At 41.6% G+C, this 55,597-nt stretch overlaps 3 protein-coding genes across 6 annotated transcripts; all 3 read left to right on the top strand.

Moving 5' to 3' along the window:
* The first annotated feature begins 1,654 nt into the window (after positions 1 to 1,654).
* Positions 1,655 to 5,508, top strand: SMCO1 (single-pass membrane protein with coiled-coil domains 1). Its single transcript, XM_083616424.1, has 3 exons — positions 1,655 to 2,078; positions 3,626 to 3,775; positions 4,273 to 5,508. Exons 1-3 carry the CDS (start codon positions 2,029 to 2,031, stop codon positions 4,655 to 4,657), a joined length of 585 nt encoding a protein of 194 aa, XP_083472550.1. The 5' UTR covers positions 1,655 to 2,028; the 3' UTR covers positions 4,658 to 5,508.
* Positions 5,509 to 6,746: 1,238 nt separating this feature from the next.
* RNF168 (ring finger protein 168) lies at positions 6,747 to 14,930 on the top strand. Of its 2 annotated transcripts, none has more exons than XM_083613838.1 (7): positions 6,747 to 7,472; positions 9,412 to 9,749; positions 10,617 to 10,693; positions 10,826 to 11,002; positions 12,767 to 12,876; positions 13,349 to 13,436; positions 13,623 to 14,930. In XM_083613838.1, exons 2-7 carry the CDS (start codon positions 9,449 to 9,451, stop codon positions 14,325 to 14,327), a joined length of 1,458 nt encoding a protein of 485 aa, XP_083469964.1. In that variant the 5' UTR covers positions 6,747 to 7,472; positions 9,412 to 9,448; the 3' UTR covers positions 14,328 to 14,930. The 2 variants fall into 2 exon arrangements, with proteins under 2 accessions (XP_083469964.1, XP_083469965.1); XM_083613839.1 differs by having other exon boundaries at positions 6,877 to 7,299.
* Positions 14,931 to 19,630: 4,700 nt separating this feature from the next.
* On the top strand, positions 19,631 to 49,011 carry UBXN7 (UBX domain protein 7). Of its 3 annotated transcripts, none has more exons than XM_083615025.1 (11): positions 19,631 to 19,940; positions 25,096 to 25,243; positions 28,610 to 28,677; positions 31,433 to 31,498; positions 35,581 to 35,693; positions 40,604 to 40,750; positions 40,910 to 41,000; positions 41,582 to 41,709; positions 43,339 to 43,729; positions 44,077 to 44,156; positions 44,870 to 49,011. In XM_083615025.1, exons 1-11 carry the CDS (start codon positions 19,868 to 19,870, stop codon positions 45,029 to 45,031), a joined length of 1,467 nt encoding a protein of 488 aa, XP_083471151.1. In that variant the 5' UTR covers positions 19,631 to 19,867; the 3' UTR covers positions 45,032 to 49,011. The 3 variants fall into 3 exon arrangements, with proteins under 3 accessions (XP_083471151.1, XP_083471152.1, XP_083471153.1); XM_083615027.1 differs by having other exon boundaries at positions 19,928 to 20,008; XM_083615026.1 differs by lacking the exon at positions 31,433 to 31,498 and having other exon boundaries at positions 19,670 to 19,940.
* Positions 49,012 to 55,597: the final 6,586 nt, after the last annotated feature.

Here is a 55,597-nt window from a genome sequence, read left to right as displayed (position 1 = left end):
AGACTCCGCTAACCCAGAAATATTACCTCGGGTTAAGAACTTTGCTTCAGGATGAGAACAGAAATCGTGCAGCAGCGGCAGCAGGAGGCCCCATTAGCTAAAGTGGTGCTTCAGGTTAAGAACAGTTTCAGGTTAAGAACGGACCTCTGGAACGAATTAAGTACGTAACCAGAGGTACCGCTGTATTTGGATTTGAACTTTAATGCATAATTTATCCATGAGTATGCCTGAATTTCTCCATGGTGGATCCTAGAAGTTGTATTTTCCTCTATTGTGGTTCAAAAGCAAAAAGCTGATTCCAAGGAATCCTTAAGTCTTAAATTATGCAGCACAATCTAGGTTTCTTCTATGATCAAACATGAGTTCCTAATTAATTTTTTCAACCTATTGCTACGTACTGTTGTTATCATAAAATGTTATCAATATGCCCAGGTTTATATACTTCTGCCTAGTTTATTTACATTAATATTATTTTGCTGTTATTAAATCACAACTTCTTACAATTTACTTTTACTACAAAAACTGAAAATGTAAGTTTTAAAAGAAAAAACCAATATGCTACATTTTCTGCCAATAAAAGCAACTTTCCTTTTATTAGGGAAGTATTTTTTTCATAGCATAGTGATTCTTGGCTCATTCTCATCCTTTTGTTTGTAAGAGCAGAAGGTGTGATACTGACAACTGTATGGTACAAGGGATAGTAGCAGCATACTCTAAAATCCTGGGTTTCTTCTTGATCTTTTCATATTTATTGGAGAATAAAGCTTTAACTGATAAGGCTTTTGTGAAATCTAAGCTGTGTATACAAATGGTGACTTAAACCTTTTATAAGAGCCTAATATTGTTTCTGGTACTTTTCTGTAAAGTAGGAAGTTTTGGATGATTAGAACAATAAACAAAAGTGTTAACTTTTGCTTTTGCCACAGTACCAAACTTATGGGTATGCAATTTTACTGGTATCTTAAAATGGCAGGCAGGCATTGACCATGCTATTCAAATCAGCAAACTCTGGTTTAGAGGGTAAACCATGCATTTTAAGTATGGACTGCAAAAGCATAGTTTGTCGATCTGGATTATTTAGCAAACATGGGATGACAAATTGAAAATGAAGCGGTGTGCTTGAGGGGAAGAGGAGACACACAAGCCTGCAGTGTACCTCTAAGCAATGGTTTGAGGGATTGGATGAACTGAGGCATTGAATTATTTAGCAAACATTTCTTGTGCCCAAAATATTTACTTATTTGATATAAACTGCCATATATTCTGAGCAAATTGCTGCACAGTTTTGCAGCCACTACATATTTTTCCCTGCTCTGCTTGCTATACGAATGAATGTCTTATAGGTTAAGTAGCTGCTTCTTGGAACATATTTTGTCTTCTGGTTCTAATAACAGAATACAGAAGTCATTTGTACTCTTGTATCAGCACCAGAGGACAAATGAGATCAATGCATCTATAAATAGCTAGTTTTTTTTACTTTAAAACAGATGTGTTCCTTTCACATATTTCGTGTATGCGTAGGTATACATAGGTATATGTAAAGAGGGGTGGCAATTTCTTCTTACATGTTCTCTTTGTACCTGATGTGACACATGTATATTGCTACAGATGGGTATTGGGAGCTGAGCAGCAACTTACCATAAATGATGGGTGGCAACATTAATATTTTAAATAAAGATTGAAGCAGTAAGCTGCTGTACCTCCCACAAAGCAACCCAATATGACTCTAAACAGACATAGTTAGAAAATTAGTACTTTAACAGGTTAGTGTAGTTTGTGTGAAAATAATTCATTTATCTTCATGTAAGCAAGAGAAACTGTCACAACTGATCCACTGTGGTTCAATAAACAACGTGCTTGTGGGCATGTGTTAATAAGCTAAACTTGGATGTCCTGGCTGGCTATAAAAAGATTTAAGTGAAAATTGACCTTCAGCACAAGTTGGAACTCCTGTTATATGTTTGCTGTCTGCTGCAAAAGAGAAGCTAACCAGCATTTAAACATACGATTATTTTTCTCTCCCTGAAGATGGCCAGAGAAGCTATATCACTGTGTGCTCTGAACAAGACATTAAACAGGTCATGAAGGGGAAACCAATCTGCTTTGTTGGGGATAGATTGTGAGAAACAGCAAAAAATTCACACCTTATAAATTAGATGTTTATAATATTGATACTGTTTTTCTGCCTGATGAATCTCCAAGGCAGCTTACAAAAAGTGATATATAGTACATTATTTTGGAAGGCTACCTTTATATAGTAACTGCCTTTATATGTCTGGATGATGGTGGAAAATGTCTACTGTCCAAGCCTTAAATACTGTATTGTTGAATATGCTGTTACATATTCGTGTATTTCTAATGAAATTATAGAAATTATGAAAATATTAATGACTTGGTTTGCAGAGTTTACAGTGTTTCTTCTTTACTCTTTTAAACACCACCAGGTGTTTATTTTTGGACTGGGGCCCTGCACACGTATACTGTATTTAGGTATAAATGTCCATTGGTTGACATATTGGTAAATGTATTTAGGACTGAAGTTCTTTTATGTGTTACAATATCCATCAATTATCTTTGCAGTAATTCAAGGTTAGGGAATTGTTTCCATATTATACACTGCTTTAAAAGGGGTTAGCCTGTGATCAGGACTAAAACATGGCTTTCCACGTGGCTTTGATTCTGGCTTTTCTATAATAATAATATAATGATTTATTACTTATACCCTGCCCATCTGGCTGGGCGGCTTCCAACAAGAGATTAAAAATACATTAAAACACCAGTCTTTAAAAATCAAATTAAGTTGGAATGCACTTGCATGCTCACTATGTTATACATAAGACTTTGTAAGTTTTGGACCTGCATCTCTGGAATGTCCCTATTGCGCTACCATTTGAAGAGTACCATCTAATGTTGATTTGCTGTACCCAATGCTATTTTTCTAGAAAAATTGGTGCTCAGCATGAATACCTCCCTTGTTCTCTTATAATGGCAATGGCACCTACCTGAGAGATGGCGGAACTGACTTCCAGTGAGTTTTGGCTGGGAAAAAAAAAAGACCTGGTTATACCCCAAACAATGAATAAAATTCTAGTTCTTAAAGGGTCTGTGAATAAATGAAAAATATGTGATGCCAAAAACTAACTCCCTTTCAAAGGGACCTTCTGATGTTAAGATACCCATGAAATATTTGATCACTTGAAACTGAATAGTATGTCCATTATTCTCCCGTAGTTCTACATTAAATCTATGTATAAAAGGGAGTGAATAAAAACTCTGCTGTGTACACAATGGTGTACATATTTGCTTGAAAATAAGTGTATGTGAGCTCAGTATGATTTGCTCCCAGATAAGCACACATAGCATTGTAGATTTAATATTCCTTGGTATTATCTTGCTTTGTCATAAGTTCAGTTCTTTTCGCAGTGGCAGCAGCCATAATGCAATACAGGGTTTAACATGCTTCCTGATGCAGAAAGTGTATTGCTCCAGAACCATATGCTGATTAAATTCATCAAGTGATTACAATCAACCTGTAGATATGAGTCTTGGGATATGCTACAGAAGTGGAGGCTCCTGACTAACTTGTTCTGACTTTTAATAACTTCTGGCTTTTAAATCGTAACAGATTGGAGAACAAACTGCAGACTTTAGAGGGTCAGTTTACAGTGCTAGACTCCAGCATTCAGAAATTAACAGAGAAGTTTGAGTTTCGGACTACAGTAATGGAGCATGAGTTCGACCAGGATGAAATGTGGTCATCACTGCTAGAAGACAGGTGAGAAAGAAATCAAGGGCAAAAAATCTAATAAAAGTTTTAATAATATTAACTTGGCTGTAAAGTGCCTGATAATGGTATCATAAGATTGCAACCATCATTTGATAGGTTTAACATATGGGCAACACATGAACATGTAGTGATTATTTTAATTTATAATGATGGAATATTGGAGAGAAATAATTCCATCTAGGACTTCTGAATAAATCTTGAAAACTTTCCAACTTTATGTCCAAAATGTAAACCTAAATGCTGACTTAGCCTTAGTTGTAGGGAATTGCCTCAAATAAACATGTTGGGATTGGGCTTAATTATCACAAACATGGTTTCTTTTGGCTCGAATTAAATTTCCACTGGTTCAATAAAATACACACCTTAAGAAGTGTGGTCAGGATTGTAGCTTTATAATATCTCCTGTTACCTGAATAGCAATAAATCCTGGTCCTGTTGACTTTAATTATTTGAAAAATGGGTTATATTTCCATATCTTCTTCCAGATTCTCTTCTGTGGAGGTAAATCTTTTCTACAGCTACATTTGTGAAACTATTCGCTGCTTACATTCTGAAGTGGTAGAAATGCTACCAGATCTGGCAAAAGCCCTTCCTACTCTGTCATCTGTTCTGAGGCGAAAAGGCAGAAACCAAAGAATTAGGCTGGCCTGGGAGTCTGTACTGGAGAAACTGGGGCTGCAAGAAGGAGATGTTAAAGCCCTCTGTGCATTTTTCATTACAAATTGTCACAATGCCTGCTACTATCCTGCTGATCAAAGGCAAGATTATGCCAATGACATCACCTCTATTATAAACAACATGGTGAAGAACAAGCTGCTTCAGCGAAGTCTGCTGTCTGCTATTCGTGTAGTGGAATACAGGAAAAACTGAACATGCTTGCAAAGAACAAGAGACACACCCTAAAGGATTATAACCTAGAAACAAATTGTCTCCAAAACTGCTTATAACTGCAAAGTCCTTACTCAGTAGCTTTATACAAGACTGCCTCTCAGTCTTCACCCCATCTTTAACAGAGAAAAGTTGCACTGTACTGGCCCAATTCACAGAGAAGTTGTACGGATTATGAAGATTGCATATGTGAAGCATGACTAAAGCTATGCATTATTATTACTACTAATATTAACAACTCCCATTTTGCTCCTATCTTTTGAAATCTATCACCCAGATCCTACAGTAGAGTAATAATCTTGAAGTTCCCCTTTTTTGATTTCTCACTTGAAATACAGGCCCCGTTCTTGAGAGGCAGGCATAATTGCATATATCACAAACATATGTCTTGGTGCGAGTGTAATGTACATATTTGCTGGGTCTTGCTGCATACTTCAGGGAGTGCCTGCTCCCAATTTGTTGATCAATTTTCTCACAGTAAAAAAAGTGGGGTATAAAGAGGAAGTCCTCCTCAGGTGATTTTTTAAATGCATACTTATTTACTTGCAACCTCAAGTGCACTAAGCCATCTATGATTGGCCATGATTAGCTTGACTTTTGTTCATTATGTATACCCTCATAGTTCCTATGCTTTCGTTTGCCATTTAGAAACATAGCTGCATGTTATTATCTTCTTCTCTGTTACCAATGTGGTTAAAAGTTAGTCACCATGTCTTATTCTGCCCCATTTAAAAGCAAATTGACACCAGAGCACACTCTACATCTAATATGTACTGTCTGCACCTGATGAAATCACAAACTGCTCAATAAAGTGATTCATAGTTTAAAGAAAATATTATGCACACTCATGTCTGATGGCTGGGCTGCAACACTTCATTATTAGCCATTTTCAGTGTCCTCTTTGTCAGCAGAAACTACGGGAAAAAATGGAGAGGGGAGATGACGACAACATGGCTTCCCACTTTGGGGGGGGGGTCCCTGAAAAGCCCATTTCCTCCTGCTCATACAGCTCTAATTAGACTGCATAATAATTTAAAAGAACAGAAACATATTCAGTTGGCACCAAAACACCCACTAAGATGGCTTCAAGTTGGTCTCTCTGAGAAAAGCATTCCATAGCTAGGCACTACTACAGTGGTACCTTGGGTTAAGTACTTAATTCGTTTCGGAGGTCCGTTCTTAACCTGAAACACCACTTTAGCTAATGGGGCCTCCTGCTGCCGCCGGAGCCCTATTTCTGTACTTATCCTGAAGCAAAGTTCTTAACCTGAAGCACTATTTCTGGGTTAGCGGAGTCTGTAACCTGAAGCATATGTAACCCGAGGTACCACTGTACTGAAAAGCAAGTTTCTTCACCAGGGCTGGCCCATGCACGAAGCAAGGTGAGGCAACTGCCTCAGGTGGCAGGATCCAGAGAAGCAGCAAATCTGGTTGATTTTTCTTCTCTCTCTCGCTCCTGATGTAGATTTTCTCTCACCCTTTCTGTCCTGGTGGGTAGGGGAGTGCTATTTTGGGGTACACCTCGGGTGCCAAAATGTTTTGGGCCAGCCTGGGTGGAGGCACCCACAGTATGCCTCTGAAGAGGATCAAGCTCTATGCCCATTTCCACCACAGAAGGCACTCTTTCAGGTAAGCTGGTCCCAAGTCGCTTATTGCATTTATATACCACTCCCCCCGCCCCCGGACCTTATGGTCCTCCAACCTCCTCTTAAGCCAAAAACGGTTGTCTAAAAATAATTAACTGCAATCTTAAAAAGCAAATAACGGTTGGTTCGTTTTCTAAAGTCGTTGCCCAAACAGACTGAACCAATTGTATAAACACTATGGGGGGGGGGAACAAAACACTTGAGCATAAACACAAAAAGCTCTCAAAATGAGTACAGCAATCTTGCAATTATTAGTGTTTCATTATTTTATACATTGTGGCTCAATAAAACGCTTTCCCCCACCATAGTACTCAAAAGCCTGCGGTGCTCCGAAAAAAACAGCACACCCGCACTGGCCCTCCCGCACCAGTTGCAGCACTGCAACTCGATTATTCCACGCTCGAAGCCTGCGGCAGGACTAAGCGCAGAGGCAGAAAGGGGCGGGATTTCCCTCCGCGCGCTTGTAGGCGCGGCTGTACAGGAGTTCTCCTGGCACGCATGCGCGCGTCGTCTGCGCGCGCTGAGGCAGGTTAGACGCCTCTCCCGCTTCCTCGCCCTTTCTCGGAATATAAAAGCTAGCCGTTGGGCGGGCTCTCTCGCGCACGCGCGTGGAACGGGAGGGAGGGGAGGGGGGGGGAAGTGGCGGGTCAGAATTCCGAGACAGGCGGACACGGAGTCGCCGGGCTCGCGCGCGGTTTCCTCTTCCGGGGTCTCCATTTTGGCGCCTAGCAACGGGAAGTCAAGCGTCGGAACGGTGAATCGGTTCTGGAAGCCCCGCGGCCTCAGGCTCCGCTTAGTTCCCACTTGTCAGCCGGGGCCCCCTGAGGCGAATGTTTCCTAGGCCTCTGGCCTAGAAATGTGGGGCGGACGTCGAGAGGCTTCTTGGCCTTCGCTCCTGACAGTGGGGAAGCTGAAGAACTTTTCTCCAAGTGTGTGAGGAGAAGAAGAGGAGGACGAGGAGAACCAACAGCAGTAACAGTAGGACTCGCAACTCACACTTTCGCGTGTATATTCACTGAAATGTTCGTGGAAGGGAATTGAGCACACATATCTCTGGCCAAACTTCCTGTTGTGCGCGCACACACCTGTAGTCTTCGGGCAAAAAAAGATCTTATTAAAACAAGTTGGGAACCAGAAAACAGTGCATGTAGGTGAGTTTCAGGTTAAATGTGAATAGGATATGAAAGGTGATTCTTACTGGTTTGACCCGACATACCTTGAGTCAGCTTTTGTATATGGGAGTGGTCTCTCACGGTCAGCCCCGCCCCATTTTTCTGTTTAGAAATTATCAGTGCTTTTTGAATTGACCTATGTTCCTGCACCAGTATCCTATATCTGTGCACGTTGTTTTGTAAAGCCATTTTTGTATCTAAATTGGCAAGCAGCTTTTAAGAAAAAGCTGCCTACTTGTATCTTAAACCGTATGATACCTACTTGTAATGAAAATACTGTTTTATGCAATGTAAATGCATGTAACTACACTACTCAGAAGCTTGCACTGACTGCCCATATGCTACCAGTCCAGGTTCAAGGATTTTGTATTAATTTACAAAGCTTTTAGCAACTTGGACCTGGGATACCTCAGGGGCTGACTGATCCTTTATATTCCTAATCACTGGGGCCATCAAGGGAGTTGCTGTTAACACACATCACTGCCCCAAGGCTCGGGTGCTTGGCTTGTACCCACAAGGAGCCTTACTGTCAGTATTTTGGGCCCCCTCCCTGTTGATCTTCTTGTGTTTACTGAAGATGTTTTTTATTGCAACAAACATTTGTAATGAATTCTGATTATATAGCGTTAATTGCTGAAATTAACAATAAATACTAAGCAGGGTTCTTAATAGAATTTTGAGCTTCACAGGCACATGTGAAAAGCAGCTGCGGGTTTCTCTTTGGACTGGAAAGTGGTATTTCAATTCATTTCAACCAATTTCAGTTAGTAAAATATGAATACATGCTTGTTTTCATCCCATTTAACAAGTGAAGATAAGGACTTATGCTGTGTTCCTCCATATGCATACATAGAGAAGACCGAACCCAATAAGGCTAGTTGGTTGTTTTGACACTGACTACATTTTGTTTTAAACTAAGATCTTGATTCATATGTAAAGCTAAGCTACAATTCTTTAGCGAAACTAAACTTTGTAGAAGTCCTCCTCTTGCCCAGTTGTAAAGAGAGGGGAGCATGCAAGCCCAGGACTTCTAATACCTCAAGCTGTAAATTGGCAAAGGATATCATAAAATAAAGCAAAGCACAGGCTCGTGAATGAATACCGAATATGTTGATGCAGGCTCATAGTTGATAGGACTGCTCTATGTAGAACTTAAACAGCAGGGGTCGGCAAACTAAGGCCCCCAGGCCGGATCAGGCCCACCTGGCTCCTAGATCGGGCCAGCGCCGTGAAGCCGGAACCCGCTGTGAAGCCAAGCGATGGCGACGGAAGTGGCCGAGCGGCGGCAGCTCTGCCAATCAAACGCTGCGTTTACCTCAGCTGTGTTTGATTGGCAGAGCCGCCGCCGCTCGGCCTCTTCCTCCTGCTGCCGCCCTGGTGCTCCTGTGGGCCAGAGAGCGGAGCGGATGAGCTCGCTCTGCCTATCCACTTCACGAGAAGTGGCAGTGGTGGTGACAGCGGCGGCAGCCCCTGGGAAGGTAAACACAGCGCCTGCTTTCTCTAGGTGGGGAGAAAGCCCGTTTCGCGCTGCCACCGCCAGCCCTTCGGCGAATGAGGCAGGCGGCAAACTGAGAAGGTGGCTGGGGCTGGGAGGAGGACTACTTGCCCCTCTCGCAGTGTGCGTAGGAATTCGTTTTATAGATAGATAGATAGATAGATAGATAGATAGATAGATAGATAGTCTGGCCTTCCACAAGGTGTGAGGGACAGTGGACCGGCTCCCTGCGGAAAAAGTTTGCTGATCCCTGTTATACAGCGTGCACATCAAACATACACCATGGGAGAGGTGTGATTAAAAAGGTTAGATCAGAGAAGGATGTTGAGAACATTGTAAGGTAAAGAGCCAAATAGCTGAGCCAATACTGATAACTTTCTGCATTTTTGATGATTCTAAGTAGATGCTGTGTCATGGTTTCAGATGCTGATGATGCACTAGTCACCTTCCCTTAGACAGCATGTCGAAGAAATCGGAGGCTCCACTGTCCTTATCTGACTGTCGCTGTAATATCTGCATGGAGATTTTACTGGAACCAGTCACGCTGCCATGCAACCACACTCTCTGCAATTCCTGTTTTCAGCTTACAGTGGAAAAGAGCAGCCTGTACTGCCCTTTCTGTCGTCGGCGAGTCTCTTCTTGGGCACGATATAATGCCCGCAATAACACTCTTATTAATTTGGAATTATGGGAAAAGATTCAAAAACATTTTCCAGAAGAATGCCAACGCAGAATTAGTGGACAGGATGTAGAAGAAGATAGTGAGTAAACCTGGCATATATGGCCTTATAAATACGTTACAAATGTTTAAAAGGTTAGAATAATGCTTTTGGGAACACAGTAAAATAAGTATCTAGGCACCACCTTGTGGTCTGGAGAAAGTAAAGATATCTGCCAGGTGGCGAGACAAGGACACATTTGAAAGTGCAAAGAGGACTGCTTTGTTGGGGAATGCTTTTTAAGACATTGGCATGCCTCCAGTGTGGATAGTGGACAGGTGGATAGTAAAACATTTATGGGTACCAGCATTTCCTGGTTTATTTGCAAGGCTGAAGTAATAGAATATGGAAAAGTAACCATTGCTGAAAGTGAGCACTACAGAGTTGGAATAGTCTTGTCTACTTGAATGGGTTTGAAACCTCTGGGCCAGAATTTAGTTTTACACTAAGAGCTTGTCCTAGCCCAGTGAAATAATAATAATAAAAACTTTCCTTTGACCATTAGCCAAATTATATATTTTTTTAATCTTCCTGCTATTTCAGTAGCATTTAAAGCCCTTTTGGATTCACAGAACTTAGTTCAAGAATTCGCCCATTACTAAAGAAGTCAAATCAAAGAATGCAAGGGCTGAAACAAACAATTGCAGTTTCTTTTGAAAAACTTTGAAGCCTTCTTTTACTTATTTATATTGGAGGTTTACTTAACCCTTTAGTGCCAAGGAAGTCAGAAACTGTCAGTGACAGAACAGCACTTAAGTGATCAACTACATTTTGATGTGACTTTAGAAGTGTATTCTGTCATATAGTACTGAGATTAAATTGGAACTTGATGTTTCTTTATAGGAAAACTACAGTCCTTAATTGGTTCATTAATAACTATATTTCTCAAATATTTTCTTTTCTGGATAGTGTGCCTACATCAGCCAGTGCGCTGTTTAAGTAAACCTGGAGAATTAAGACAGGAGTATGAAGAAGAGATAAGCAAGGTAAATCTAGAAAGCTGTTTTCAGAAAAAAACACAAAAGCTGCAGTCAAAAGAAAAAGCTTTTGGCTAAGGTATTCAGTCTCTAAACTGCAAGAAAAAGTCAGAAATAAGTTATGATAAACTCTTACTTCAGGCAGAAGCAGAACGACTGGCTCATGAAGAAGAAGCAAGCAATGCAAGCAAAGAGTATATTCAAAGGCTATTGGCAGAAGAGGAAGAAGAACAGAGGCTAGCAGAAGAAAGGAAAAAACAGATGGAAGAACAATTACTACTAGATGAAATATTGGCACGGAAACTAAGTTGCGATCTGGTAAGTAGCAGCTTGATGGTAGACAACTCAGTTCAATTAAATTCTCAGGACAGAATACGCCCCATCAGTTGAAGCCCGGCATAAGGGCTTTCACTTATGCAGTGAGGCATCCCCACCTGCCCCCAGTGCCTCCTGGCTTAGAGGGGATCAAAAGAATACCCCAGAACAGTGCACAGAGCAAGGAGAGGGGAAGATTGTTCCATCTGGCAAGCTATAATGCTTGTGCAGACGGGATGTTCCAAAAAGTGTGACTTAGAATACCATCAATTTATTTTCTCAAGCCTTAAAATTTGTTACTTATCTAAAGAAGCTATATATGCCCCAAGATGGGGCTCATCAGCATGGGAAGGCAGCCCATCTAGGAGAGGGAAAACTGATCCTAAACCTCTGCTGCCTTGCAGCTATACTCATTTGTGAGAAAGGCTTTGGGAGTAAACCCAGAGCAAAATACCTCTACCTGCTACTTTGTGGGACATCTTTGGGAGAAGAAAAGGCTAAGAAGTAAACAGTACATAGATTCAAAGTCCTTAAGGCAGTTGGATGGTGTCTTGTATGCCTCTTTCTGGCAACTCCTGCAGCCAGAAAGCTGGTACAAAATGTATTGCTCTACTTCCCTTTGGGCCACATCAGCGATGCTAAGAGAGAGGGCTCTTGTCATCTGAGCAGCCCAGGGCCTCCATGCATACTGCCCAGGCTAGCACCTTGGAGAGGTCACTTCTGTGCTGCTAATGCAGTAGAAACAATGCGGGAGGCAGCAGTTAAGAATTACCGGTCTCTGCAGCCACAGCAGCCGCTATGATTCTCCAGCAGTTTGACATCACCTCTGGAGAACTAATCCATTTTCTTTTGAGGCAGATGGATGCCAACATTTATCTGCTTTCTGCATAAAAAGTAGATATTATCAATGTATTGAACATTTATTCTATGTAGTCTGCTTATTTCACTATCCCAATTTAACATTTCCCCCTTGTTTTCACAAGATCTACCTCCTTTGACTATTCTGATTAATCTGGAATTGAAAAAAGCTGTGTTAAAAATTAAAAGATGTAACTTGGAAGAATTCTAAGTTTTGAAATGACTACAGATTACACATTTATATTACAAATGCAGGAAATTCCAACCTATTACTTTTAATTTAAATTAGTGGGCTTCACTTGTGAACATTTTTCTTTAATATTCCTACTTCTAGTTAAGAATCTAATGCCTGTTATGAATGAATCTTAAGATTAAACCTAGAAGTGTTCCTAGCGAAATGAGCACATATTGAACCAGGTAAAAGCCAAAACCCATTTTCTTCCATGATGGGAGGTGGTGGCAATGAAAACCCACTGGATTCTATTGTAGATGGGACGAAAGCTCCACCTGGGTTTGGTCTCAGTAACAGTGGTTTCTTTCATTGGTGTTTTACATTAGAGCCTACTCAGAGATTCTGTCCCTGAATTCTTCAGTCAGTTGTTTCTGAGGGGGGGTGGGTTCTGCCCTCTTCTATCACAATATGCTTCTTTTACACCTCCCTCTTATTAGGGAGATTTGGTGGGTGATGGCCTCATGATAGCATTTTATTTCAACACTCTGGGAACTCTGTATGATATAAATAAGGGCTCTAAAAGTTTCCTTTGTTGGGAACAGTACAGATATATTAGAGTTTGTTTATAATGGTTTAAATCATTTGCATGTATTAGGATTGTATTAAATTGTGCCAAAAGACTAATGACTGTATAAAAACATGTTTATTTATATTGATGTGCTTTTTTGTCAATACAGAACAGCTCTGCTGAGGAGCAAATGAACAGCAGCCTGTCACATGGACCCTCCCCCTCTGATTCTGGCAAAACATCAAAAAGCAAAAGCTGCAGTTCTGTGGACATTAAAAAGTAAGTTGGATCCAGTAATTTGTCTCTTGGTTTCTTGGTACATAATTCGTTATATACACCATGGAAGGAGAAATTTAACAGTATGATAATAGGAGCTTTATGATATGACTTTATTTTGGCAGTTTTCAATTGATGGGGTTGTGGTTTTTTTAAAAAAAACAATATGAAGGTGGTGCATTTTCTCATTTTGGAAAACTTGGCCTAGTTTGGACTTCCCCAAGCTGGTTCTGACCACATGCTTTTCCACCGTCGCTCCTGGCAGCATAAGCAATATAAAAGCTTAGTTTTATAACATTTTGCCACATGCTCTGCTCTTAGACTGCAGTCTTAGTCCCACTTACCTACTGCCTTCAGTAGGACTTACTTCTGAATAGAAATAGGATTGCATTAAGTTAAGAATTATGCTGACTTTGCCTTAAGACTTTGTTCTTCAGATGCTGTAAAAGTGTACTTATGTTCCTTTTTCCTTAAGGTATTTGTCTCCAAAGCCCTTTAATTCCTTGCCTCCAAAGAGGTGCTTTAAAAATTGGCAAGAAGAACATTCTGGCTCCTTTTCTGAGGTAATGTATACATATATTGATTCCTGTGGAGTATAAAGATTTCAGCATTCTCATATAAGTACATGTGATATCTATGTGAATTTTAATATCCCATACATTTCCATACTCCGTATTGCCAATATGAATGCCAGTTCTTTTTCATATTTATAACATGACAGCTATAATTTGCACATTTCTTTCTTCCAGGAGAGCAGCAACACTAAAAACATCTGTACATCAAGAGAAAAGGGAAGAGAAAATGAAATGCCCACACTATCTCCACAGGCAATCAGGGAGGCAAAGAGAGGTGCGGATGGTTATGACTATAAAAATGAGAGTTTTACAATAGACATGCAGTTGAGAACATCTCAAGAATCCTTCCCTGAAGCAGCAGCTGATTCATACTTAAATGACAAAAGGAAAAGAACTTTCTCACAAACTGATGATGAAGAAGAGATGGATGATATAGAAAGGCAGATAAGTTTGGAGCAGCAGTTTTATGAAAGGCAAAAGCAAGAAGAAGAGGATAGACGTCTGGCTCTGAAGCTTCAGAGGGAAATGGACAAAGAACAGAACATGCTAAATCGCAAAAAAGGGTCTCCAGATGAATACCATTTGCGTCCTACAACATCTCAGTCAGTAAAAGAATCTCCAGTTGCAAGGAAACGGAGCAGGCTTTCAAAGAACTCAAAGTCTTCAAACAGCCCACTTGAAACAGATAAACGAAAACTACACAGAAGCTCCCACAATGAGAACTGGAAACCCTCTAACCAGCTCCAGGCAAAGTCACCTTCTGTAAAAGGAGGAAATGTTTTGAATTGTGTCAACAGCTCTAACTCAAAAGATGCAGAAGTGCTTTCAGGCAAGCAAAAAACAATTCTTCAGATGTTTAAGAGGCCTGCAACAAACTAGATGAACAGTAATACTTTCATGACATTGATTGGAGTTAATGAAGGGGCACTGTTGAAAAGCTGACCTAGTCAAACAATTATTTCTTCAGGGATCAAGTGCTTTCAGAATTAATGTGAAACTTGATTGGGAATCAGTTGTGCCTGCTGTATGCCCACTTGCTTTTACTTGTTGCAGTTCACTTCTTTAATGCATGCATGGTAACAGGTTGCTCAGAATGTCAAGAGAGATGTTTGTTTAAAACCATCATGCACTACAGCTCATGTAGTGTTCACTGTGTAATCAAACCAGTTTCCTATTACCCCCTCCCAGTTCCCTACCACAACAATAGTAAGAAAATTTGAAAAGATTTGTAAACTTGGCTTGAACTGAGACATCCCTCTGTTTGATGGGTCAGTATAACCTTGACACTGTTGATGATGTTGATTCAGACTTACACTTTTATTGCTGGAACACATAGCAAATGACCCAAATGTCATCCTTCACATTGCCCCTATATATATCTGCCCTGAACTTAAGAATTCCTATTTTTTTTCCTAGTGTTTTTTCTATTTCTTGGAATTATTTGATTAGAACATAATCCATTAAAATGGCTTTCAAGCTTCATGAGAGAACTATCCCACCTTGAATGAATTTCCACAGTTCAGTAGGGGATCTTAATATATATTCAAGTAATGTCTGAAGATGGAGCCTGTGCATATTTCCCCCCATTAATAATTCATATTTTTTACAGTAATAAGTACATTTCCCATAAAAAACATGGTGACATTAAATAATCTCCACAAAATATATAAATGAATACCACTTTCATATTCTAAATTTCATAATAATCATCTCATGAGCAATATTTTTATAATGTCCTACGATCTCTAAACTAGTTACAGCTCTGATAAAAATGAAACTTAAAGACCCCTCCCTGAACCTCAGAGTTAGTTTGACGAAATGAAGATTACTTCAAAAATTTCCTAGCCAATGTTATGTAGAAGACTTCTCAGTTATTTTCTCCTTTTTTGGAATATTTGCTGCAGATAGTATATTAATCAGAAGTTAAGATCATCTGGAAACTAAATCTTTAGATACAATTAGAGTAAGTAATTGGACACTCTCCTTCCTTCCACAAACACATTATTTCAGACTGTTTGAATGGTACAGCAGCTCCATCACATTTACAGGGAACTCCCCAATTGCACACAATCAGCACACACGCTCTCACTGACATGCACACCAAAAATGGTACCAAAAGGGGGTGAAATGGGGGCTGAACAGGGGAATCCCTGTTTGCATGCATCCCGGAATGGAACTGCTGCACAAGTGGGATTCCCCTGTAGTTGTTTGCTCTTAATTTGAAGCACTGCCAACTTACATCCAATATTGTATATATTCAACTGCATTGAGATACACTTTATAGAAAACTGTAAAAATAACTCTTTGTAGTTCTAATTGATTAAATTCACTTCAAAAACAAATTTTGCACATTTCAGAGAGATTATCATGGTGGTCTGCCTACCATTTTTAAATAAGCTTTTAATGCTTTTATCATACTAAATTACCGTATTTTTCGCTCTATAACACGCACCTGACCATAACACGCACATCGTTTTTAGAGGAGGAAAACAAGGGAAAAAACATTCTGAATGAAACAGTGGATGTATCATTTTTGTGCTTCATGCTGTGGCCACAGACATGTGATCTGATGGTGAATTTGGGGTGACCGAATGCAAAGATCCTGAGGATCCCTGTGGATCCATGCTTTGTAACCACGTTTTTGCACCATTGCAGCCCCAGGCAACAGTGGGTGCGTGATTTTTCTGGTGCAGGCTGTAGCCATGGACATGCTATGTGATCTGATGGTGAATTTGGGGTGACCGAATGCAAAGATCCTGAGGATCCCTGTGGATCCATGCTTTGTAACCACATTTTTGCACCATTGCAGCCCCAGGCAACAGTGGGTGCGTGGTTTTTTTGGTGCAGGCTGTAGCCATGGACATGCTATGTGATCTGATGGTGAATTTGGGGTGACCCAATGCAAAGATCCTGAGGATCCATGCTTTGTAACATTTTAAATGGAGAGCGAAGGAAAAACAAAGAAGGGACATGAGGTGGTGTGCAGAGAAGCAGCTGGCTAAGAATGCAGGAGAGGGATTTAACGGGAGGGAGAAAAGAAAGGCAAACGTTTCCCCCCACCCCAGCCATTTCTTTCTTTCTTTCTCTCTCTCTCTCTCTCTCTCTCTCCCTCCCTCCCTCCCTCCCTCCCTCCCACCCTCTCTCTCTCTCCCTCTCCCCCAGCAGCACCGGAGCACAGAGAGGAAATAGAAGGAACACAGTCTGCTTTCCTCTCTGCTTGCCTGGAGGGGAGGGGCTTTCCCTGCTCTTTGTTCCGTTTCAGCAAACACAGCAAGGAAACAGAGGAGGGTGGGCAGTAAGACCCTGAGGCAGAATGCAGGAAAGCAGCCACTTCCTCTTTTCAGATTTCCCTTCTCCGTGAAGCGCGATTTGATTTTTGCCTGATTTTTCGGCTCCAGGGACCACACATTCGCTCAATAACACGCACACACATTTCCCCTTCCTTTTTAGGAGAAAAAATCTGCGTGTTATAGAGGGAAAAATACGGTAGAATTGTGGAGTGTTCCTGCTCAGTGTTCCAGTCAGCCATACCCTCTTCAATGACATTCTAACTGTTATTTATAGGTTTTTTAAAAATTAATGATACCCCATTTGATATTCCCTCACACCCATTTTTCCATTTTTTATCAACAGTATTCTGTGACCACTGAACATGTTCAGTACTCATTAGACTATTTGGGGTGGGGGTCTTCCCTCTAAGATTTTCAAACCTCAGAGCAACATGCTGATACCGCCATTTTGTGCATGGATTTCGCAGTTTTGGCTATAAAAGCAACAGAACTCACTTCCACATCAGAAACATAGTTGACTTACAACTTGCATGCATTTAACTTGCACAATCACAGCTTTACGCGCTTGGTGGCCAGTCAGAACTCAATTGTACAGATTGCACACTGGGCTTCTTCTGTGCGGAAAGAGCTTTTAAGCTTTCTGACTGACCTCTGGGAAGGTCTCACAAGATCTTGCGGGACTGTCCAAAATCTCAAAAAGGCCTCCAGAGTCCATGAAAGACCTTCCCTTTCCCTGCTACTTCTACCTTTCACTCTGGTTGGTGCAAGCACAGCTGGATGTGCTGCTCCATCATACTTCCACTTCTTCCAGTCGTGGATTAGGAAACTAGGAATCAAATTGACCTGACCCAGCTTCAAAACTCACTTCATGAATCAACTAGATAGCCTTAGGTTAACTGCTTTAAGCACCAGTCCTTTTTGCAATGTGGGAAATACTGATTTACCTTATATGATGATGCCTATACAGCAGAGGTAACCAGAAGTTGGACTACAATTCCCATCAGCCCCAGTCATGGTGACCAGTAGTCGGGGATTCTGGGAATTTAGTCCAACAGCATCTGGAGGGCACCATGTTGGCTGTCCATGGCTTATAGGATAATTGTAAAAAATGTAGTAGTGCACTTTGAGGCATAAGTCCAGCAGGAGGAGGAGCAAATGTATATATTTATCTAAGTACTCCACTGATACTAGAACAGATACTGCATGAAAGCAATATACAAAAATGATTGCTATTATTTCCATTCCAGATTTTTTACCTAGCTCAGCTGGACATGGCTGTGCTTATGTGGCCCACCAGGAGAGGGTGCATCTGGCTGTCTTCAAGGTGGTGCCATGGGGACTCCACTCGAAGGCAGCTCATGTCAGTCCCACTACTTTCTGTGGCTGTGCATTACTTTCCATGAAGCAGTTGGTGATGACAGCCCATTCTTTATTATTACTATTATTAATTAGATTTGTATACCACCCTTCATCTGAAGATGACAGGGCAGTTCACAACATAAAAATACAAAACGATAGCAGAAAATACATAACAACCCCCCCCCTCCAACAAACCAATAAACCCCACTCCCATAGATTTTAAAAGGCCTAGTTACTGAGAAATGTTTTCGCCTGGCATCAGAAGATAAGTAATGAAAGTGCCAGGTGAGCCTCTGGTGGGAGAGCATTCCACAAGTGAGGAGCCACCAAGAAAAGGCCTGTTCTTGCATTGCTTCTGAAGAAAGACCTCCACTGATGATCACAGGGTCCAGGCCAGTGAATATGCGGGGCGGGGGGGGGGGGGAGGAGTATTTTAAGTATTTTTAGGTAAGGTAAAGGACCCCAGTTAAGTCTAGTCGAAGGCGACTATGGGGTGTGGCACTCATCTCACTTTTCAGGCCGAGGGAGCCAGCGTTTGTCCACAGCCAGCTTTCCAGGTCACGTGGCCAGCATGACTAAACTACTGGCACATGGGAGGACCGTGATGGAGCGCATGGAAACGCCGTTTACCTTCCTGCCTCAGTAGTACCTATTTATCTACAGTCATACCTCGGGTTGAATATGCTTCATGTTGAGCGCGTTTGAGTTGCGCTCCGTGGCAACCCGGAAGTAACAGCGCGTTACTTCCGGGTTTCGCCGCATGCGCAGACGCTCAAAATGACGTCACACGCAGAAGCGGAAAAGTGACGTGCACGTGCGCAGATGTGCCGTCGCTAGTTACGTTTGCTTCTGGATGCGAACGGGGCTCCAGAACGGATCCCGTTTGCATCCCGAGGTACCACTGTACTTGCACTTTAGATGCTCAAACTGTCTTGCCCCAGTGAGCAACCTGGCTGCTGAACTCTGCATCAGTTGTACTGAATTAACCCTGCATGGAAGCACCATGCAGCAGTGCTTCCAATATCTAACTCAGGGAACATGGCATGGGTATAGCGAGGATTTTGTTGAGTGGGGGAAGAACCTCAGCTAGCTATGTGTTTTTATTGATGGGGGGGGGCAGCTGCCCCTCCTGCCTCCCTTGGCTACGCCCATGCCAGGGAAACAGGACTTCGCCACTACACCTGACGGTATTTATTATAATAATAATAATTTTTATTTATACCCCGCCCTCCCCAGCCAAGACCGGGCTCAGGGCGGCTAACAACCAATTATAAAAACAAGTTGATGGAAATATATAATAATAATAATATACTGCCCTAGACCTTTGCCTTAGCTAAAAATATATGCATTACTTGTGTCAATAATAATGACACAACCCAGAAATGGCAACAGGCGTGAGCTGCCATGAAAGCACCTTCCTCCTCCCCCGAGTCCCGCAGGAGAATTGCGCTGCCACTTCCTCGGATTCCACTTTATCTCCCAGCGGCTTCCGCCTGCCGCGAGTTTAGGGGGAAATGCAATCCGCCGGCCGCTAGAGGGCGTCGATCGGCGACTGGGATGCCATCTGTTGGCGGCGGACGGCAGGAGCGCGAGCACCGGCACACAGAACCCCTCTTCCTCTTCCCTGTGTCTCACAGCGTCGCGCTCCCAATAAAGCTTGACTGTTGAAGTTGAAAGCGAGCAAGGGGAGACTGGGGTGCGGTGGTTCTGCGCCTGCGCACTGCAGCCGGCAGGTGGCGGGTGTTGTTGTTCGGCGGTAGAGGCGGCAAGATGGCGGCGCCCGGGGGCTCCGCTGCCGCCTCAGCGTTGAAGGGGTTAATCCAGCAATTCACCGCCATCACGGGTGAGGCGCGCGAAAACCCGGAATAAGCTTAAGCGAGGGCTGGAGCCGTTTCTGCTATGGGGCGGGATGTAAGGCTGGGGGAAGAGGGGCTTTGCTTGGGGTCGGGGGAGGAGAGGAGAGGAGGGCGACGTCTGTGACGGAGTTGGCGGCAGGCAGAGAGGAGAGAGAGACCCAGAGGGAGCCGGCGGGGGGAGCGGGGAGGGGGTGGCGGTTCTCCTGTGGAAAAGGGGATTGTGTGGAGGGAGTCGATATAGGGGCCCGGGGCTGTGCTTTGCCACGGGTAAGGGCAAGTACGATGTGCAGCGGGGAGTTGAGGGGGAATTCCTTTGTGGAGGAAGGTAGGGGGGGCATAAGATGGGGTCGAGTATGCGTTTCCCAGAGAGAGAAAAGGAGAGCGCTCAAGCGGGCCGCAGTGTCACATTCTCCAGAAGGAGTTGGGAGTTGAGGCTTGATCGTTGCCTTTGGGGGGTTGGAGGGAAGAACGAGATCTGACGCTTAGAAATGCCCGACCCGTTTCATTTCCTGAGATAAAAGCTCCTCTCCCGACCTCCCTTCTTTTTTGGCTTTCTGTGCTGCTGGGTTGAGTCATTATTGACATAAGTAATGCAGTAGAGCAAAAATCCATTTTTAATAGGCTGATAATGGGATAAGGAAGGGTAAACGTACTCTCTACAGTTGTGAGAGGAAGAATATCCCACAGAAGTATTCATTCTTATCAGATACTTACGAAACAGAATTTCTACAGGACCACTTTATACCTGGGTATTTGAGAAAATTTGTAACTGCATGAATTAGGCAACGCACATAATAAGGACAACAAAATACAGTTCTACTAATGTAACATGGACCCTAGCAATGGATATTTCAGGGCATGGCGGGAGGCAGCTAGTGGTAACACATTAATTGTTTCTAAGGGTAGTGACGGTCTTGTGGCAAGGCATTTCATAGATTAATCGTGAACTGTTTAAATAAGTCCGTCTTCTGTGCTGAACTTACTGCCTGTCAGTTTGTTTAATGATCTTGAATACTAATCTTGAGAGAGTAGAATGTCTGGTAATACTGTCTATATATTGTTCATAATTTTACAAATTTCTCTTGGGCCACCACTTAGCAGTCTTCTCCAACCTTCTTCCAGCCTTTCCCTGAGATGAAGTTATCCCCCTCTGTTTTCTAGGACTCACTGACAAATTAAGGCTGCAATTCTATATGCACTTATTTCTGAGTAGATATACATAAAATTGCCCTGTAAACTTTGTTAGATTACATGAACAGTTTAAACTGGTGCTGCAAGAGGCAGATCTTTGTTTTTTGTTTTCATAATCTGTTGCACCAAGTTAAATCACCTTGCTTTAATTGGTCTGTGCTGCTGAATCCTTAACGTCAAAGTAACTTTACCCTAGGGAAGCTAATGTACCTTTGAAATGTGGTGTTAGAACTCCTAAGTGACCATAATAGTATTGAGTATTCCCTTTATCCTAGCAAGATATTGTTTGTTAGGAAGGTTTTTTCCACTGGCTAGAGTCTACTGATGTAATTGGAACTTTATGTTTGCCTCCTTTGTGGGGGTGGGGAACTAATATCTCTAAAAGTGTGTTGAATAAGAAAGATACAATTGACTGTACTTTTTCTAACTTCTTTTATTGTCAGTTCAGATTTACTGTGTTTGGGACAAAAAAAATACAGTATTACTACAGTGTATAGTTGTAAATCATTCTGGTGTTATTATTTGCTGCTGTGTTAATTCTGTAGTGAATACAACAGGCCTACATCAAGTACTGTGGCTGAGAATAATTATTTTACTAAATTCCACATGTTAAAACATGTTTAGAATGTAGATTTAAGTAAAGAGAGGAAAACAGAATCATACTGCCTTTTTAGTAAAAGGAAAAGGTCAAGTTCACTATTTAACTTCCTTTCAAAGTAAGGAAGTGCATATCATCTATTAAAAGGAGACAAATGTATCTTAGTATATATCAAGAAAATATTTATCTCCTGTTATCAGTCTGTCAGGGAAAATGTCCCTTGGGAAGAGTTCTTAATTGAGATGCATAATCCTGTTCATCAACTTTCCCATGTCCATTGAGATAATAAAAGTACACAAAAATAGTTTTATTTGTTTAAGGGTTAATGATGAATTCTTAATTAGATGAATTTGGCCATATTTAAATGAGTGCTCATCATACATGATCCAAAGCACAGAGGTGTAAAATGGAAGACTGTTTAGATACAAATATAAAATGTTTTATATCTGTTTTCAACTGATGTATGAGCTGAAAATAAGTTTTGCAGCTGCAACCTCAATATGTATGTTAATGCTATGCTGAAGTTCTAGATAGTACAAACTAGAGAGTGTGGCAGGAATCTTAAGCTCTTTTACTTTGAAGCATATCCTCTTAAATCAAGAGAACTTATTTGTTGGAAAGGCTTGGTTTAACTGTTTATAGCTCATGGAATGAGGAGAGAACTGACCACCCCAGTTACTTCTGATTGTTCCGCCTTGTTTAATGATGATACACCCCACTGGATCATCACTTTGTCGTGGCTTGCACATTCCTATGACCCTTGTGAGCGAAGCTGTCGGGAGTCTTGTACTCCCAGCAGGGTCACCCAAGGCGGTAAGGTCAAAAGGGAGGAACTAGACAAAGAATGATCCTAGAAGTCCTCAACGACAGAACAGGCAGAAGATAACAAGCAGTATGTTACAACGGCTGTGAAGGCAGATGAAGGCTGCAGCAGATAAAAATCTACCGGTCATCGTGACACTCATGCCATCAGAATAGAGTATTACTGCGAAGACACTGCGTTGGTCAGCGTGCACTGATCTACACACATAAAACAAATTGTGCACAGGCATCATCCAAAAACCGATCCCAAACCCAAAAAAGTCCCATGGCGATTGGCAAATGGTAATGGGGGCAGGGCCATGAAATCTGGAAACCCCTAGTCATGAACCGGTAGATGGGCAGTAGATACAGATTCATTCGTTCTGACTCAAGGAATGAGGCAGTTGAGTAGCTCAGTAGCTGTATCCACAACATAGCAGTCCTATTTAGGATCCACTCTGCTCACCCCAAAAAGGGGGAGGGCTAGAAAAGGTGCCATAAACATTGTCTGCCTCCCCAGTGGTCATAAAATACAATTGAATTTTGGAACATGGAGTGTACAGACTACGTTAGACAACACAGGTAATGAGCATCGCAAACGCAGGACTGCCACCATTGCAAGAGAATACTTCAATATTGCAGCGCTTCAAAAAACTTGAAGATCGGATGCCGATGAAGACATTAAAGAAAAATTTCATTCTCAGCTGGATGCCATCCTATCAGAGACATCTAAGGAGGATAAAATTATCCTCCTGGGTGATCTAATGCAAGAGTTGGGTGAGATTTCGATCTGTGGCCTGGGACTATTGGGAAGAAGGAATTGGCAACAGCAACCAGAATGGAAGCTTACTTTTGACTATATGTGCAGCGCACAACCTTGTTATTACCAACACAATCTTGCAACAAAATAAATAAATTTAAAACGTCATGGAGGCATCCTCGGTTGAACCACTGGCACCTCTTAGACTATGTAATCGTCTAAAGATCGCCACGATGTGCTCCTTACCAGAGCGATGACGGGTGCCGACGACTGCTGGACAGATCACCGATTAATACATTCCATGATGGCTATCAAGATTATACCTCAATGCTGGCTTCAAGGAAGGAAACCAAGGCACAAAATGCACACTCAAGACCTTCAAGCTCCAATTAAAGTGGGATTGCTTCCAAATGACTCTTAAGGACCAGCTTCTTTAAGAGTTCCCTGATAACATCTAGGAACACTGGACTAAAAACATCCATTATTGCAGCCTGTGAACAAACTATTGGATACGAAACCAAGAAACACCAGGACTGGTTTGATGAGAATGAAAGTGAGATTGAACACATTACTGACAAAAAGAAAGGCCTTTCAGATCTGGCAAAGAGATAGAAACTGCGCCACTAAGAAAAAACCCTATGCCAACGCTAAGCCTGAGATTCAAAGAAGAGCCAGAGAACTAAAGAACATCTGGTGGATAAAAAAAGTTCAAGAGATCCAGCACTTAGCCGACATTCATGATGCACAGAGCTTCTTTAAAGCCCCAAAGATAATCTGTGAGCCAATAAATCATGGCACATGCCCCCTATGCTCAACAGACGGTACCACACTTCTAAAAGATAAAGAAGCTATTGCATTGCACTGGAAAGAACATTACCAGCATCTCCTTAACAGCAACTTTCCCGTAGCTGCTGAGGCCCTCTCACAAATTCTGCAAAAACAAATTAGAGATGAGCTTGCAGTATCTCCAAATCTGGGAGAGTTGTGTACAGCTATTAACCAAATGAAAAACAACAAAGCCAGCAGACCTGATGGGATACCTGCTGAAGACTTCAAAGTGGGCGGAATTGAACTTACACAACAATTTCACAAGCTCATCGAAAAAATCTGGGGGAGAGAGGAGATCCCAGTAGACTTTAGGGATGCCAAAATTATCAACCTTTTTTTAAAAAGGTGATAAAACGGATTGCAGAAACTATCAAGGCATGTCTTTATTAGCTGCGGCCGGCAAAACTGTTGCAAGAATCTTAGCAAACCAACTCCTAATTATATCCGAGGATACCCTTCCAGAATCCCAAAATGGTTTTCAACCTTCAGTGGACATGATTTTCACTGCTCAAAAGCTTCAAGAAAAATGCAGAGAGCAAAACCAACCCCTGTATATGATGTTTATTGACCTGACTAAGGTCTTTGACACTGTAAATCGTAATGCCCTGTGAACTGTTTTACTGAAAATTGGCTGCTCATATAAATTTGTGAACAGCGTATGCTGTTTTTTGTTGTAAGCTACCCTGTGATCTTCGGATGAAGGGTGGTATATAAGTTTAATAAGTATTAATAATAATATGACTAACCATGATACAAAAGAGGGAAAGGTAATCTATTTCTGTCTCATTCATTTGTGTAGGCTGCTGTTTCACTTGGGTATTTCAAAGAGCATAACATGCAAAGCAAATGTATTATGAAATGTCATTTTATTTAAGAAACAAGAAAGCTTACCTTTCTGATCTCATGTATTGTCTAATTTCTTTTTAAGATCTGAGCACTAATGTTGTTTTTCCTTGTATCACAGGTGCCACTGAAAGTGCAGGCAAGCATATGCTTGAAGCATGCAACAATAATCTGGAAATGGCTGTCACTATGTTCCTTGATGGTGGAGGGATAGCAGAGGAGCCCAGCACTAGTTCTGCAAGTGTATCAAACCTTCGACCACATGCAGAGTATGTAACTTTGTGAATATCCGTAGGATGTATAATTTGCTTTAAAATACGGAAATGGCAGATATCAACATGTTTTTCTGTAGATGTTCTTAGTTTCAGTTACTAAACTCCTTGCATCTTACTGTTGTTCTAGAAACCTAACAGTTTAGTTCAGGTTGCAATTTGCACATGTCAGAAGTGCGAAGGCAGATGTGCAGGCAGGATACAGTTCATACAGTGCTATATTTAGCACTAACTTTAATCAGTTCTCTCCCCGCTCCAGACAGGCTACATCTGTTTACAGTATTATTCTTATATTTTAAAGTTGTTTCAGTTGAACATACTGTTTGTTGCCTAAATAATCTGTTTTATAGGGGGGCTCGTAATACATTTATTTATACGTAACACTTGAAGTTTATGTTTTTAGGACCCAGCTTATGTTTATGATTGCAATTTGTTTTACATTGTTTTAAATATTGTGTTTTAATTCTGTAACCTGCCCTAGGACCTTAGGAGGAAGGGCAGGAAATGAATGAATGAATGAATGAATGTTGTATCCAACTAAGAGGAGACTCATTGGAATTAATGGACCTTACTTAGTCACATCTATTATTTTCATAAGTCTACTCTAATCTTAGGGACACAGGTGGCGCTGTGGTCTAAACCACAGAGCCTAGGGCTTGCTGATCAGAAGGTTGGCGGTTCGAATCCCCCCAACAGGGTGAGCTCCCATTGTTTCGTCCCTGCTCCTGCCAACCTAGCAGTTCGAAAGCACATCAAAGTGCAAGTAGATAAATAGGTACCGCTCCGGCGGGAAGGTAAACGGCATTTCCGTGCGCTGCTCTGGTTTGTCAGAAGCGGCTTAGTCATGCTGGCCACATGACCTGGAAGCTGTCTGCGGACAAACACCGGCTCCCTCGGCCAGTAAAGCAAGATGAACGCCGCAACCCCACAGTCATTCGCGACTGGACTTAACGGTCACGGGTCCCTTTACCTTTACCTTTTACTCTAATGTTAGATGCAGTCCTAAATAAATAAATTGAAGTACAATTTTGGCATTATATGGCAAGAAGGGAAAAGTTGATTTTAATTTTAAAATAAATCTTGCATGTGGACAGAGGCAACCAACACAAATTAAAAAAATATTTCATGTATTATTCATACTCCCAAACAAAAATGTGGGTTTAGAAATAGGGACTGGGTCCCGCAAGACCTTTGCAATTACAGGTGTCCCCCAACCTGTGCATGATTGACTAACACGTGAACGCATGTGTTCGTGGCGCTGGGACATAAATAGATTCAAACCAGGAAATGGTGGGAGATTGCTGTAGAGTCCTCATGGCTTGCGAGGAGATCCTCCCCAGAACCCAAAGAGGACTTCAGTGAGGGTGGAGGAAGTCCCAAACAGACTGGAGGCGTAGTGGGGCTTTGCTTAGGTTGCTCATCCCCCCCCCCACTTAACAGCTGACACGTGGTAACACAGCAGCTTCTGTCCTACACATTCTCCAGCCAGCCACAGAGCTTCACCTCCAGTTGAAGAGAGAGTTGTGTGGGAAGAAAGCAGGAGAACAGGGGGAAATGGTGTTTAGAGGCTTTTTAGAGGGTGTTCCCCACTTAGGCGTATTTTGCTTATGCCCGTGGGGCTCCAGACCCTCCGCCTATGTCGGGAACACCTGTGCATGCACCTACTCTTTCCCTATATACCGTATTTTTCGCTCGATAACACGCACCTGACCATAACACGCACATAGTTTTTAGAGGAGGAAAACAAGAAAAAAAAATTCTGAATGAAACAGTGGATGTATCATTTTTGTGCTTCATGCTGCGGCCACAGACATGTGATTTGACGGTGAGTTTGGGGTAGCCCAATGCAAAGATCCTGAGGATCCATGTGGATCCATGCTTTGTAACCACGTTTTTGCACCATTGCAGCCCCAGGCAACAGTGGGTGCATGATTTTTTTGGTGCAGGCTGTAGCCATGGACATGCTGTGTGATCTGATGGTGAATTTGGGGTGACCCAATGCAAAGATCCTGAGGATCCATGTGGATCCGTGCTTTGTAACCACGTTTTTGCACCATTGCAGCCCCAGGCAACAGTGGGTGCGTGATTTTTTTGGTGCAGGCTGTAGCCATGGACATGCTATGTGATCTGATGGTGAATTTGGGGTGACCCAATGCAAAGATCCTGAGGATCCATGTGGATCCATGCTTTGTAACCACGTTTTTGCACCATTGCAGCCCCAGGCAACAGTGGGTGCGTGATTTTTTTGGTGCAGGCTGTAGCCATGGACATGCTATGTGATCTGATGGTGAATTTGGGGTGACCCAATGCAAAGATCCTGAGGATCCATGTGGATCCGTGCTTTGTAACCATGTTTTTGCACCATTGCAGCCCTGTTTTTGCATCAGATCATTGCTATGTGATCTGATGGTGAATTTGGGGTGACTCAATGCAAAGATCCTGAGGATCCATGTGGATCCGTGATTGGAACCACGTTTTAAGTAGGGAGGGAAGGAAAAACATAGAAGCGACAAGGAGAGGGGTGTGCAGAGAAGCAGCTGGCTAAGAATGCAGGAGAGGGGTTTTACCGGAGGGAGGAAAGGAAGGCAAAAGTCCCCCCCCCAAGCCAGCCAGCTCTCTCTCTCTCTCCCCCCCCCCCAACCTGCATGTTGCCTTCGAGTCCCAGACGCACGGAGAGGAGCTTTCCACTCTGCTTGCCTGGAGGGGAGGGGTTTTCTCTGCTCTTTGTTCTGTTTGAGCAAACACAGTAAGGAAACAGAAGCGGGTGGGCAGTAAGACCCTGAGGCAGAATGCAGGAAAGCAGCAACTTCCTCCTTTCCTCCACTCGCGCTTGTCAGCTCCAGGGACCACACATTCGCTCGATAACACGCACAGACATTTCCCCTTACTTTTTAGGAGAAAAAATCTGCGTGTAATAGAGGGAAAAATACGGTATGTGATTATATGTGCAACTTCCTTATATTCCTCATATTATTACCCTCCTCCCCCACTACCGTTTTGTACAACTCTGAGCATATCGAGCTGTCATCCCCATTTAACAAGACATGTTAGCAGCTCCTTAGATATGGGAGCTAAAGATTCCCATATCTATAGGTTAAACAGAAGAGGTGGCTCTCACAAAAATGTGTTAACTGTCAGTCCCTTTTTATATATACTAAAGAGCATCTTTACTTTGATACCTACCAGGAATATCTCCATTCCAATAATACACTTTCAAACCTTGTACAACATAGTTAGCACCTATGCTGTTCTGCCTCCACTGCGTTGTAGACCCCAAGTATTGGTTTAACTATAGTCCTGTTTGGGGCATGTAGTATAGCTCTTGCTGTCATATTCAAAAACCTATGTTTCTAATCCTTCTAGAGATGAAGTAAGAGCACCGATTCCTCAAAAACAGGAAATTCTGGTAGAACCTGAGCCTTTATTTGGTGGTAAGTGAGCTTCATTTTAATGTTTACCCTTCCAAATGTTGTAGTAAGGAAGGAAGAACTCTGCCAAACTGCCTTTTGTCTAGGTTGCTCGTATCCATTGCTCTCTCTATAGTTATAGCATGTGCTCTTGCATTACTGAAGTATTTATACAAAAGTCATATTCCCACAACTGTCAACTAAGCATACATAATTGGTACTCCTGGGAATGATATTTCAAATACTCATTGCTGCTGCCATTCTCGTTTTCTAGATAGGGAACGGTGCCAAAATGTCAATGCTAGCTGCTAAGTAAATTTCTAGTAAAAATTTTGCAATAAAATATTATAGTAAAATATCCATAATAAAATGCTCTGTCTGAAGGGCTGCAAATAAATAGTAATTTATGGTGTTAACATGTGTTCATAAGAAATTGCAGCTATGGAATGTGTACTGTTGAGTATTTTGCAGCTGAGAGTTTTTAGAAACCGAAATCCAAGATTTCCGTGATAGCTTCCACTAAATATAGTTTCCAAAATTATGTACTGATAGATTTCCATTATATTAACAAGTTAATGGGGAACCAATTAGCTGTATTCTTAAAATCTAGTGGAATAGTTAACAGTAAATGCTGCCTGCCTCTTTAAGGAAAGGCTGCTACTTTGGGATATAATGAGAAATGCATTTTCTAGAGGTCAGTTGGGTTTGATGACTGGAAGCCATGTGATAATTATAAGTTACACACTGAAAAGTATCTTTGCAGTAATAAGTCAGCATCTGGTGAGATGCTTAATAAGTAAGATCTGGTGAGAAGCCCTTGAAGTTACATGAAGCTGCTTACTCAACTGTAAGAAATCAGCAGACTTGGGGGCGGTAGCTAACATTTGACATAAGATTCATCACATAAGATATTACATAAGATGCACCTCAGTTTTACAGGTGAAGTGCCATAAATAAATTTGCTGCAGTAATGTATTGAATACATGTTAGAACAGTAGCCATGTTAGCCTGCTGCAAATAACAGCAAATGGGTTCTACTACGCAAAAGCCTAAGTCATAATATATGTGTATTTAAGGTGCCCCAATAAGTGTATATTTAAGGTGTCTTTGCTATAAAGCATCTAAAGTAGCAGAATGAAGTACAACGGTTAGAACATAGACATTCACTGCATGCTTACAATCTGGTTAATGTATGCTGTTCACTTGACTGGGATAGCCAATATTGTTAAAAATAAATTAATTTTTTAAAAAAAATAATTTATGAAACAAGATAGGTCAAGGGTCACCCACATGGTGCACCATGGGCACACATGCCAGCAGAAACCTTCCCATGCATTTACAGCATTTCCTCACTCCACTGAAATTAGATTTTTAAAAAGCATTATACTATAGGCAGTGTTACAGGTCCATGACGTGGTGTGTGTGTGTGTGTGTGTGTGTGTGTGTGTGTGTTTGTGTGTGTTTGGTGCCATTACTCCAGTTTGGAAATGTGTCCACAGGCCCCCCAAAATTGGCCACGCTTTGCTTTGCAGATTGAATTGTTATTAGAACTAATCTCACTATCCCTAAAGCTGTCGTCTGCCATTTTTGACACAATTTTTGGGTGCAAAAAGAGTGCGGCAAATGCTTTCATTGGCTTACCAGCTATGCTATGCATTATAATCTACTACAAAAGGTGTCATGTTTCGAGCATAGCCTAATTCCTGATTCAATCCACTTTGAGAAATTGCCTTATCAAGTAGCATGTGCTTAAACAAATAGGACAAAACCATGCTTTTACCTTTTTCTGGGAATTGTTCCTCCATTAAGTATAGTGAGATCAGGTCAAGCAGCATATGCTGCATCTTGCCATTATCAGAAGTGCAGTTGGGGGTTACATGGGTAGCACCCAGTTAGTGCTAGCACCCAGATAGTGTTCCACAATCAACCCTACAGCAGGGGAAGAGGACCCTCAGGCCCAGAGGCTGAGAGCTGCTCTCTGTGGCTCTCTAGCTGACCCCTGGAATTCTCCCTAGGCTACAACCCTTCCACAAGCCATAGTCTTCACTTGACCTGCTCCATATCAACCTTGAGTGCTTTTGCTTGGCCTTAATATGTCTTTGAAGTAGATATTGTCTCTTTCTTGTTTGGATGAAGAGGAATATTTGTAGAAACCTCTGACTTTAGTCTACTGTACATATTAAAAGTCCTATCTGTTGCTCCATTCAGTTTGCCTCTGCCTCCAGTACTGGTATGCAGCCCCTGAAAGGTTGCCAACGTAAGAATGCAACTCTTGGATAGAAAAGGGTTCCCCATCCCTGTCCTAGAGCTTCGTGTTGGAGTTTTCACCAAGCTGGGGAAACTTTATTTTGCTGTACCACTTGCTTTGGATGAGGGTTTTTTTTACTGCCTGGGTCTTTGCTGCTGGTTTCTATTGCTATGTTGCATTTTGCTGATATATTTCGCTGTTCCAGGTGTTATTATTTCTATGATACTTTGTTGCATATTTTTGTATTTTAGTTGTTTTTATGTGTTACAAAGGCCTTCAGGCAAAAAAGCAGCCTATAAATTTAAAATAATTTAACATCTACAAGTACCCTGATAACCAGGAACATGGACATCATGTCCTGATGGGCACGTGTGTGTAACATATTAACATAATGCATTATTGGTATTCTCAAATCACCTGGTCACTGTGAGTTCAAATCTGTCTTGAAGCTTCAGCCTTTTCTACCACAAATCAGTTCCATTGAGAGGTTTCTTATGACTAATATGAGTTTTAAATTCTGTTCTTGATAAGCTCCAAAAAGACGCAGACCTGCTCGTTCAATATTTGATGGTTTTCGGGATTTCCAGACAGAAACAAGTAGGTATCTGTGAATCATTGTCTTCACATGCCATTATCTTTGTTTATTGGCTTTATAGAGGTTAACAATGTGGATCCCTTAGACCTTGTACTATGGGCCACATTGTGTACCCCACCCAGGAGCTGCATACTGATATACACAAAAACAACAACCTGAAATCCCACTAAGGGCTGTTCATGTAACCATATATGTATAACATAGCCACATATGCATTACAAACATGAAGTCTGTAATTTTTAGGTAAAAAGGCATCAGGGCAGGAAGGTCAAAAACAGTCTATGGAAGCCAGCCAGGTTGTTCACTTTTTGGCTGCAATTGTTAGATATGGTGTAGTTAGATTGAGATTTTTATTTCTTTATTGATTTAAAATACAGACATAAAAGATCATTTACAGCAGAAACAAAGAAGAAAAAGGAAAGGAAAAAGAGTCAAGATAAAGAGAGAAAAGAAAAAACTATACAAAAAGAAACTGCATCTTCTCAAATAACAATCAAATAAAAATTTTGGATGTAAAGTTAAATTGAGATTTGAGACCAAATTAATGGCAGCAGCATGGTTTCTTTTGCAGCATGCTTTATTAAATCCAGAGTCTACATTTCATTTTGCCAGTGGCAACAACGTCCCCACTCCCAAAATTACCTGTCCCCTAAGCTGTCCTAAGAATTGAATTGCCATGGAGGTCTCTGTATCTTTTTTGGCTGGGCTCTTGCTGCTTCATGTTGCTTATGCAAAAACCCTGTACAAAGTGAAATACGACCCAGCCCTTGTATATTTTTCTACTAGAAATAAATAAAACCATTCCTGTTTTTAAAAATATTTTGTCATATCAAATCTTGTGTTAATGGTTGTGGTGTGTTTGCATAAATAAAAGAAAGGGGAAATTGCTGGCCAAAAGTTTGGAATTAAACTTTTGGCCAGCAAATGGCCAGTTGTTCCCCAGTTCCTTATTCAACAAAATACTGAATAAATAGACAATATAATTTACATCACATCTCTGTCACTGAGAAACTCCCCTTTGCAACGCATCATCATTCTCTGAGGCAAAAAGTTGTTTTTGGGCAAAGGGCATTAATGAGCAATGACCTCGATCTATAGTTATTAGGCAACCCCAAATGGCATTAGACCACCCCAAATGACACATCCACACCACCAGGGAAATGAATGTTCCCTAGGACATGCCATAGAGTTGATTCTGGCTCACTGCTTTTTGTGCAAGGCAGTGTCAACTATAGCAACTTCACAAGAAACATCGCGATTTCACATGTTAAGTGAAATGCTTATTTACCGTATTTTTCGCCCCATAGGACACACTTTTTCCCCTCCAAAAATGAAGGGGAAATGTGTGTACATCCTATGGGGCGAATGCAGGCTTTCGCTGAAGCCTGGAGAGGCATCTGTGCGCACCGACCCCTCTCGCTCTCCAGGCTTCAGGAAGCTATCCGCAAGCCTTGCAAGCCCAGCGGGAGTTCCCACGGGCTCACAAGGCGTGCGGGCAGCAGCCTGCAGCCCGAAGCACGGGGAGCCCTCCGGAGGGCGCCCTGTGCTTCGGGTGGGTGTCCGCAAGCCTTGCGCGCCCGGCGGGAGGTCCCGCCGGGCACGCGAGGCTTGGAGCGGCAGCCTGAAGCACGGGGAGCCCTCTGGAGGGCGCCCCGTGCTTCGGGCAGGTGTGCGCAAGGCTTGGGGCGGCAGCCGCGGCTGGGGGGGGAAATAATTTTTTTTTTATTCATTCCCCCCCCCCAAAAAACCGAGGTGCATCCTATGGGCCGGTGCGCCCTATAGGACGAAAAATACGGTAGTTTGTCCTGGGCATGTATGGTCTTGCTTGTTCATTTTCAAATTAGTCATCATAATTGTCTTCCATCTCTTCCTCAGATAGATGTTCACCATCCCCTTTCTTGTTCTTGTTACCACAGTTGGGGAGTTCACACATATCAATGTACATGAGACCATTTTTCATGCACACGCATCTTGGTACTCATACAATTAAAACTCATTCACCCTTATTCAGCAGATGTACCAATTAAACATTTTTGATGGTGTCTCATGTACTAGTTCAGGTATTTAAGCTTCAATTAGTTTTGAGTATTCCTCAGAGTTCAACACTACAGCTATCAGGATTCTATCAATTCAGGTCTTTGTTGCATTAGTCTACTTAGAAGTAAACTTTTCAGTCAATTGGTGTTTTTTTTTTAAAAAAATGTCCTATATATTCATGACTCTTGGTCAGCTGTGACAGGTGCAGCCCTCATTTTAACATCAACAATGTTTTTCCTTATCCCTCAAAAATGCTTTTATCATACTTTTCAATAAGGAAAAGTTAATTAAAACAAGGTGTCAATGATCTCTAGGTGTGTGGGTTTAGTTCTTTAGAGTATGTAAATAAAATTGCCTATGACACGTGAAGTTTGGAAAGTGACACTCAGGGTTGGTTGGTTGGTTTACATCCCAACCTGCTATATTCAAGGTAGGTAACATACTTAAGCTTAATATGAGATTTAACAGGGTCTTAACGAGGCTTCATAGTCACAAATGTATTTGCATCTATGTAACTATTCGCTTTGGATTGCCAGATTCTATCAAGTCTTCTGTTGTTTTATTATTCTGACTGATTTTGCTATTTGTGTTTCTCCCAGATTATCTATTAAAATATTACATCTTAAAATGGAAATATCCTTTAGTGTTGCCAAAGTAAGCTAAATATTAGAGCTTACTGTCCCTTCTCAATATAAACAGTAAGCCCGCAACTTGTGCACACTCAGCCTTATGTGTGGGACAAAAAAAACCCAAAACAAAACAATAGAAAGGGGGCACACTTCCAGGAGAAACTACTTTGGCAGTCCCCCCATCAATGAACCCAGTGAGGTTTGACTATACACAATTTTGGCTTTAGGCACATGTCCATAGTCTAGGAGTACTTCTGGATTCCAGTCTGTCACTGGAGTTTCAAGAGGCCTCTATGGCTAGGGTTGCTTATGCCCTGTTTAGTCTTGTTCACCAGCTTTGACTGTTCGTCCTGGACTGGGATAGCATGGCCATTATACTCTATGCTCCAGTGATCTTCTGTCTGGACTACTGCCATTCATTCTGTGTTGGGCTGCAGCTAGTACAGAATTTGGCTGCAGATTGGTCAGTGGGCTGCCCAATGGTACCATGTGTTCACCAGTCCTGAAAGCACTGTGCTAGCTACCACTGAGCTACTGGGCCCAATTCAAGGTGTTAGTACTAGTATACAAAGCCCTAAATACTGTAGCTTGGGACCCAGGTACCTAAAACATCACTGTTTCCCAATATCAGCTCAAGTTTTACAATCAGCCTTACCTTTTGGTAAGTGCATAAGAGGACTTCTTGGTAGCAAATTGTGTTTATTTTGATCAGTTGAAATGGGTTGATGTGCATATAATCCCACGTCCATGTGTGTTGGCAATTATATAAACTTATTTTGGAAAGAAATCACCCTTAACACTTCTCATGTAGAATTTTCAGTTAAGCTTTTAAACTATAACCATGCTGCTCTTAACACTAAGGCGAGGAAAATTAAAAAGAGCATTTTTACCAGTAGACGAAGAGCTATATTTCAGTAATGCTTAAGCTGTGATTCTATATAGACACTTATATGGGAGTAAGTCTCATTGAGGCCAGTGAGGCATGTTTTTCAGTACAAATGTATAATATTGCACTGTGAGACTTAAGCTTAAAAATATATAGTGGGCTATCGAGAGAGAGTACCTAGCAGAAAAAAATATTTTAGGATAATAAAAAAGATGCTTCAGACTAAGAGTAATGATAGTCATGTTGGCTCCTAGGAAAAATTCAAAAGTCCATATAAGGGCCAACCCAATATGTCATAAAATGGTCTGCAAGCTTTCAAATTCCCCACAACTCTTTGTTAGTATGTTAAGATGTGACTTCAATACTTTCTTACTCTCCCCTTGTTTTTTTCTTCTCCCTTTCTGATTTCATATTTTAAAACAAGCTTTCTGCACTTTTAACAAATGTTTTGTTTATAGTTGCCAAAAGCAGTTTGGCATGTTGGAGTAAAAATGTTGTTCACCTCCTATTTTTCTTCTTCTGGGCTCTGCAGTTCGGCAGGAACAAGAGTTGCGGAATGGAGGAGCAATAGACAAGAAACTCACCACCCTTGCAGATCTCTTCAGGCCTCCAATTGATTTGATGCATAAAGGAAGTTTTGAAACGGTAGGTTGCTGAGATTTGGTATAGTTTCTCTGTGGTAGCCTGGGCCCAGCTGCATGTGAGTATGTGTACATTTGCAGCCTGATAATTTAATATGATGCTTAAAGAATTCACTTAAGCATGATGGCAACGAGTTGTATTTATATAAAAGGCAACTTTTAAGCAATTTGAATTCATTTTTGAAAAAGTACCCTTCTGCGGTTGTGTTCCTCTGCCATCTTCTATATCCTCTCCCCCCCGCCCCTTTTCTTAAGATGTGTTGTCCATAATTGAGCAATATGTATATTTGTAACTAATTAGGGGTATAAGTAGATGCCTTATACTGAGTTAGGCCCATTAGTCCATCCAGCTCACTATTGCCTACACTGACTAGCAGTAATTTTTCAGGGTTTCAGACAGGGGACAATTCCTAGGTGTATCTGAAGGTGCCAAGGATTGAACAGTGACCTTCTGCATGCAAGATAGATGCTCTGCCACTGTGCTATGGCCCTTCCCAATAGGACTGGAAATACTCTGGCTCAGTTTGTAGTTCCATTTGATGGGGAAATCCTGTTTCTATTCACTGGAAAACTGTGTTGCTCTTTCTCTTTGTCAGGCTTGTCAAATCCTTCTATCGGCCACTTGTTTTGATATATTTGGAGTTTTGTCCAAAGTAGAGGAGGCTTTAAGCATATAATGTCATAAGTTTAATCCTTGATATTTGAGGGGAAAGGTCTCTGTTTGGCTGGGTTAGCGAAGATATTTGCTTGAAATCCTGAAGAACTGCTGTGAACAAGAGCTGTTTGATAGTGGAATTTGCTGCCAAGGAGTGTGGTGGAGTCTCCTTCTTTGGAGGTCTTTAAGCAGAGGCTTGACAACCATATGTCAGGAGTGCTCTGATGGTGTTTCCTGCTTGGCAGGGGGTTGGACTCGATGGCCCTTGTGGTCTCTTCCAACTCTATGATTCTATGATTCTAACAAGTAGGCAGTAGTGTGCTTGATTGGTAAATTATCTGTCTTGTTTTTAATTAACTTCTTATATCATTGGGTTTTCAGTGGAATTTGCTTACAGGTAAGTATGTTATACCTGTAGCTAAAGAACAAATTAGGATAACATTAAATAATTGTCATAAAAAACATTTTTTATCACACACTTTACACCCATTGAAGAGGGCTCACAAAACACATTTCCTATTTTATATAGCATTAATATGAACTAAACCAAACTGAATGTTAATCAAAGAACTTTAGTTGTAGGGCCTGCAGAATAGGTCAAGGATGCATGTCTAATGTTCATGTCCTTGGTTGCAAGTAGCATTACTGTTGCAGCTTCAGAACTTAAACAACAACTATATTTTTATGTGTAAATAACATCATAATCACTCTTCTAACCCTTCCATTTCTGCATATCATTGAAACCACTTTCAAAAATCATTTTCTACCAAGATCTGCTGTGCTTTTTGCCCTGACTTTATGCTCCTGAAACAAGGGGTACTGAACAAATTGTGTATAAGCTGCTCTTAGGTTGATAGTGTAGCTGGTTTCAAAGGTTCACATTCTGTCATCCTCTTCCAGTTCCTTCTAATTTGTGGTAGTATTTCTTACTCTCAGTCATGACACCTCTTTCTGCCCTGAGTAAAAATCTGCCTCTAACTTCTGTGTCTTTAATGGAGTCGTTCCTCATAAAACTTCATATACCTGCATCTGATTAATTTTCCTTCAGTTTTTGATCATTGCCTTTTATATTAAAATGTTTTGTGTTCTTACCTGCTGTATAGTTCCTTTAGGCAGAGTCTACTCCCCCCCCACCCTGTTTACTATATAATATGATAGAGATTTACAAAGTAAGATTCTAGTGGGTTTCTACTTCAGGGAGACTCTAATTCATATCAACACATGTTTTCCAATCAGTTCTTTCCATGTTGTGTGCTAGAGCCTCATAGTATTGCATTGAAAGCACCTTTAGAATCTAAACCTTTTAATGAGTAAAATCATTTTAGGCAAAATAAGATTGAAATGTTTTACTGATTCTAAGCAGTACTGTGCTTTTAACAAATCCCCATTCGGCCATGAAGCTCACTGGGTGATCTTTGTCTGGTCACCAACTCTCTGCTTTCAGGGTTGTTTCGAGGATAATATGTGGAGGAGCCATATGTGCCACTTCAACTCTTTGGAGGAGAAGTGGGATAGGAATGTAATAATAAATAATGCATTTTGTTAATGCATTTTGTTATTTTGTTTATGATAAACATTGGAAGAAGAAACTTGGCATGAGATGCAACGGTCTCATAGTTCTCTTGCTTCATAAGAGGAGCCACATTTTCACAAGAGTTTCCTCTTTTACATAAACGGCTCACACAGCTAGACCACTGAGTTGGTTTTTCCATGTATTGGAATGGGGAAGAGAGGAAGCAGATGGAAATTCCCAGCACTTTATCACCATTGATACCCAGTATGCAGTTACATATGTCTAAACAACTGTGAATGCAGAGATAGTCTGGTGCATGAGTGGTGGTGCCTTGTTGAGCTTGGAGGCCCTTTGTCCATCACAGCTTTAGGAATGTTTATATTTTGTAACACTAATTACTTTGAGTTGCTTTCCTTCTATCTTCTTCCAGACCTAGACAGGGTTGGCAGTATATCAGTTAAAGCAAAAAGAAACCACTATCTTTTATTGTTTCTCATGTTCACACATGAGAAAATGAGCTTCAAATCCTTGCTTGGTAGTAAGCTAAAAGGGTAATTCTGAGCCAAGTCAGTACTTCAGACTAATCTTTCTCATAAGATAGTCGTAAGGCTATACAGTAGTTGAGAAGAGTTTTAAAGCACTGCAAAGTGACGTAGAAGTGATTGATAAGAGTGCATCTTTTTCTTCAACAACTTGGTATGTTCTAACTTTCCTTTGCCTTCTCTGTATATTTAAGAGTTTAATCAGCAACCTATTGACTCAAGCTGGGATGCAGTCTTTTTTTTTTTTTTTTTTTGCATTTATGCCCATCTCTCTGAGTTGAGGGGTTTCATACCCTTATAAAATGTAGCTTTATAGAGAGAGAAAAAACAGAAAACAGGAAATATGCTAAGGTTGTAGCAGTGCGGAGCAAAAAATAGAAATTCAGTTATTAAAATTCAATTATTAAATTCATTTATTAAAATCAAGCATCCATGTCCTTTTGTGAATACTTTGAAAATTTGCTACAGCCACTTTGCCTAAATTGGAGCAGATGTTTTACTTCTATTATTGTAGCATAAACCATATATCAGTCTGCTACAGGTTATAGAAGCAAGATACATTACCCTGAATTCATGAATTGGCAAATTCACTAGTTATATACAATGTGAGCACTAAGTTTGCACATTTAAAGAGATTTTTGAGTTTGCACCATGTGAATTTCTAAGATATACTAGCTTTGAAAATTGCTGTGTTATAACAATAAATTATACATACATTTTAATAGCAGTTGGCAGGAGGAGTCCACACTTCACTGTTTAGGTGTAAGCAGTAATTCTAATCCAAGAATACTATTTCAGCTTTCAGTCTTAAATGCCTACCGTCTGCCAACAAAATCTTAAAAACGTAGGGTTGTATTCAGTGGTGTTTGTGTGCAAGTGGAACAAATTCTACTCACACAAAAGGGCTTTACTCTCCTCCCTGTATCTTTCTGAAATCTGCTCCAGAGACTTGAGGACCCTTCAGACAGATTGAGGGAAGAAGAGGAAGGGTAAGCCCTGCTGTGTGAGTGGAACTTTGGATTATGCCACTTTGGATTCAGTCAAATAGTTTGTGTATCAAATGATTTAAATACTTTTCACATAATACAACTAAAATATTATTTAATATAAACTTATTTTTTGAGCATCTAGTACCAAATGTTCATTTTAAAATGTGGTAATTTTTAAAATTCCAGACCTTTTTCCTATGTAACACCCTTTTTATTTGATTGGGAGAAATGACTTGTTTGTTTGCTGGCAAAGCTATTGCAAAGCATAGCTATGAAGCATGATTTGACAGTGGGTCTGCAATCCACAGTTTATCCCACTGATCACTCTGTAGTCAATAGATCAGATACTTCACTTTTACAAAGTGAAATCTTATTTTCCAGAAAGCAAAATCATCAGAAATTGTTTCCTTTTTATGAAGAATTCAGTTGGTGCAAACCCATGAGTAAAATCTCTTTTAAGGAAGCCCAACCATTTCCCCCCTATTTATTCAGGAAATATGAGCATTCCAAATTTTGATATAGCACTCTTTTTTTCAACAGGTATGGCAATTCAGCGATCAGAATTACATTCTTGATCAAACTCCTACATTAACTTGCAACCAACCAATCAGGCAATGCCAGCTTTGTGACTCAAACCAGTAAGATCTCTTCCTGCAACTTCAAACCCTACCACCTTCCCCACTTTCAGTCTGAATTACCATCAGAAAGTGGCTCTTGGTGCTCCAATAATATATAAAAAATAGCATATACAAACAGAAAACCAGAGGGAATGAATAATGGAACAAGGAACTGCTAGTTTATCAATAATGCCAATCCACCACAATTTTGGCTCTTGAATTGACTTGTCTGTCTTGCGGTCAGATCAATATAACTCGTTTCCTGTACTTCATTACATAATGTTTTATTCAGGTTCCACTCTTGGGTTTGGATTTCCATACCTCAACCCCCCCCCCCAATGCTTTCTCCCCAAACTTTCTTATGCTTGACATGTTGACATTCAACAGTTTGGGATAATCACCGTGTGATCTTTAGTAAGACAAGTTGACCTGCAGAATTCTCTAACCCTGCACACCGCTTGTCAGGCTGGTTTGCAGATTACCTTTTTGAGTCCTGATTGAAGCCTGCCACAATAAGTAGAAGCCATCATTGCTGGCATTGTTTCTTGCTAGACCTTCATTTTTGGCTAATGTTCCTACTGTTGTTTCCTGTCTTCAGGCCAAGGAATGTGGTCAGATGCAGAACAAGTGGCTCATGATTAACATACAGAATGTGCAAGATTTCGCCTGTCAGTGTCTCAACCGTGACGTTTGGAGCAACGAGGCTGTGAAAAACCTTATCAGAGAGCACTTCATTTTCTGGCAGGTGGGAAGGCTGCTTTCCTCAGTGACGAAAAGCTTAGTAAAAGAGCCAATATCTGGGTTACATTTAATTTTTATTTTAGCTATGTTGTGGCTCCAAGTTGGGCTATATTGTGAAATTGCTTCTTCAAGCCTTTAAAAGGAAATCTTGGTTGTTCCATAGGTGTACCACGACAGTGAGGAAGGACAACGATACATACAGTTCTACAAACTAGCAGACTTCCCTTATGTGTCTATCCTGGACCCTAGGACAGGTAAGAGGTGAAACACTTGATTCTATTGCAGCTATGGGTATTTTATAAATAATACCTAAAAACTTTCCTTTAGAAATGATTGTAAACTGGGAGCTGATTGCTTTGTAATCAAGATTACTGTGTTTCAAGGTACATCTCCATTTAGCTCAAATAAGGGAGGGATTTTGCTTTCTCATCTTTTTCATGATCTTCCCAGAGGCATCTGACTGCTTTTAGAATGCATGACCAGAGTATGATCTAGCTGGGTCAGTGTTCACTGTTGCTTTGCCCATGTTACTTTTAAGTCCATTAGGTACAGTTGGCTATTTGATATCTGGGGTTAAGAGAAAGATTAGCATTTATTACTTTCCAACCACTGGAATTGATCCTGCTGTTCCCTTTGCAGAATCATTTTGCAAGTATGTTAGGAGTCCTCTTAAAATAACACACATGGGTTAAAATCACCAGCATATTGCAGTGCAAATGTAAATCCTGTAAAGCCAGTATTTCTATTTTGTTTCATTCTGTCTGCTACTGTTTCATTCTGTCTGATATTTTGAAACTCCAATTATTGAAGTATTGTTTATTACTATTTTAAATAGGACAGAAGCTAGTTGAGTGGCACCAGCTAGATGTAACTTCTTTTTTGGACCAAGTGACTGGGTTCCTAGGTGAGCATGGACAACTGGATGGACATTCCACTAGCCCTCCCCAGAAGCGTTCTCGTTCTGTGAGTATAATAATTATAATCGTCGTTGAGACCCTCCAACTCTCCCATTTTTACTGGGACATCCCAGAATTATGGAAGCAGCCCTGGCTTATCAATCAATCAGTTTATTACAGTCATAGACCAGCAGTCAGAGAACAGAATATTAAGTGGATAAAAACAACATCAACAACAACAACAAAACTGATAATTAAAACAGATAAAAGCTAAAAACAAATAAAAACATTCAGTTAAAACAACTGTAAGAGCGTAAGAACTAAAAGACTCACAGTTAAAACAACTGTAAGAGGCTGCAGAGTAGAAGCCTCTGAAATAGAGGACACTCGCAGTATTAGAAACTGATTTGCAAATATGGTTAAAACAGACAATTACAACAATGTACAGCAATAAATTTAGACACACTGTTCAACAATAAACTATCCCAGGGAGTTGACTCAGAGTCACCCATGGAACCAGGTTTGGGGATTTTCATGCCGGACTATTTTGAGCTGGGCGATGGTCTGCGTCTACAGATTTGCGCACAGAATCTGGCGACCATCCAGGTCTTCTTCTGGTCTTTGCCTAACAGCAAAAGGTCAAATTTTTGCTTTTGCGGGAGGTCGGCGAGCCTCACCAGTAGGGGATCAGTGAACTTACTGCGTGCCTCTTCGTAAAAGGGACATTTAAAGAACAAGTGTTCTGGGCTTCCTATCTCTCCCAATGGACAGGTGCAAAGTCTCTGGGTATAGGGGACTTTTCTAAAGGCTCCATCCAGGACCGGCGAGGGAAGAGCCACGCTTCTGGCAAGTGTAAAGGCCCTTCTTGCAATTCTAGATACGAGAAAGGAGAGATATGCTGCCGGTGTGGCTATGCATCTCTCGATTTCTCCAATTTTATAGTCGGGGCACCTTGCGCAGTCCTGTTGTCTCTCGGCATCTAATATTCTTTGCCTGGCCCAAGCCCAGACTTAGAAGGGCTTGAGGGGCAAAACCCAGTTTCTGGAGGGTGTTCAGAACTGCAGTCTGCAGCCCTGGCTTATGATTCCATCCCGGGATGTCCCCAAATTTCAGCCAATAGCACAGAAAAAGAGCACAGAACCAAAAGACAAACACACACATGAGGAGGACCGAAGCTTCCTGAAGTATAGTGCCACTTCTGGAAGTACATCACTGCGGTCCTCCTCATGTGTGTGTGGCAGCACACAGCCAGCAGTGGCACACAGATGAGGGGCAGTGTGTGGTGGAGTGCAGTGGCAGGCACTCATACACAAAAGTCAGTAAGATGGCATGCAAATGAACAGCGGTGGGATGGTGCGGGAGGGTAGTTAGGTGGGCAAGCGGCGGCAGCAGGTAAGGGGTGCAACCAGGCAAGTGTCTGCAGGGTGATGGGGGGTGAGTGTGCAAGCGGTGGAAGTCCCAATTTCTTCTTGGGAAAAGTTTGATATCCTAATGGGATTTGCTGATGGAGGACAGGTCATAATATTGATGATGATGATGATAATGACATGCTCCACATTAACATCCAAAAAAAGGTAATACCTTGCTTTGTAAGCAAAAGTATTCATAGAAAGGAGGAATAATTTTCTGTTGTCTCTGTCCTACTTCTCAGTGTAATATAATGTTTCCCTTTTTGCTTTATGGTCATATTAACTAGGAGAGTCTCATTGATGCGAGTGAAGATAGCCAGTTGGAAGCTGCCATCAGAGCATCTTTACAGGAGACACATTTTGACTCTGACCAAGTCAAGCAGGAAAGCAGATCAGATGAAGAGTCTGAATCGGAGCTTTTCTCTGGAAGTGAGGAATTTATTTCTGTTTGTGGTTCTGATGATGATGAGCCAGAGAATCCTGCCAAGTCTAGGAAATCTCCACATAAGGATTTGGGCTGTAGGAAAGAGGAAGGCAGAAGGCCCCAACCTGAGCCCACAGCAAGGACTGAACCAGAGGTGGTAACAAACCACCGAGGACTATCTTGCATGGATTCTGGGGTAGTAGAGGAGATTGGGGCTAAGCCAGAAGCAGCAGTGAAGGAACTTAATGTGAACGGTAAGTGTGGTGGTTAAATGTTTCCTGTCATTAAAAAAGTTTATGTTAAATATTCAGTCTGCTAAATCCATTATGGGGCTTTTATTCTGGTGGCGAAGGAATAGTTATTAAAATATGAATCTGCTTTATAGTGAGTGAGACCATTGGTCCATATTCCCCAGTACTGTCTACTCTGGCTGGCAGTGGCTCTTGAGTTTCAGCCAAAGGCCTTTCCCAACCCTGCTAAGTGTATCTTCACTGGGGATTGAACCTGGGACCTTCTCCATGCAAAGTATGTAGCTTACCAGTAAGCTATGAGCTAAAGCTTGTTCATGTATTCTGTTTTATTTGTGATTTTCTTCTATTAGGACCAAAGGCACAGCTAATGCTAAGGTATCCAGATGGGAAGAGGGAACAAATTTCACTGCCCGAACAAGCTAAGCTTCTGGTAAGTAGAAGTGATTGAAGAATCACTGCTTTTTTGGTCTTAATGTCCTTTCCAGTCTCTGTGTGCATTTCAGACACGCTTTTGTTTACCTGGTTTCCCCCCACTTATGCTTCTTATAGTACAACATATGCTTTCCCCTTTCATGTGTGACTTCTAACCACCTCTTAACAGCCTAGTCTTCTGTCAGGTCTCTATCCAAGACTGGGTCCCAAATTCTTGTCTAGAGTTTTCTACTGTCCAAATGTCCTGCTCCAGACAAATTGGGCTGTTTGTTGAGGAAGTTTAATGGTCCTTCATACTACCTTTTGCTAACTTAGGCATTCACAACACAGTATATGCCGTGATAACAGCAGTGCCATCAGACTGTAGGTTAAAGACCTACAGTAGCGATTGCTGCCCTTTTGCTGAAGTAGCTTTCTATAATAAGTTGTCATACATTGCACTGAAAACTGCAGTATCCAGCAAAGTAGTGCAATATTTCCATTTGCGTGGTGAAACTTCCTGTGCCTCTCATCTCCCTACATCCTCCCCAAATCTTCTCTGGGGGGTTGGGGGAGAGTTCTAGGGTTGGGAAACCCCAGAACAGATTTAGGAGGGAGGGTAAGTTGTGTTGCACAGCCAGAAGTCCTTGTACTAAAAGAACTGTATTGGATACCACCCTGTTGTATTTTGGTGCTGCAATATTAAGACACTGGTCTCTGCTTTCTCTCCAGGCTCTCATCAAACATGTACAGTCGAAAGGATACCCCAATGAACGTTTTGAACTCCTCACCAACTTTCCTCGAAGGAAACTTTCCCATCTGGACTATGACATCACATTACAGGAGGCTGGTCTTTGTCCTCAAGAGACTGTCTTTGTGCAGGAAAGGAATTAGTACTCCCAGCCTTGCCCACCCATGTTATCTTTGCCTACAATATTAACTCACCAGTGTGCAGTTGGCTCCATGGGATTACAGAGCTGAAATCAGGCAGCAGTTTGCTGGCTTCTCTTTTCTCTCCCTCCTTTCATGCTACTCTTAGCAAATGAACCATATGGAAACAACAGGATAGGTTTGCTTGGATTTGATGCTGGAGGAAGGCATGTTTGCTATATCAAAATCAGAAGTGCTGTCTGTATATCAAGCATGCTGGGGGCACTGAACAGCCAGAATAAGAAAAGTTTCTCATTCCCCTCAGAAAAAAAGAAATCTATTTTCTTTAATATATTTTATTTTTCAACCGGTCACATGACCAAATATTGTGGGTTTCTTTAGAGAAACATTTCAGCATGTGCTAGCTGCATTGAGAAAGCTTTTAGTCCCCACTGCCATGTGCAGGATTAGGTTTTCAGCATGCAATGGCAAACAAGTTTTTTCCCCCTGGGGTACCAACATATGCTGAAAGCTGAATATTTCATGCGGTGGCAAGTGCACACAACTGACTTGCCACAGGTTGGCATGCACACAGGCTTTCAACGCAGTTAGCACATGCCCAGATGCTTATGTCAAAAGTCTTGCCCACATGTGGAGAAAAAAATGGAAACAGCTGAAGATCCATTGATCATTGTAGCCCTTTGGGAGTCATCACAAGCACAGTTCCCAGAAAGGCGCAAAATGAACCACCTTAGAACATATGTTTGAGTTTATTTGTATGTGTTCCTTTTGTTGCAGATGGGATGAGTTGCTTTAAAAGAAGGTGATATAGTCAGTAGGTCTAGTATAATCTAACCGTTGTACTCCTAACCATCTGTGCTTGGTCTATAGCTTCAGGGCTTCTTCTTTCCTTGTCACAATTAAAACTGGGGGAATGTGGGATTGATTCTCATCTTCTGTCAGGATTTTACCATCAGTGGAATATGGCAAGGTACTGACCATGAATGTAAAACTTATTAAACCTCTTCTGTCATAACTCAAAAGCTGTTTTCATTAACTGTACCTTTCAGGAATTCTGTCAACACTGGGCTTCAGTGTATTTGTACAGGTACTCGGCTCTAAGGAAAGCCTTTCTCTTGTGCTCTTCTGTTAATTTAAAAACGCTTAGTTAAATTAAGATGCTAACAACATAAAATAAGATAGTTTGAAGCAGTAATATTGGTGTTCTTGAAGCTCAAGTTGTTCAGACAGCTACTTGCCACTATTTGTTGTAATTGTCCATTTAATTACGGTAGGTATGGTGTGGCTTTCTCGGCTTGGTAAAACTTGCTATAATTGAACCCCAGTTAAAAAGATGGTTATAATGTTGCCACTCACTTGATAAGGTCCCACAAGGATCATTCTTGCAGATTAAAATGCTTATACTACATTGTACAGTGGAAAAAAATAACCCCTTGCTTCTCTAAGGTGTTGGTGGATATTTGACCACAAAGGCCATAATTAAAGAACCACACTGTTGGCAGTGTGTAAATTCACAAATAAAGTACGTTAAGGGAGTCATACTTGAGTGCTGGTTAAGAAATCTAGCTTTTGACAAACCCCTGAAACTTCTTTTAAAAAAAACACCAGTGCCAGCATACATTTGATTTGCATAGTTGATGATCTTAGCAAAGGATGAAAGGCAACATTACCTGTTAAAACTAAAAGTGTAAAGTCAAATAATTGCCTGGTTAGTTACTAGTTTGTAAAACTGAGACTCACACACTCACCCTATATATTTGTAAGGTGCATGTTACTCTGAGGAGAAGATGCTGTTTGCGCTCTACTGCTTTGCTTAGATCGCAGAGTGCAATTATTGAAAGAGAACTGAATCCATTGGGTGTCATACTCATAATAGGTCCAATGGGTTGTGTCCGATGTTAAAGTAGATCCATTGACATTAATAGACATGACTAACTTAGGTTCATTAATTTCAGTGATTCTACTCTGAGTATGACTTGGATAAAATTCTGCCAAGTTGTAATAGTATTACTTTCTCCTCACCCCCCCCCCCCGTCCCATAGTCCACACCAACTTATTTATTCCCCAACTAAACTTTTTAGGCATTGGTTAGTGCAGGCCTTTCACTGCTTAATGACCATAACTGTTGCATTCATTCTAAGTACACCAAGCATAAGGAGCCTTAGGTGCATTTCCCACTCTCTTTTCACCTGCAGTAGGTTGGCCCTTTCCTCAGAAGATTTAATTTAAAGGTGGCTTTGCTTTAGCAGAAGTGCTTCCACTTGTGGAAGTTGGGGCACCTGATTTTCACTGATGACCCCTACCCTTCTAAGTCTCCCCAGGTGCTGCTTATGGGGTTGGGGAACCCTCCAGAACAGAATGGGGCCTGCAGTATGTAAAGGGATTGATGAAAACTGGGTAGCCAGACTTGAGCTAGCAGAAGCACTGTCTGCTAAGCCATTGGTTACAATCCACTGCTTTTAGATGGCTTTTACAAAATGCTTTGAAATGGGTTAGGTAAGGGTCCTTTTGGTTTTAGTCATTGTTAGTCATTAAGATAGGCATCTTTTGGCAGTTTACTTCTTATGCAGCATCTTTCAAAGTACACAAGTGACTTGCATGGTTTCTGAATGATCAATCCTACTGAATGGATTGTAAGATCTAGGGAGTAGACAATTTGTGCAAACTCTTGCTGTGCTTATTCCACATATCAAGCTCTAAAGAGAGACTGAGAATGGGGCATGGGGGTGGAGAGATTGAGTTTCTGAGGCACCATTTAGGCAACTTATTGGTGGTTTAAAATGCCTTTTCTAAGTACTAGGTATTTCAGATGAATTGGTTTTTAATCTTTCCTATGTTTTACTGTATCCTTAAAGCAGTTCAGCAGCTTAACAGGCATGTGATACAGAATTGTTCTAAGATATGCAATGTATTGGGGTGAGAAGGTCTTGACACCAGTGTTCCTGTAAAAAGTGCCTTGAGAGCAGAAAAGCAGCATATAAATAAAAAGGCGTACCAATTTGAAACTTTAAACTGTACTGTTCTTAATAGTGTGCTCTTACAGGCCTTGTATTTCAGCATGTACTTTTCAAGAAGATATTTGGATTCAAATTGTTTAAGATGTGCTGTGCATTTGAACCTAGTTTTTGATTACCTCCAGGTGCCTGCAGATTTATTAACAAGATAATCCTCACTGTGTTAACCTGAATAGCTTTTCCAATGTTTCAATGTTAGCAAGACTGTGCTTTAGTTCATTTCAGGGCCCTAGGTTCATATTCAGTTCCTTTGGTGGATTTGCTTTGCTATGGAAGCTTATGATGAAGACGCATATGTGTACGTAGGAGGCTTTTGATACCCTTTTCTCTCCACACGCCCCCCCCCCCACTGCAACACTATCAAATCATTCCTGAAACCTGGATTTTAGAGAGAGGTCTTTGATGCAACACAGGTAAACAAGGATTATGAAGCTAGTTTTTAGTGGCAAGCATAGCACCTGGAAATGTTCCAAAATGTATATAGATGTACCGCGTTAACACTAATAATGCTACAGGAATAATACTGAAAGGCAAATTCCAAAAAGAATTCTGAAATTAAAAATAGAATGACAGGTTATAGGGGGGGGGTTAAGGTGTTAAATTACAAACTAAGCTGGGAGCATATGGTTTGGATACTGTTATAATCAAAGTTATGGTACCCTTCAAGACATTTGGTTGACTTTTTAATGTTGGGTTGCGATCTTAAAACTTTATAGCTTAAGCTATGTAAAACTGATCTGCTACATTTTCAATAGAAGCCGTTTCCTTTGTAATTATGAGAATTCTAAGATGGGTGGGGAGAAGAGAAGATTTCAGCTTGCTGTGATGGGAAGGACCAAACTCAAGGCAACCTCTGATATACATATATATAAATATATATATACAATTGCTGCATTTTTATAAATATGTGTAAATGCCCTTCCTACTGTAATATTTTGATCCTGGAAATAAAGCAGACCTTTTCACTAATTCTTAGCCTGTTGATTTTTAGAAGGGAATAAGTTCTGGGATACAAAAGGAAAAATGTGTTTTCTGTGAAGGCAAAATTTCAGAGACAAGGACCTAACAGTGTGTGTCTGCCTGCTGACTTTCTAGTAAATAAATGTGTGATGTGATCATGTGACGTAACTGTTTCCCCATTACTTGCAAGTGGCAGGCAGTGATTTGAGCAGGGATGGCGAAAATAGTGAACATTACAGGGGTTACAGTTTAAGTGGCAGCCATGCATATAGTTAAACTCTTAGGTTATTGTCTCTGAACTAAATTTAAAAAATAGTGGTGGTGAGTCCACATGAGCATTGTTTTTCAAAAGATGTCCTGTTTTTTGTGTTTTTTTAGTAGGCTTCTAAGGGTGGGCATATTCTATCAAATGATTATTTCAATATGATTATTGCCTCTACCCCGTTTCTTTTAGGTAGGACTTCTTTTATATCAAAGATTAATACACTGTGCATTAGAAAGTGGAGGATTTAGAGAAGCTACCATTCTGACAACAGATGTCCTAACACTTGTGGTGCTTCCTTTTGCAGGAGTGTTTAGGAACTGAAGCCCCAGTGTTCACATTTAGTTACAGTGTGGGAAATGCATTCGGAAGACAAAACATATTGAGGAGTTAGTGATCTGACATGGAGCCCTTCCTGCCTCTGTTCCTTCCCCCTCCCTTGCTCTTGTTAAGTTTTTTGATGGTGTGAGAACAGTCTTAGATGTCTTGAGAAAGTTGGGAGGAAATGAAGCCCCCCCCCACAGCTGCCTCATCAGTTGTGGGTGATAATGCTGGGTATCTTCTTTGATGTTGGACATTGTTTTGAGAAAGTGAGGCATTGGGAGGGGGTGGCTATCTATAAAATCAGACGGTTTGGGCAGAGTTTCTTTGAAGCTTGTGCACGGGCTGATGGGTCACAGGGCCATGCAAACTGAGGCTATCTGGGGGAGTCTCTTCGCTGCTTCTTGAGGGCTTCCAGGTGGCAGATTGAAGTGCTTTCTTGGTATGTATACACTGCTTGCTGTTTTAGAATAAAACCTTTAATCTCAGCCACTTGTGTGTTTTGTATTACTTCTGAATCTCATTTTAAAAGAACCACCTTGCCTTTGGCAAGACAGTTACCTAGGTTACTCCTTCTTTGTCTCCTTCTTTGGAGGTCTTTAAGCAGAGGCTTGACAACCATATGTCAGGAGTGCTCTGATGGTGTTTCCTGCTTGGCAGGGGGTTGGACTCGATGGCCCTTGTGGTCTCTTCCAACTCTATGATTCTAGGTTATAAATGTTGTTCAAAAATTATAGACATGTATAGTGGGGTTGAGAGGAAGGGGACACTGCTCAGTGCTGCTGTTAGAAGCTGGCAAAGCCTCCCCTGCCTGTTCTCAGTTCCCTTAGATTGAGTCAGTCATTAGTCCTAGCTTGGTATTGCCTATATTGTCGGGCAATGACTATCAAGGATTTGTAGACAAGGGTAATTTCTAATCCTGTTTGGAACCTTATGCATGCAAAACATGCTTGGCCATTGAACCTGTGGACATATTATGTAGCATTTGTTAAGGAACTAAGGCAGGTTTCCTCAACATCGGCCCTCCAGATGTTTTGAGACTACAATTCCCATCATCCCTGACCACAGGGCCTGCTAGCTAGGGATCGGAGTTGTAGGCCAAAAACATCTGGAGGGCCGAGGTTGAGGAAGCCTGAACTAGGGGTTGTCGACTATTGTTTCCTCAGAGTAGACCCATTTCAAGTAATTATCATTATCAACTTAGGTTCATTAATTTCATTGCGTCTGCTCTGAAGAAACTAGTTGAAAACAACCCTAAATGTTTAAAAGACATGCTATAAAACATTTGCCTCATTTAACAGATAAGGAACCTGAGATTGTGACTAGTTGTAAAACATCTGGAATCTGCACATATTGTGTAATAAGGGTCAAAATTGTACCTATATTAAAGAGGAGCAAATGTTTCCTCTTCAGTGTGCCGCGATTCCAAGTGTGTGCGAGAATGTTATGTTTCAGAAAGCAATAGAGTACTGAAGTGGAGACTGAGGCAACTCACTTGCTCAGTCATCTTGGTTCAAAGAGTTAAAGTTGCCTGACCGTATTTTCCACAGTCATGTAAACCTGTACATTTGCTAACGAGATTGCAAGAGTCACACTGGGAAAGAACATGGAAACTGCAAGTTACGCTGATACAAGGGAGGCGTGATTGTGGCTGCTAGATGGACAATTCTTACGCAACTTCAAGATTTATGTTTTAAAGCTGACAAATTTGGAGTGGGAGGAGAACTAGGGCGCACCCACTCTCTTTAGACAGCAGTTCAGTTGCTCAATAATAATCATGTGTGATGCAAGGTGCACTGCTAATATAGGAGTGCTTAAATTATCAGATGGAGAAATATGTTGAAAGATAAGGATGGCCCAGCTTCTTCAGGGGAGTGGAGGCAGTACTCATCTTCCCTAGAGTAGACTTTATCAATATCACAAATACATCCAGGTAATATCAGCCCAGCAAGCATACTGAACATGCACTAATTCCACTCCTACCCACCCATGGCAGTTTGAAATCCCCACCTATTGTTTATTTAACCAATACTCACTGTAGTGACTCTTCCACTGTTTGAATCCATGCCCTATCCTTTTTTCAAAAAGGATTTTCCCTGAGCAAGGCTCTTTCCCCCTACTAGACCCCAACTCCAGTTAGCCCCAGCCAATATAGTTACTGGTCAGGAATAAGGGGGGTGGAACCCAGCAACATTTAGAGAACCATACATGTGTCATTAATGGTCTAGAAAGACCCAGAGAAAGGTCTGCAGTGCATACATGCCCTCTCTGTGGATGCTGTGGCAATTTTTGTAGAGAAGTACAAGTCCAGGATAAAGTATGAGAATGAAACTAGTCGTGGATGAGCCTCCGTCTCCGGCATGATGTGTGTTTGGTTCCTCCTTAATCTGGAATATTGGCATTAATAAAGAGGCGCTCCTAGACCGACATATGACAATGTGCTGCAATCAATCAGCTGCCAAAAGGACTGAGCTTGGCTCTTTGAAAGTACAGTGGTACCTCGAGTTACAAACACCTCAGGTTACAAACGTTTCAGGTTACAAACTCCGCTAACCTGGAAGAGTTACCTCAAGTTGAGAACTTTTCCCCAGGATGAGAATGGAAATTGTGTACCAGTGGTACAGCGGCAGCAAGAGGCCCCATTAGCGAAAGCACACCTCTAGTTAAGAACAGTTTCAGGTTAAGAACGGACCTCCGAAACGAATTCAGTTCGTAACTAGAGGTACCACTGTATCTGAATGTTTTTTCTGAAGCTTGAGAATCCTCACAACAGCCGCGAAAGGAAGGGGGAGGACAAGGTACTTTGTGCTTTCATACGGTTTTCAAATGGTCTTTTTTCTTCTTGTCCTCCCCTGTAAAATGAAAGAGACTTGTGTAGCCATGGCTATGTTATTCTGTCTGTTACCATGGAAAAAGGGGGGGTGTCTTTATGCTCAACAAGGAATTCAACAACAATTTATGCCCTCTCCCCTCGACTGAGGTTGAATGGACTTTATTTAAAATTATCTTTGGATTGGACCAGGAGTGTGAGGGAGCAATGCAGAGCAAGATAAATGAACGGCTGCTGAATAGATCTGGCAAGAGGCCGAATCTGAGAAAAGAATTTGTTTTTAACTGTGTGCTGAGGAAGAACTCCAGAGCGGAATTTTAATGGCAGAAACTGGACATTCACTCTGTGAGTTATTTATGGCCGCAGCTCGTACGCTAGTCGGTAAACAGCAGAAGGAATGGAATGTGACTTTGTCCCATCCAGATAAACACTGCAAAGAACTGAACAAGGGAAGATCGTAATTAATTCTCCCAGCACACCAGGTCTGAAACAACAATGTATATGAAGGACTACAGACGTGAAATGGAATTTATATTTATAAGAGGTAACAGAGGCACTGTTTGTAAGGAGGGGAAAAATGTGGTCAGCTGCAAGAATGGACTAACAGCAAGTGAAGGATCAATTGGACATTAAATAAGAGATGATGCGGTTATGGGAGGAAATGATCGACATATGTTTGCAATAGGAGCGGGAAACCTGATTTTAAGAAATTGTATTAAAGTAATTTGGTTTGATCCGTAATAATTTGGAAAACTAATTTTAAAAAAGAGAGAATGAAACTAGTCGTAGTTCTAAGGATGCGCCATCATAGTTATTATCAGGGCTTTTTTTCCCCAGCTGGAACTTGATGGTTCTGGCACACCTCGGGTGGGCGCCATTGCCATTCTAAGAGAATGAGGGAGGTGTTCATGGTTCTCTTTTTGAAGAGAAAACAGCACTGGTTATTTGATGCCCTTTTTGGTGTGTGTGCAGGTTTCCTTTGTTAAAATCTTGCTTTGGCAACTGGCATTAATGGTCAAAAACATTTTGCTGCCTGAAGTGGAGCAGGCTGGTTCTCCCATTAGGTATAGTGAGGCAGCCAATTTCACAAATGGCTTCGCAAATTATTAGTTAATTTATTATGGTTACCATTTTTGTGTCTCAGAGGAGAAGAGAGGCTTGTTGGTTTTTATGCCTCAGGTCCCCACAAAATGTGGCCAGCCTTGGGTACTTTACACACTGACCTGTGGGGGTGGGGGGCAACATATGCTGCTCTGTCTCAGGCAGCAAAATATCTTTGAGTACAAATATTGCCCCACGCCATCCCCACCCTGCTAGGCCATCACTTTAAAATTCTTGCTACAGCAATCAGGCACTCAATCTGCAATAATAATTTATTAATGCAATAAAAAAGATAGCTCTCTGAGCTCTTCAGTGATTGACAGCTGTCATGGTGGTTTTATAAGTGGCACTAGGCCAGCTGCTGTTGATGATACATCAGCATGTGGTAGTTCGCTTGTTAGCACTGGTGTGAACTCTGTAGGAGTTCTAACACTATATGAAGTGCCTGGAATGTGAAAGTAGAATCACCACACCAGACTTGCTCTCAAGACAGCTGATCCAAACAGAGAGTTGTGTGGCTGGCGTGACGTAGCTGGCACACAAGAGTGAGTTGCAACATTTCCCCAGTGGTGCCAAAAATGAACCTTCCTCTTTCTCCACTCCCTGAAAATCGCAATGTGATTTATACACTTCAGCTGTTTCAGCGTGGTGAGGTGTGCGTGTGTGAAAGTGTGCACTGTATATAACTATAAAGGGAATTTTGTTCTTCTTGGTGGAACCACCTGACTTTTGTAAGTCAGTCGAGAATGGTTGACCCATATAATGATACAGTAATCTGGAGCTGAAATATGGAGCACTAAAAAGGGTAAGGGTAAAGGACCCCTGGACGGTTAAGTCCTGTCAAAGGCAGCTATGGGGTTGCGGTGCTCATCTCACTTCAGGCTGAGGGAGCAGGCATTTGTCCACAGACAACTTTCCGAGTCATGTGGCCAGCATGACTAAACCACTTCTGGCAAAACAGGACGCCATGACAGAAACCAGAGTGCATGGAAACACTGTTTACCTTCCCACTGCAGTGGTACCTATTTATCTACTTGCACTGGAATGCTTTCGAACTGCTAGGTTGGTAGGAGTTGGGACAGACCTATGGGAGCTCACTCTGTCGCAGAGATTCAAACCTCCAACCTTCTGATTGGCAAGCCCAAGAGGCTCAGTGATTTAGACCACAGCGCCACCCGCTTCTCATGGAGCACTATAGCAGTGCATTAACTTTTCTTGGTTTTTTATGTGTCATTCTTCCCCTGTGAGATATTTCCATAGAGGTCTTCCCTGACATCCTGGGTGCATCCACTTCAAAGCTTTCCACCCTCTTAGTTCAGCAAGTATACCCTTACATGGGACACACATCAACCAGGCACATCTGAAGCTGAGCTGCACAGAGGGCACAGACTGCAGTGACCCACCATAGATAAACATTTGTCTATAGACTGTGAAGGTGATGCATGTAGTGCTGGCCAAACTCCGTCCAGATTAAATGATTTATTTTGAGGGCTCTGAATTGAGCCATGTACAGTGGAACCTCGGGTTGCAAACGTGAGCTGTGCGGGAGGCACGTTTGCCATCCGCAGCGCTGCGTCTGCGCATGCGTGGGTCGTGATTTAGCGCTTCTGCACATGCGCAAGTGCTGAAACCCGGAAGTAACCCATTCCAGTACTTCTGGGTTCGGCGCAGTGTGCAACCCGAGAACACATAACCTGAAGCATCTGTAACCCGAGGTACCACTGTATATATATTATTGTTGGTATCCATCTATCTCAAGACACAATGGAGTGCACCTCCCGGGGTGGAGAATCACAGCGCCTGCTGCCTCCCACGTTGTTTTTGTGGTGTTAGCAGCACTGAAGTGACCTCCCCAGGGCACAAGCCTGGGCAGTGTGTAAGGAGGTCCTGGCTGCCCAGACGACAAGACCCCCCCTCTCAGCACCACTGATGTGGTCTAAAGGAAAACAGAGCAATACATTTGGAACCAGCTTTGTTGCAGGAGTTGCCAGAAGGAGGTGTGCAATGCACCATCCAACCATTTTAGGGACTCCACTCTGGATTTGTATAGAGTTTACTCCTTAGCCTTTTCTTCTCCTGAA

The sequence above is a fragment of the Podarcis filfolensis genome (assembly GCF_964270895.1).
Source record: "Podarcis filfolensis genome assembly, chromosome: 5".
Taxonomy (NCBI): Eukaryota; Metazoa; Chordata; class Lepidosauria; order Squamata; family Lacertidae; genus Podarcis; species Podarcis filfolensis.
This window is presented reverse-complemented; position numbering and strand designations above follow the sequence as displayed.

Bases quoted from the DNA above. Each gene is read 5' to 3' on its own strand.
- SMCO1 (XM_083616424.1), top strand. From the start codon at position 2,029: ATGGCCAGAGAAGCTATATCACTGTGTGCTCTGAACAAGACATTAAAC. The intron at 2,079-3,625 runs GTCATGAAGGGG...AAATCGTAACAG, and splicing joins CTGAACAAGACATTAAACAG to ATTGGAGAACAAACTGCAGA. The intron at 3,776-4,272 runs GTGAGAAAGAAA...ATCTTCTTCCAG, and splicing joins TCATCACTGCTAGAAGACAG to ATTCTCTTCTGTGGAGGTAA.
- RNF168 (XM_083613838.1), top strand. From the start codon at position 9,449: ATGTCGAAGAAATCGGAGGCTCCACTGTCCTTATCTGACTGTCGCTGT. The intron at 9,750-10,616 runs GTGAGTAAACCT...TTTTCTGGATAG, and splicing joins ACAGGATGTAGAAGAAGATA to TGTGCCTACATCAGCCAGTG. The intron at 11,003-12,766 runs GTAAGTAGCAGC...TTGTCAATACAG, and splicing joins GGAAACTAAGTTGCGATCTG to AACAGCTCTGCTGAGGAGCA.
- UBXN7 (XM_083615025.1), top strand. From the start codon at position 19,868: ATGGCGGCGCCCGGGGGCTCCGCTGCCGCCTCAGCGTTGAAGGGGTTA. The intron at 31,499-35,580 runs GTAGGTATCTGT...TGGGCTCTGCAG, and splicing joins GGATTTCCAGACAGAAACAA to TTCGGCAGGAACAAGAGTTG. The intron at 41,710-43,338 runs GTGAGTATAATA...CATATTAACTAG, and splicing joins CCCAGAAGCGTTCTCGTTCT to GAGAGTCTCATTGATGCGAG.